This window comes from Ursus maritimus, unplaced genomic scaffold (assembly GCF_017311325.1).
Source record: "Ursus maritimus isolate PB19 unplaced genomic scaffold, ASM1731132v1 scaffold_15, whole genome shotgun sequence".
NCBI lineage: Eukaryota > Metazoa > Chordata > Mammalia > Carnivora > Ursidae > Ursus > Ursus maritimus.
The window spans coordinates 18,695,516-18,766,270 of NW_024423897.1; the positions used below are offsets into that span (position 1 = coordinate 18,695,516).

Consider the following 70,755-nt stretch of genomic DNA (forward strand, 5'->3'; position numbering starts at 1 on the left):
TAAAACAGAAGAAAAACAAGGTAATTCAGGCAGAGTTGGCTTAATTCCCTCTTGTCCAATTTCTGTACATCCCCTTCACACACCATTCGTGGCATTTCCCTCGTCTTACAAATACCTAAGGACTGTAGCCTTCACAGAAACTACCTTGGCTTCCTGCCAGAAAACAAACAAGCTTAAGAATAAAGAAAAATAAATAAATAACAACAGTGACATCTCGTACTTTGAGGTCTGGGAAATGAATTCCAAATGGGAGCTGAACTCAAAACCAAATGTTTGGCTTTCAGTGACAACCAGCTACTTGGCTGAAAGCCTCAGCCCCCTCCTGAGACCACTTAGAAAATGTTGGCCCAGAGCTCTTCCTGAGAACTGCTGTCTCCCCTACACCTTTCTCAGGCAAGGAAGAAACTACTGCCAAGAGAAAACAATCAAACTTTTCTACCAACTTCCTCAAGGCTGTTGTTTGTGGTGGTTCTTCTTCTACCTTGGGAACTTTCCAAATAGTTCCTCAGCAATTAGACTGTGTTTGGAAAAGTTTACTCAAATCGACAGATCAATGCCTCTCTCTCTCTCTCTCTCACACACACACACACACCACACATACACGTGCACACGTGCACACACACACGCGTGTGCACACACACACACACCAGAAATTAGACCGTTAATCTGGTGACTCTGTGCTGGTGTCCTGGTGACCCAGGAATTTATGTCTGACAGCGTGTAGCTACTTACACACCCTGAGCCTGGAAACAAGATGAGCTTTCAAAGAGTGGATGAAATTGAGAAGAGGGACCAAGAAGGCTCTGAGGCATGCCAGGGGGGCACTGGAGAAAATGCACACAGTAAAAGAAAACATTTCCCATGCACCTGACTCAACTAGACTGAGCTTCTGGAAAGGTGTTAGTAATGCTCTTCCTGAACAAAATTGTGGAGTTATTTATCTGCTCCCATCTTCTCTTTAAGAACCTCTCCTCAGACCACACATTGAAAAGCCAGGTTCGCGGCCTTAGTTCTCATTTCCAAGGTTACAACATTTGGCCTTAGCTCTTTTCTTTCCACTGATGTCCCCAGTGGCCAGGTATCCATGACAACGCAGGCAGGCCCACTGTCCTGACTACTATGCTCCGGTCTTACCTCAGTGTAAGGGAAGCATTGAGCTCTAACGAGACACAAGGAGGCCAGTGGAGACCTAGAGAGTCACTGACCAGATACACATGGGAGCGATTCAGACCCAAGCGCAACTGTGCAAAGCACTCCACGTCTCTGAGCTTGAATTCCTCTTCTCCAGGAATGTCGCGTGGACGATTAAATTAAATGATGTTACGTATGTAATGCACAGGGTCTGTTATTAAGTAGGTGCTCAGCAGATACTGTTGAATGTTCAAAGAATGATGGATTCCTTGTTCAGACTCCTAGTTAAGAAATCCAGGCAGATCCTGGAGTCTCTGAGGGCAGCTTGCTCAGTCCCCGGATCCCATAAACAACTCCTCGTTGCTCCTATTCCCCAAGCCCCAGGACACAGATCCTGGGCCTGTGTCTAGAGGCATTCAAGGGAGGGCAGGCGGGAGGAGCAGTTAGCCCTATGCAGGAATTAAAGGGGAGCATTATCTTTAGAGAATTTATTTATTTATTTATTTATTTATTTATTTATTTTAAAGATTTTATTTATTTATTCGACAGAGATAGAGACAGCCAGTGAGAGAGGGAACACAAGCAGGGGGAGTGGGAGAGGAAGAAGCAGGCTCATAGCAGAGGAGTCTGATGTGGGGCTCGATCCCGGAACGCCGGGATCACGCCCTGAGCCGAAGGCAGACACTTAACCGCTGTGCCACCCAGGCGCCCCATCTTTAGAGAATTTAAAACCAGTAAAAGTCCGTCACTGTGCACCAGTGATTCTGAACAGTGTCCTGATAAAATAGTCCTCCCCACCCCCACCACTCACCTGCATCACTAAAGGATTATGTACCACATCTGGGCTCCGTCTTTGCCTGGCCTCACACTCCAGGGGGATGGGTCAGAAGCCAACCTCCTGGATTCATCCAGGGACCAGAGATACTCTTAGATCTTTTTCTGAAACTATCTATCCTTAAGCCTTTTGGTTTCAAACCATCTTGAGAAGAATACAGTGTGAGAATAAGAGAGAACGTTATTCTAGGCCAGCAAGTATGTAAACAGGCCCAGACCAGAATAACGGGCCCAATTATCAGACAGAAGTCTCTCCTTCTCTTCCATTGCCCCTTGTTTGGTGTCACTCAATGGGCCTACTTCCTTGAAAATTGAAGCTTGATGCCTAGGCCTCTATTTGGTTTTTATATGTAGTTAAAGGGGGGGAAGTGGAGGGGAAGGAAAGTCACGTGACTAAGCTGGAGGAGCTATCTAGTTCAATTCTTTTAAATGAGGATACTGATGCTCAGAGAGGTAAAGGGACCAGTCCAAAGTCACACAGCAAAGAGAGCGGCAAAGGGGGAAAATGAAAACCTAACTGTGCCTTTGTAAAGAGTGAGGTGGTGCGTATAAAATGGCGTGCTCCCTGCCATTACTGGCACACAGTAAGTAATTGGTAAGAATTAACTGCTACTTTCGTGTTGTCGTTGTTTTCATTAAAACAAGACTAGAACCCACACCTCCAGGGTCTTCCCAGCACCTAGGTCAGCGACCATCCAGCCTCTGCGTGAACATCTTCAGTATAAAACATAGCCCCCCACCTCCAGAGACACCCCATCCCAGCTCCAGGCCCCTCTATGAAACAGCTCTACTTTATAAAGAGTCACTATAAATCAACTGTCTCCTGTCCCTTGTAACCATTGGTTAGACCTGGATTTAATTTCAGCAGCATTGAGCCTTTTACAAAGAGAGTTTGATATTAAATCAGAACATGTTGGTCTCTGGGTAGAAACCATCCAGTTAACCTGACGGGGCAGTAAAAAAAATTATCTTTTATCAGTCATTCACCTCAAGAAAGAAAAGGTCGGTCTTTATCTTAATAACAAAGAGGACACCTTCATCGTGGCAAGCCTGCTGAATAAATCAAAACAATAAGTTTGCAGGAGGCAAATGCCCTCTATTAGATAAATTAAGATGAGCGCCTCAGTAGGTGCCCATTACCCTGACAGGAGCAGAGAGGAGAGCTTGTCTCCACCAATCTTCCCTCTGAAAAGGCAGCACTGAGTAGACGCTGACACGTAGCTGTGTCTGAAGAGCAGGAACGGACAACAAACAAAAGGGGCGCCTCAGACATCATCTTTCCACTTGGCGTCACACAGAACAGTTAACCCAACCTTACAGCTTTACACAGCCTTTTGTACCCTTCAAAAGAAGGTTTCTCCCTTTATTTGGCCCTCAAGGAAATTCTGTGATATGAATAAAGAAAGTGCTTGATTTTACAGATGAGGAAGTGAAACAGACCATGGCTGGCCACGGAATGGGCAGGCCACGGATGCATTCACTTGTAGTGCAAGTGAGTGAACGCCAAGCACTGGGCCGGGCTCTGCAGAGGCGATGGGGAGCAAGACACAACTCTGCTTCCACAACCCTTCGACAGGGAGGAGAAAACAGAAGATTAACAAACTGTGTGGGGTCAGTGCTCGGCTGGGGGAAACAGAGTGGGAGAAGGAGAAACCTGGTTGAGGGTCCCAAGGGACGACTAGGAGGCAGCCAAGCTGAGGCTCTGACCCTAGGAGGGTAGGCCTCACAGGGAGACCCAAGGACGTAAGGCAGGCAATGTGAGGAGAAATACCAGCCAGGATGTGCAAGCAAACACAGCAGGATACAGGAGACCGCTAAACAAGGAGACGGGCAACAGTTTGTTGAATCCAAACACTTTCATACCTCACAGGCTCCTGGGGCTTCAGAATGTTCTGGAGTTTCAGAGTGTTGGGGTGAGATGTAATAAGATTTGACCACATTTGAAAGGTAAGGGAAAGCCAGAATAGCTGCTCCTTTTTCCTCCTGTCAGGCGCCTCCCGCTGACCCTCTGGTTTGCCTCGCCTGGCAGGCCAGACAAGCCTGAATGCACAAGGCCCAAGAGCTCACTGCCAGCCCCCCTGCATGTACGACAGCCACCGGGACATGTCAGGATTGAGGGGGCCTTGCGGCTGGCCGGACTGACAGGAAGAGGAAAAAGGCGTCCATCTCTTGTCTTCCTTCTCAGCTGAAGGCCTGGACCTACAGACACACACCCGGGCCGGGAAGAAAAGGATGGCGGCCAGACACCACAGGAATACTTCGCAGCTCTGTAACATCGTCTCTGTGGACACTACCAGTTGATTTTTCAAAGAGGACAAACGAGAAATGCCTCAACTGTAAGGCATCTCTTTTGGGTCAGACTGATGGTTCTTTTTGTGAACTCTGCGTTTCTGACACAGATTTCCTGAGGGGTGTTTTATTTCCACTTTCACTCCCACAGGAGCCGGGGAGGCGATCCCTGTCCAAATGAATCCAGCTTTGCGTCCTCTGTTTGGCTCCTTGAGCCTCTCTGTCTGTCTGACTGCTACTCACCCTTCCCTACTTGTCAAATTTGAGTTCTCTCCTGTAACCGCCTTCTCCCCGCTCTGAGTCCTACCCATTCTGATTTGTTTTCTAGTTCTATAAAGTGCTTTGCCTTTCCTCAGTCAAAAAAATTTATTAAAGTTATTTTGTTATAAGTTGGCTATTTCGGTGCCCCTTCTCCAGCGGCCATAAATTCCTGAGGCAACTCCTCCGTGCTCCGTTACCGTGAAGACTTAGGAGCTTTTACGACATTGCTATAGGTGCAGAAACATTGCCAAGGAGCTCTGAAACATAAGGACATAAAAAGCTCTAGCCACAATCCTCTGAGCCAAACTCCCATTCAATCAGGCAAATGAAGTTTCTCTTGTGCCTCATGGGAACACTAAGATTACAATTGATCTGGTTCTGTTCTTTATATCCTTAAGAGTATCTACTGTCAACCTGTGGTCTAGGGCCACTGGTGACCAATAAAAAGGCCTTATTGATTCATTTAACAAATATGGAGCACTTGCTATCTATAAGCCCTACCCTCAGTTCCTTTGGATGAAAACACTTTTCTCATCACACATATCACCGCCTGAAATTATGTTTTTATCTTTGTTTATTTGGTCTCCCAACAAAATATATGTTCCATGAAAACAAGGACCTCATTGGTTTTGCACAGAATTATATCCCCAGTGTAGAATGCCTGATAGACAGTAGATGCTCAATATACACTTGTTGGATGGATGAATGGATAGTGTTAAGGACTAAGGTGCCCTAAGAACAAGTCAATCTACTCAAGGCTTTTACAAATACAACAGCTGATTTTTATGCGCTCGTGTTTATAATCCAGTTATGAGTGGCCTTCCTCTCACACATAAATCTTTTTTTCCCCCACACCAGGCATTCTCAGTCAAACAAGTACCTCTGTTTCTTGCCTCAACAAGGGGAATTTGGTCACATACACACTGGAGGTCAAGGCCCAAGACACCACTGATAAGGCTGGGAAATTTTTAATGACTGCATTCTGAAGATATATGGGGCACCTACTGAATTCAAGCATATTTGATAGCACTCACTCCACACCGAGAATCGGGGAAGCCTTGTGAGAAATAAGGAGCTTCAAAGAGAATATCACCACTTATTGGTTTATTGTGTCGGGTACCATAAAGGATTGTGGAAAAGGGAGTTCCTCAGATTTTAAAAAAATTTGAAACTGCTTTTCTAGATAATATCTAAGGCCCTTCCATTTCTAAGCTTTTACAGCTCTCCACTTCCATTCAAGGACTCCAAACTCTCCTTTCCTTATTCCTTCCACACTTGTAAGATGAATAGATAAATATATTTACAGTAGAGCTCTGAATCTAATTTACATAGATCTATATATCCTTCAGAATGGGAAAGTAACAATATATTATAGAGATTTCTGTTCTTCTAAATCTTCTTTGATCTTATGACAGACTTGTGAACTTTGTATGATAGACTATGTATCTCCCTTCCCCCAAAGTGGCATTTAAGAAAACCATAACACTGGGGTTTGTCCAAAGTCTCATAGTACATTATGGCTCAGGCAGCGCCAGACCCAATTCCTAATCTTGTAGTCTTCGCCCTGGTTGAGGATGGCAGAGTGAATGACACTCTGCGCCCTCTAACCCTTGGCAGGCATTACTAATCAACCACTGCCTTCCTTCCCCCTCTCACCCTGCCTCCAAGCCTTGCCTCGAGGAAACTTGATTTAGAAGCCACTACCAATCAATGTCGAGTTGAAACCTATCTGCTTTCAGTGCGCTAACCAAGTTCCCTCTGTAAATTAGGGAGCCCCTGGTGAAAAGCAATGCAGAGTGAAAACTGCTGCTTGAAACAGGAGGGTGAGTATTAGAGGAACACAGGAAGGTGAGCTAGTGGGACAGTCGATGGGATGAATTGTGAATCGTATATTCTATTGTTGCCTGGGAGTCATAAGACCTGGGCTTAATTTTCCTCTAGTTGCTGTAGGAAGGAGGGATGAATCATTGTCACCACCATGAAATATTCAACCATTACATGCAAATGGTTGTTAATTACATTCCCTGCTTCCATTAAAAAGGCAAATGACTGTATCAACCTCTCCCTGGGTGACCAGTATGTATACATTCCGCCTTTAATCCCTCCATGGAAACATCTAAATGGTGTTTTTTACAGTCAACCCGGCTTTAAGCCCAGCACCTTTGGAGATGATGTGCTAACTCTGAAATAACATCTTACATAAGCTCAAATGATCCTCAGTTACGGGGAAGCAAATGTAGGTGCATCTCTTAGAATCTCTCTTTCCTTTTAGGGTGATTCATTCTCATTCCTAATTTAGAAAAAAAAACGCTAAATAATAATAAAACTGACAGCATAGCTGAAGAGGTGAGTCATCTAACACCAACAGATCATTTCCTATTAGATACACTGTCTGTATCTTTCGTATTTTCACCCAATAAATAGCTTTTAAAAGAGATGCTTCTTAAATTAGCACTTAGCAGAAATAGAACTCTATTTATTATTTGCTGGATAACTGGAACAAAAATAGAAGTATGCACGGATCCAAAGCTTGATGACTTTCCCAGAATTCCAACCTAAATAAAGGTTGTTGAGATCATCTGTATCTGAGAACATCCTCCTTTTGAGTTCTGCAAAGAAGCTCCCCCGCAAAAAGTCTGTAAACTGGAAACAAACACTTTCCCCTGTACTGCCTACTCTCTAATCTGTTCCTAAACTGAGCAGATGGGGCCTCAAGGTGGGTCTACAACTGAAGATCTCTGGGCCTTTCCCTATCTAATTGCACTTTGAAAGCAGATTGTATTCTCTGGCACCTGTGGCCGGGTGCATTTGGGAATTCGCCCATTTGTTTGATGGAGGTCACTTACTCAGCTTTCATTATAACCTCCTTCCCCCGGGTTAGCCTTGAAAGCACGTGTCTGGTACATTCTGGACATCAGCAGGACTTGCATTTTGACTCTTCTGGCCAGTCCTCAAGCTCAAGTTTCTCTAAGTTGGCCATGATAGCTACCACTTATTAAGGACTATTATAAGCTTAGCACGATCCCAAGAGATTTACAGATGTCGTCTCATAAGAACCCAAAATATGAGGTATATGATAAGGTAATATCCATTTTACAAATGAGGACACTGAGGTTGAAAGAGATTAAATACTGTCTTGCAAGTCTAGCAAGTGGCAAAGCCTGAATTAAAACCTTTTGCCCTAAGTTCTATATAACCGTGTCTTGTAGCCAAGGACATTTCATTCAGATACTCAAGGACGTGATAGGGTGGATTCCATCAGGGTCCTCCTTCCATCCATGCGGTCGTGTTGAACCAACAAAACATTTTAATAGCAGAATCTAAAACATCAAGGAGATGATTTTTTTTGTTGTCGTTATTACCAAAAAGGGCTTAAAATGACAATGCCATAAGCATTTGTATTTTGGTGACCCAGCAGATGAAATTCTCTTCCTTGTTTGGGGAATTCCCTCCACCATAAGCATCTTGTTAGGAGGCAGAGCCTGAAAATGTGGGGATGTTTGCCTTCCCAGCCTTCCTTGAAGGTACGGTATGGGATATGGCCAAGGCCCGTCTGCTCAGACGGTCCCACCCAGGACTTTGAAACAGCAGCTACAGATGGAGAAAAGCAGAGATGTGAAAAAATCCCTCCTGAAGGCAAGTGGTAACAAAAAAAACACCGTGAGTGGTGTCAGTGTCCTGGCTGTAACCCTGTGGTCTGTGGTGTCCAGGGTCAGGGGCAGCAGCCATGGGGACCTCACAGTCCAGTTCTGTGGCTGGGGTCTGTCTGCAGTTCTAGCCTTAGTCCTGGCTCCCCAGTTCTGCAGGCTTTCAAGCCATTGTGGGGGTTGCCCTGTACTCTTTCAACACGTTTCTTCACTGCTTGTAACAGTCAGTCGGTTTTCATTGCCTGCTCTGCCTAGAACAAGGAGGCAGAAGTCAAGGATCACCAGGGTCTCCATTCTCCACAATCCTTTGCCAATCATATCACTAAAGAGGAAGGGAAGGGGGATGGGAGAATCTAACTTTATGATAAAATCCAGAATCTGAAATTTCTGCACCTAGCTAGGAATAAAAGTCGACTCTGAAATAACTCATTTGTACTTGGCCATTGCAGCTAAATTCACCAGGTCTGCAGATGCCCCAACAATTTGAGTTTCTTCTTAAAAGCATGGAGCTGGACCCCGGCAAAGACCACAGGGTTTGCAAAAATACAAAATATCCTGGGGAGCAGGATAATGTGTCCCCGGATTAATGAGAAAATATTTGACCGAGACTAAGCAAGGCAGATAACTTTCCTATGCGAAGAAGGTGTTTGTGGCAGAAAACATTCTTCAGTCATCAAGTGAATAAAAGCAGACATACGCAGGGTGCATAAGTCCCAGTGCTTTACTCTCTGTGCCTGCACTTTCAAAGCTGCACGCCCTCGTGGAGTGGGTTTTAAACATGCACAATCTACGAAATGATGTTTAAATATTTTCCACCCAAAAACGTACCCCTTAAAATTCCTAGCTGCTTATGATCGTCTTCCCAGTAAGACATTCACATGTACTTATTTCAGTGAACTATAATGCATCAAATGCTTTCTATGTGTTGAGCACTTTGCCAGACCTAAGAATGCAGACATGCATCAGGTCAGTCCTTATCCTGGAGAACTCTCGGGCTATTTCGGAAATGGCTTCATGAACACGCAATGCAGTGTGAAAGAGCTAACGAAGAGAAACAAAGCATGACAGGAGCACGGATGATGGAGGAGCTGCCTGGGAGATCCCAGAATGGCAAAGCATATTTAAACAAACCCCAAAGGAAAAAAATAGTATAAAGTTGGCTCTTCACTAATAAGTATCTAACTTTTCATTTTATGTACTACAAGTGCCTACATGCTTCCCCCATCTTAACAAGTCGAATTTCCTTTTGGGGATTTACCACCACACCACCATGTATAATGGAGGGAAGGTAATTCCAGGTGCCCACCTCCCAGTACAAAAGCTGAAGTCACCAGAACCTTCCTCTCTCCACTCTCAAAGCTGCCAAGGAGCAGAACTACATCCTATGCTCAACCAGCTGGATCTTCTTCTGGGACTCCGAGTCTGAAACAACATCTGGACTTTTGAGTCCTTCCCTTCCTACAGAGAAAGAAGAGTTGCTGGTCAATCAGCCAGTAGACAAGCCAGCCTCTTACTGCCACAAAGCTGTGCTGTTGTTCCTACTGCACAGTCTTCCTGAGTCTTGTTTGGTTCCTGCCCTTTCCCAAAGCTGTTCCAACAGCCTGTCTCAAAACCTGAGAACCTCCCAATATCTCACCATGGGATTCAGTTCCCATTTCTTCCATTAAATTCCCACTTGCTTAGTAACCAAAGTCTTTACCACCAGGATCCTTTGTACCTGGATCTGTTGTGACAGGCTATACAGCCCCCCAAAGGTCTCTCTAGTTCAGGTTACATCCTCCATGCCAAAGACTACCAAGCATTTTTCCTTCCACTGCCACCTTCACACTTATCTTTTGTCTTCCTCCTCAAGATTTCAGCAGTTCAGTTTCTCATCTGAAAATCTACAGCCTGCTAAGTGAAATAAGTCAAGAAGAGAAAGGCAATTATCATATGGTTTCCCTCATATGTGGAACATAAGGAATAGCATGGAGGACATTAGGAGAAGGAAGGGAAAAATGAAAGGGGGGTGGGAATCAGGGGGGAGAAGAACCATGAGAGACTATGGACTCCGGGAAACAAACTGAGGGTTTCAGAGGGGAGGGGAGTGGGGGGATGAGTTAGCCCAGTGATGGGTATTAAGGAGGGCACATATTGCGTGGTGCACTGGGTGTTATACGCAAACAATGAATCATGGAACACTACATCAAAAACTAATGATGTACTGTATGGTGACTAACATAATATAATACAATCTTTTAAAAAAGAAAAAAAAATCTACAGCCTCAAAACCCAAGAAATTATTTCGCATGGGTATTTGGGACCATATCTAGCCACTGGATAAGGATGAGCCATGCATACACCCTCCCAAGCCTTTGAAAGCTGTTAAATGTAACGTTGCAGGATTAGTCCCATATAGATTACTGAGCTGGAAAATGATGTCAGACTTCAAGTATCCTTGCTTCAGTGTTGTGGGTGATTAAGCTGAAAGTGCTGCCAGGGCTTGAAAGATCAACTAAATTGAATGTATGGAATAGAGTGTCCATCTCCACAACTTGTTCTAGAAGGTGCTGAGGACTTACTGTCCAGACGAATCACTGCTGGAGCTTCATGTTCAGGCTCCATGCTCAAAACGAATGGACTAACAGCAGAGAGTTATTGCTGAGAATAATAAGTAGTTACTATGACAATGTCTCAAGTGTCCCACGAGGGCAGGGACCAAATCTACGTTGTCCATTGCTGAATCCCCAAAGCCTAGCATGCTGGAGCAAGGGCTCACTGTGTATTTCTGGAATCAGTGAGTGTCAGGCATAGGGCTAAGCACTTTATCTACATTATCTCATTTTATCCTCTTAACAACATGGCAGGTATTATTCTCCATCTGCAGTAGATGTGGCCTCGGAGTCTCTGAGAGGGTAAGCAACTAGGAAGTAATGGAGTTAGGACTTGAATCTAGACTCAGCTGAGCCCAAGGCTTATGTTGAGCACTGTGCTGTCTGCCATGCCCTGCGCTGCCGAAAGCCCACCACAAAGGAGCCACTGCCTGATGGAGGAGGCAGAGATGGACAGCACTATTACTACAGGCAGCTGAGCAGGACGGGGTCAAGGAATGAGTCACAGGCAATGTCCACATGCCCACTGGCACTACCTTACTTGACAGGTGTCCCATGACCGCTCACATGACTTCCTACCATCGCCACCATTTCACTGATACCCATTTTCCACTCATCACACTGCTGGAAATGGGATATTCCTACCACCCAAGGGGGCCATTTCATTCTCCCACCTAAAACTTGAACATGATTTTGCCATTGCCCTGTGGATAGCCTCAGAAGCCTTGCTAGTCAAAGTGTGGTCCATGGGCCAGCAGCATCGTTATCACCTGAGAGCCTGTTAGAAACACAGAATCTCAGGTTTCACCCCAGACCTTCTGAATCTAAATCTGCATTTTAACAAGATCTCCGGGTGATTCATAAGCACCCAGATCTAAAGTCTTCAAGGAATCCGTCAAGGTCATATGACCTGGTTACCTCTACAGCCAGATTTCCCTCTATCACACCTCACACTCAAGCCTCTCTGAATATGTCCCTTACATGTGCCAACTCTCTCCACGCTCCAGTGCTTTGCATGTGCTGTTTCTGCCCTTCTGTCCTATGCTCCTTTTGCATTAGCAATGCCTTCATCATGGCTTCAGCCATAGCTGAAACATGACTCTTCTCCAGAAGCCATCCTTGCCCTTCACCCATGCTCCCAGTCTTAGCTATTTTATACGCCCCTGCTGCGCATGCTCATAGCCCAACACCATATCCATTTGCAGCTGTGTGTTAAGTTGTATCTCTCTCCATTAAAACAAGGAAAGCGGTCAGGTTTGTCCATGTTCTCATCATACCCTTAGTGCCTAGAGAAGTGCCCAGCACAAAGTACTGAATAAAATCAATCACTCTATTAAAAAACAATGTCTAACTTCCTAATCATACCATCATCGGCCCACATTTCTGCTTCTAATTCCCCAAAACTGAAAAAAAAAAAAAGATGCATGAAACTTGTTTAAGCAGCATTTCTCTCCTTATCGACTTTTGTGAGGAATCAACAGTAGAGGTAACTGATGGCTGAGGCCAACACACACACTCATGCATGCTCACCTATACAAAATAACAGCAATTATTCATTCAGAAAAAGGGAGAAGGAATGTATACACTCGAGCCAAAAGGGCTAGGTGAAGGAGCATTAGAAAAGAAAATTAAGTCCTGCAACCCGTGCTGAGTCATGAAGCTATCATGGGAAGACCTATGAAGCTTCTGGAAGTAAGGAATGAGAAGGCAAGGAAATATTTAACAGACAGGGCACAAAAACAGAAGTGTTAGGGGTTTCTCCAGAGCCATTTGTCTCTAACTTTCTTAAGAGCTCAGCTGGACCCAGGAGCAAGGGAAAAACGAGAGAATTTTTTTTAACTTGTGACAAAACCCAGCCAGAGGGAGGTGACATTAAAGTGGCAGAGTATGGAAGAGGCCTCACACTCATGGTGACAACTTAAACCATCTCTTTTTCCCCAATTCCAGTAAGGCAGTAAGGCCCTGACTTTACACCATTTTGCCTAAATCTACACATGAATTAACATAAAGTTACTGACACTTTCATGTAACGGAAATAAATGAAATTTTCATCACATCCAACTAGGAAGGGACACCAAGGGGGCATGAGGGAAGGGCAGCCAACTAACCTCAAAACTTACAGAGATTTTACTTTCAGCAAGTCCAAGACACCAGCCCGTGTCAGGCTCCGAGTCTGATACAGATTCCCCCCAGCGCTGGAAGGGGTGACAAGCCCGTGGCCAGCACGCTGCATGTCCCTCTTCCTCAGGCACCATGGGTGCTCTTGTCACTCTTACCAGGATGTGACTTCTGAAGGCTCACCTACATCACGTCCCAGGCAGCCACCATTAACTGACCAGGACCAGCAGCCACAATGAGCCATCTTTGCCTTTGCTCATCTAGACCACAATGGTCTTCTTAAATTCTGCACTCTTCTCCCTTCTTCCCATGTAGCTGCGCATTTGGTTCAAGTCCTGTGATCTACCAACCAATGATTTAGATTTGAATCAAAGTACCCTTTCCATGCACATCTTGAACACAGAGGCCTTCTCTAAGTCGAGTCAAACGTTAAGCCATTAATGCAGTTCTTTTTATTGTACTTTTAACTTTTTCGAAAGCATTCTAAATTACATTACTATTTCATTTTCAGAAAATCCCTGGGAGCTAGGTTAAGCAGTGTATTATCTCCAAGAGAACTAAGGCCCAGAGAGTTGAAATGAATCACAGAAAATCACCCAGGGAGTGAGAGAAAAAACCTGGGTTGAACGTCCAGATTGCCTAGCTGACATTCCACACCCTTCTCACAATACCACCCTGCCTCATGTTCCTCTACATCTCCCAGGGTGACAGAGCCTTAGCTTCAAGAAGTAATGCTCCCTCCCTTAGCCCCGCTGGAGCTCACACACACGCCCCCACACACATGCATGCCTACGTACTCATACCAAGTCGTGCTGACCAGGACACCTACATGCACACGGAAAGAGATACCCACACACATGTGCACGTGCATACGTATTTCCATGCAGCCCAGGATGTACCGACACACAGGAAGAGATATCCACATAGAAAGAGATACACACACATGCTAAGAGAGACAAAGAGACATGCAAAGAGACATACAGAGGCACAGACTCAGAAGGAAACACAGACACACAAAGAGACACACACAGGAACATATACATACACAGCGCCCCACACACAGACACATACAAACACAAACACAGAGGCAGACACATACACACACACACACACACACACACACACACACACAACTGTCATTTCATAGGCCCAGGGTGGAAAATCCCATTTTCCTGGGCGACTTTATCAATGTGAGTCGTGAAGAACATCACAGCCCCTGACCTTGTTCCATAAAGAATAGGCCTCCCTCCGTGAGCTCAGTGATAAGAGCATGTTAGATGGGACATTACGGCTCCTAGCAGAACTTAGCAGTGGCATGTGGAGATCTGTACAGCACTCATCCACTTATTAATCAATCATTTATAACCTAGTCTGTGTTGAGATATTCTCAGAGGCTGTTATGCTTATTATGGGGAATCAGGGTTGCATTGTGGCTGTCACATTGGGTTCTCATGACCCCATCTGGGGGCCGAATCCCTATTGAAGCTGTCACATTTGCTTTAAGAACACGCTATTTGTGCCATCATCTGGTTTCCCAAGAACAGAGTCATTTGCTCTTGGTACTAAAAATTGTAATGGATCTCTGTGGAGTGGTAAGGAGAGAGAAGGACCAAATACAAGAGTGAGAAAATGGGAGAGTGGGTACGAGTAATAAAGAACTCAAAGGGCGGTCTTTTTCGGGGTCGTAAGCTATGGAAACAATGAAAGCCATCGTTATTTTCTTTCTCTCATGCTTCCTAACTGGGCCAGACTCTCCTTACCAGAAGTTTACACTATCACGCACCCATCCAAATCCATTCTCCCTCGAGGCCCTTCTGTGGTGGCAGAGCCCCCAGTTGAGGAATATTTGCAACATCCTTAGAACCTGATGCTCAAAAAAAGTCATCTCATCTTTAGCCCAAGAGGGGTATACCTGGATTTGGCTGAGCCGATCCCAGTTAATTACATTCTTTCTGGCAATGACTAACCTGGGAAGGGACACTTGATCCAATTCTGGCCACGAGACATGAGGAGAAGCCTGTTGATGAAGTTGCTGGGAAACCCTTTATTTCTCTACGTCTAGAGGTTGATGCACGAGGTCATCATGCACGGAGCTGGGCGGTCCTCTTACCAGCCATCCGGGGAGCTAGCTCACATGCTGATTGCGAAGTGGAAGTTTTTTTAAACGGCTGAAGATTCTTTGACACTCTTCTCAGAAGAGATGATATCTATGTCCTCTCTTCCGGAATCTGGGGGGCTTTTGAGTACTTCAGTCAATAGAACATGACAGAAGGGACACCAGGTCATAAAAGGCCATGCAACTTCTGCCTGCTTCTCTTGAAATAGCCTCTTGGCATGCTCATTCTGAGGAAAGCCATCCACTGCATAAGATATCTGGCTACTCTGAGGCCATCATTCTAAAGAAGCCAAGTGTACGTTTTCCAACTGACAGTCTCAGCGAAGGTGTCCTCCAGCATCCCAAGGTTCCAGACATGTGAGTGCAAAAGCCAGCTCAGAAATGGAGTTTCCAACCCCTGCTGTTTCAGTTCCCAGCTGTGAGAGTCACTTTCCATTGTTTGAGTCACCTCCAGCCTTTCAAGGGACCCAGCTAAGGACCCAGAATCATGAAGCAGAAACAAACCATTCCTGCCATGCCTTCTCAAAAGTCTCAACCCACAGAATCCTTGAGTATAATAACATGGATTTATACACCACTACATTTTGAAGTACGTTGTTTCGGCAGCAAAAGTAACTGGAAAAAAATGGCCAAGTAAAAAGACAGAAAAACCTGTCTCCTTGAATGGCAACACCAAGTGGCTAAATTAACCAACCCTGGAGCTGCCTCATCTCTGGGCTGCTGGTTATGTAAGCCAATTAATTTATTTAGTGCTTAAGCCCTTTTGAAATGCTGTATTAGCCTGCTGGGGCAGCCATAATAAAATACCACAGACTGGGTGTCTTAAACAACAGAAATTTATCTTCTCATAGTTCTGAAGGCTAGAAGTCCAAGATCCAGATATTGGCAGGGTTCGTTTCTTCTGAGACCTCTCTCATTTGCTTACACATGGCCACCTTCTTGCTATGTCCTCACATTGCCTTTCCTCTATGCACACTCATCCCTGGTGTCTCTCTCTGTGTCCAATTTCCTCTTTTTACAAGGACACCAATCAGATTGGATTCAGGCACACCCTAACAACCTCAATTTAACTTAGCTCTTCAAAGACTGTCTCCAAATAGAGTCATGGTCCAAGGTATTGAGGGTTTGACCTTCAACATATTAATTTGGGGGGATACAATCCAGACCATAATAGATGGGTTCTTACTGCTGAAATCATCCTTAGAAATAAAATGAGATAAAAATGAATTAAACTAACTTAAATGCTGAATAGCTCAAGAATTAAAGAAAGAGCAACATTACAGAGCAACTCCAAGAATGTCAGTGACTAGAATTGGGGTTCAATGACATCCAAACACACCTCACTTCTCTCACACATCTCTGACTCTCTCTGGGGTTTGCCTTCACTCTCTCCAAAGCCACCACACTGAGCATTATCTTACCTCTCTCACGCCGAAATACATCAGTCTCCCAGTGAATTATGGGAATGTTGAGGGGAAAGAGCTAGAACTGGCCGAGTTCCACACACCTGCTTAGGGAGAGCAGTAAGACTCTCAGTGCTATATGAAAAGAGTAATCAGTGCATCTCAGCTTCCAGAGTTGCCTACCATATGCCTGCCCACCTTTTGTTCCAGCCTATGACATGCTCCACTTTATGATACCAAGAGAAAAATGAACCATGAAATAATCCGATGAGAGCAGACATATGGTAGCCTCCTTGGAACCCATGGTAGAAAAGGAGCTAAAAACTACTGAAACTGAGGTTTCTGCTACTAATGAGCCTAAAAGTTCACCTCGCATATGGACTTTAAAATAATTCTGTCTCTTAAAAGCAAACAAAAACAAAACAAAACAACCAACCAACCAGGGAGTAACCTACAACCTGGAATGCAAATAAATTATGACGTGCCCACAAAAGAAATATTATACAGTCATTTAAAAAGAATGCAGCCTCTCTAGGTGGAAACATCTTTAAGTACCCTGAAAAGATGAAAGCAAGGTACACAGTAGTTATATGTAGTATGCTACTATGGGAGGAGGGGAGAAATGTTTATCTATATCTTTTTAAATGTATATATCATCACCGAAAAAGTACCCAATAAACTGGTAACAGTAGTTGCCTTAGCACAGGGGACCTGGAAGACTGAGTTAGAAGAGGGATTGTTATATATCATTCTGCAAGTAGATTAGACACTGCAGAAGAAAGTATCCATGAACTTAAAGACTTAGCAAAAGAAATTATTCCAAATGAAGCACAGACATCATACTGGGAGAAATAAACGAACAGAGCATCAGTGAACCCTGAGATAAATTTAAGCAGCATAATGTATGTGTAACTGGAGTTTCAGAAAGAAGGAGAGAAGAAAAAGTTAGTTAAAGAAAAACAACCACAAATTTTCCAAATTTGAGGAAAACAATAAACCCACAGATCCAACAAGTTCAATGAACCCCAAACAAGAACACCAAGGCACATCATAACCAAACTCTCCAAAACCAATGATAAGGGGAAAAACTTAAAAGCTTCCAGAGAACAAAAAACACATAAAGTACAAAGGAAGAAAAACTAAAATGGTGGTTGACAGATCTTGGGGGAAGTCACTGAAAAGACCTCACCACTGGTTGACTCTTGAGCAGGATCCCAATAGTTGGAGGCCTCTCACCTCTTCCCCTATCCTTTGAATGTGGGTTCCACTTGCCTTCCCTGCTCCCGGAGTTTACCCCAAGGACACAGCCTTGAGAGAGTGATATGGTGCTGAGACCATCTAGATGGTGACTGAACCCAGTTAAGACCTCTATCGAAACTTTTAAGATTTGGCAAGTGGGCACGGGGATCTACTCGCCTTGCGGCTGCCCAAGACAAACTTTAAATGTAAGCTCCCTTTGCATGTTAAAACTTCCACCCACCAATCTGGAGTGGCATGCCTATTTATTTCCTCTCTAGGCCTCCATGTATGTGGGCCAGTTTCAGATTATAGCCAGGAAGCTCCTGAGAGGGCTGCAAACCAAAAACAGAAAACTAGAACACAGGGAAAAACATCTTTCAGGCACTGAAAGCAGAAAAGTCAATCTTGACTTCCATACCCAGTGAAGATATCTTTTGAAAACAAAGACAAAATAAAGACTTTATTCAATGTAAAAAAAATAATAATAAAATTTAAAAACCTGAAAGAATTCATTCACTATAAGAAATGTAGAATGAAGTCCATCAGGTAGAAGGAAAATGTGCCAAATGGATATCATGAACTACACAAGGGAATGGAAGGCATTGGAAATGGCAAATATGTAGTGATTTGTTCTTATTTATAAATCACTTTAAAATATTTAAATAATAAAAAAGTATGAGATGCATTTCACTATAAAAGTATTATGCAAATATATGTGATGGCAATATATAAACAATGAACCAATTAACTGAAAAGACACACTAAAAAGCAACTGAATTCAGCAACAGTTTTCAATGGATGTTTTTTAATTTGATCATAATATTATCCATGTATGTTTTAAACAACCATGCATTTACATGTAAATACATTTATGTTTATTACTTATTCTCGGTGAACATGTGGATTTGTGGATTTCTTGCAACAACTCACTGTCCAGGGTATTCTGCAAGCCACAGACAGGAAATCACAGGACTGAGATTCTTTTGTAAAGCAAATGAGAATCAAATGACAGTGTAACATGGACACTTTCCCTCTTGTTAGCACCTTCATAATAGTCCATTTTATGGCAAAAATTAACAAGACAGGAAACAACAAATGTAGGCGAGAATGTGGAGAAAGCGAAACCCTCTAACACTGTAAGTGGGAATGCAAGCCCGTACAGCCACTTTGGAAAACAGTATAGAAGTTCCTCAAAAAGTTAAAACTAGAGCTACCCTATGACCCAGCAATCGCACTATTGGGTATTTACCCGAAAGATACAGATGTAGTGAAAAGAAGGGGCACCTGAACCCCAGTGTTAACAGCAGCAATATCCACAATAGCCAAACTTTGGAAGGACCCAAGATGTCCTTCAATGAATGAATGGATAAAGAAGATGTGGTTTGTATATACAATGGAATATTAGCCATCAGAAAGGTTGAATACCTATCATTTACATCGATGTGGATGGAACTGGAGGGTATTATGCTAAGTGAAATAAGTCAATCAGAGGAAGACAATTATCATATGGTTTTACTCATATGTGGAATATAAGAGATAGCACAGAGGATCATAGGGGAAGAGAGGAAAAACTGAATGGTAAGAAATCAGAGAGGGAGACAAACCATGAAAGACTTTTGACTCTGGGAAACAAACAGAGGGTTGCAGAAGGGGAGGTGGGTGAGAGGATGGGATGGTTGGGTGATGGGTATTAAGGAGGGCATGTGACGTGATGAGCACTGGGTGTTATATGCTACTGACGAATCACTGAACACTACATCAGAAACTAATGGTATACACCATGTTGGCTAATTGAATTTAAATTAAAAACACATACACAAGAAAAATAGTCCGTTTTACATGTTTGGATTTCCAAAACATACTCTAGCCACCGTATTTGCTGTACCATAAAATGGAGCCTTGCACATAGCAGGCACTCAATAAATAATTGACCAAAAATTCATGGCATCTCCAACATCACCAATATATGGCTACTATTTTCTGATGGCTAGCAAAAAAGAGAATCATACGTCCTAAGTCACAGTACCAGTATTTAAACTTGGTATCTAAACCTGAATATCTCTTCTCAATTTACTCTGCCTTTCCCACTGCAAATCTTCAAGCTCTTCATGCCATGTCTCCAATATTCCAGCCACATTCCCTGAAGCTATGCAACATTGGCAGGACCCTACATAGCAAATCAGTCTTCAGAGGGGGGACTCAAAAGGATACATTTAAATCATTAAATCATAAAAGAACCAGGCAGGAGTTGCAATTATGATCAGTAAAAACAGACCTCGGTGTGTTGTGCAGGATTTAAGTGACGGTAGGACGGCTCTGTACGTATCAGCTGGAAAAAACACCTCTTTCTATATGGGCATAAAAATGAGACATGAGCAGCCTGTTGTACCTAGGTGAAAACCTCACCTCGAAATAACTTTACCACTCCCAGACCCTCATCATGAAGACTGTACCTGCCAACCTGTTCTCCTTAGTCTTGACAAGTTCAAAGCTCTGGAAATGCTACAAGTCATAAACCACTCAAAGAGTCAAAGATTTTGGTCTACTCAAAATGCAAAAAGTCACTTTCTTAAAAACCAAAGGGGGTTTGAGAAGAAGATCTCGCTTTTCCTCTGGAAGTCCCCAGGGCTTACAATCTAAAACATGCCTGCAATAAACAATGGATTCCCACCCAAGCTTTATCTCATTCACACCTACTTTACTTACCGCTTGTCGCTTTCCCTCAGTGGTGTCCCACTCAATCCCACGGCTCAGACGGAACTGAAGGAATTCTCACACCGCTGGCTCCGTTAGCTTCATGCGAACGAGGAAATATTATCCACACTCTGCCTAAAACGACAGCTCAGGCAGAGTGGGAGCAGTCAGCGAGCCTCGTTTTCCTAATTTCATATTTGATTGAACATTATTAAAAGAACGGTTAAAGTTATGAAATTCTGCGCTCATATTAGGTTTAGGATGGGGTGGCTAAGGACACATATAAAAAGAGTTATTCTCCTTTTCTTAGTAATAACACTTAGCACTCAGATATTGCTTTTCATCTCCATCACTCTTTAGGAACATTAACTATACAATTTTGCTACGTTAACTGCAAAGAGAGAGAGTCAGAAATGGCCCCATAATTTTGTAGTCACTTTGGTAGCGTTCATTGTCTCTCAAAATGATCTGCTACACTCCAGAGCCTGTGTTTTAACCTGGTTTAAGGTAGGAAGGTAAGGGAGGGGGGAAGGAGGGGAAAATGTCACATTCTAAAGTAACAGGGATCTCAGAAGCCTAGCTAGGACTCCAAGGATTCAGCCTGTGGATTTATACACGGAATAGTTAGTGAACCGAAGGACATAACTACATTTTGAATAGTGCTGTTCTACTTAGCATATAATGGTTTGTTTTGTTTTGTTTTAAAGGCAAAAGTTTCCAAATCCCTCCTAGCAGAGAAAAGCTCCTCCAAATTGAAAGAAAAATTTTCGGAGCACAACGAGTGTATGAATTTAATATAAAAAAAAGGTATGCTACTATTGATATCACTTTTGGTAATACTTTCATAGCTGTCATTTCTAGAAAAGATACTGTGGGAGAGCCACCATCCTAAGTACTTCAAATATACTCATTTGACTCAGGTTTCCCACTTGCAAAATGAAGAAACTTATGTAGAGCAAAGATCGGCCCGGTGCAGTCCATGGGCTAAATCCAAATACTATTTTTGTAAATGAGGTTTTATTGGAACATAGCCAAGCCCGTTCATTTACAAATTGTGTATGACCGCTTTCCCACTACAGGACAGAGCCGCAGAGCTGCTACGAAAACAATATGGCCCGAAAACCTTAAAATATTTACTCTCTGATCTTTTGCAGAAAAGGTTTGCCATCTTCTGGTCTAGAAGATGGCCTCACAGGACCTTCGAATACTAACATCTCGGATGCCTCCCACTCTGGGTACTGAGAACTCTTTCTCTACGTTGTCCACCGTGTCACCAGTAGCATCAAGCAGCAAAAACAGTATATTGCCCTGACTTTGCCTATGTGTTGTTAGGTAAACCTCTATGTCAGTTCTTTAGAAAAATATGTTTCCAATTCTATAAGAATTGACTTATCAGCCCATTGTTGCAAGCTAACAACTTCAGTTAATCCTATTTTAAACTGTATGCTGTGGATAACACCCACATCAACTATCAAAAAGTAAAACGATAGGAGCACCTGGGTGGCTCAGTCAGTTAAGCATCTGCCTTTGGCTCAGGTTGTGACCCCAGGGTCAAGGTCTGGGGATCGAGCCCTGAGTTGGGCTCCTGGTTCTAAGGGGGGTCTGCTCCTCCCTCTCCCTCTGACCCTCCCCTCATTGGTTCTCTCTCTCTCTCTTTCTCTCTCTCTTTCTCAAATAAATAAAATCTTTGGAAAAAAAGTAAAATTATAGAATTCTAATAAATTTCACCAATAAAAAAAGAACATCAAATTCTGTCATTTCTTCCCTCATTCTCTCAATCCGTTGCTTCTTCTCCCTCTTCTCTGACAGGAGGGAGCCCCACTGCCTGTTGCCACATCACCTCGTACTTGAATCATCGCTCGAGCAGCATTCAGCCCAATCCGAGGCACAAAGTAGAAGTCTACACATCTGAAATCCAAGACTCACCTTTTGAAAGAATCAGAGCTGGGGTCCCAAAAATTTTTCTCAAGTGTTCTCATTTATTTCCATAACCAGAAGTAGTGAAGGGCTACCCTATTGTTTTCATATCCTCTCATATTTATAATTTTCACAGAGGGTCTAAGAAGTAACACTCTGATAGAATACATGATTAGGATGGAAATCGAGAAGGCTTTAAGCAACTTTTATTACCACAGCTGTTGTTTCACAAAGGCCTGGGAATGCCACAAGTTCATAAAGAATTTGGTTTCCTATACTGCAGCTTAGTTTCTGCAAAGACCATTCTGAAACAGCCAAAGTGACGGTGTAGAGAGGACACGAGCACATTGCGTTACGGAAGACTGCCAAGTTAGTGTCAGTACGTACAGGGCACAGTTTCAAGGACCTATTTCTAGCCTCAGTAAAGATCAGGTGCTGCATTTTAGTATTTGTCATGAGCACCTTTTCCTGTTCACCCTAAAATATTAATCAGTTCAGTTGACTGAATCACTAACTTTTCCATCCAATTTGTTAGTAGGCTCATTGGGCTCACTCTAAAATACTTCAGTACTGACGCAGTGATCGTCTAGGCTCAGTTATTAATTGCAGCTTAAGTTTTAGAAGAAAAAGAAGGGAAAGTATCGTTTTTACCTCTCCGAGTATCAACTTCCGATTGTATCACCAAAGTATCTGTTAATACCACCCTCACCCCTTGAAGTAAAAGATCGGACATTAAAGAGAAAGACTGTAAAAAATCCAAATTTGGTCCATCTTGAAATCTTCTCATGGAATTTAAGTTATTTTATTCTATACTAATCCTTCTCCTGGGTCTCCAGAAGTAGCGACAGAACTGAAACAGCTTCCTTAATGAACTAGTTACAACCTCCGTGGTATTGCTTGCCCTTGTCCTTTCTTCCCCCCAACCCCCATCTGGTCCTGGGCTTTTCTTTGTCAGGAGGCTTTTGATTACTAATCCAATCTCCTTACTCGTTATTGGTCTGCTTGGATTTTCTCTATCACAATAAACTCCTCATAGAACTACTTCTGCTACATCCCATAAATTTGGGTATGTTGGGTTTCCATTTTCAGCTGTCGCAAGATACTTTCTTATTTCCTTTTTGATACATTGGTTGCTCGGGAGTGTATTAATTTTCACCTGTTTGTGAATTTGGCTATTTTCTTCCTGCTATTGATTTCTAGTTTCAGACCAGGGTGGTCACAAAAGATACTTGATATAATAATGCATAAATTGTTTCACTTGAACTTGTTAAGACATTTTTGTGGCCTAAAATATGATCTATCCTAAAGAATATTTCACGTGTATTTGAGAAGAATGTGTATTTTGCTGTTGTTGGATGGAATGTTCTGTGTATGTCTGTTAGGTCCATTTGGTCTATAGCGTTTTTCAAGATCACCATTTCCCTGTTGATTTTCTGTCCCAATGATCTACCCTTCGTTGGCAGTAGGGTGTTAAAGTCCCCTACTCTTAATGTGTTGCTATTTATTTCTCCTCCCAGTTCTATTAATATTTGCTTTATATATAAAGGTGCTCTGATGTTGGGTATGTAAATATTTACAATTATTAGATCCTCTTGGAAGAACTGGCCCCATTATCATTATGTAATGACTTTCTTTGTCCCTTGTGACAGTTTTCGACTTACAGTCTATTTTTTCTGATAGAAATATAGCCACCCTGTGGTTACCATTTGCATGGAATATCTCTTTACTTTCAGCCTATGTAGGTCCTTAAAATTAAAGTGAGTCTCTTAGTGGCAGCATAGACAGATCTTTTTTCTAATCCACTCAGTTGCTGCATGCCTTTTGATTGGAGAATTTAATTCATTTACACTTAAGTATTGATAGGTAAAGACTCACTATTGCCATTTTGTTGATTGCTTTCTGACTTTTATAGTTCCTTTGCTCCTTTCTTGCTATAGTTCTTCGTGACTTTATGACTTTTTGTGGTGGTATGCTTTGATTCCTTTCTCTTTATCTTTCCTATATATACTACAGGATTTCATCTGTGATTACCCTGAGGCTTACATTAAACATCTTATGGGGCGCCTGGGTGGCTCAGTTGATTAAGCGTCTGACTCTTGATTTTGGCTCAGGTCATGACCTCAGGGTCCTGAGATTGAGCCCCACTTGGTGCTCCGCACTTAGTGCAGAGTCTGCTTGAGATCCTCTCCCTCTGCCCCTTCCTCCCCCCACTGCCTCTCTCTCTAAAATAAATTAATAAAAGAAATCTTTTTTAAAAAAATCTTATAGCTACAGTAGTCTACTTTAAGCTGATAACTTAAGTTTGAACACATACAAAAACCATACCCTTTTATCTCCCCACCTGTTATGTTTTTGATGCCATAATTTACCTCTTTTATACTATGTCTCCATTAACAAATTATTATAGTTATAATTATTTTTAGTATGTTTTCTTTTAACTTTTACGCCAGAGTTAAAAAGTGATTTATGTACCATCATTACAATATTAAAGAATTCTGATTTTGACTATGTATTTACCTCTACTAGTGAGTTTTACATATTCATTTGTTTTAATGCTGTTATTGGCATCCTTTCATTTCAGCTTAAAGAACTCCCTTTAAGATTTCTTGTTGGGCAGGTCTAGTGTTGATAAATCCCCTCATCTTTTGTTTGTTTAGGAAAATCTTTTCTCTCTCCTTCTTTTATGAAGGAGAGCTTTGCCAAGTATAGTGTTCTGGATTGGCAGTTTTTTCTTTCAATACTTTGCATAGATCATCCCACTGTCTCCTGGACTACCAGTTTTCTCCTGAGAAGTCCGCCTACAGACTTTCAGGGTTTCCCTTATGACAAGTCTCTATGATAAGATAGGGTTTCCCCTGTGACAAGTCATTTTTCTCTTACTGCTTTTAAAAATCACTGTCTTTAATGTTTACATTTTAATTACAGCATGTCTTACTGAGGTCCTTTTTGGGTTCAATATGTTTGGGGTCCTTTGTGTCTCATGTACCTGCATGACCGTATCTCTCCCCAGATTTAGGGAGTTTCAGCCATTATTTTTCAAAATAGAATTTCTTCCCCTTTTTCACTCTCTTCTCCTTCTGGAACTCCCATAATGCATAAATTGTTTCACTGTATGATTAACCATAAGTCTGATTGGCTTACCTCAGTCTGTCTTTCTTTCTTTCTTTTCTTTTTGTGCTTCTCTGACTGGATAATTTCAAATGACTTGCCTTTGATTTCATCGACTTTTTCTTCTGCTTGATCAAGTCTGTTGTTGAAGTTCTCTATAAATTTTTCAGTTCAGTGGTATTCTTCAGCTCTAGAATTTCTGTTTGGGTTTTTTTATAGTTTCTATTTTTTGTTGAATTTTATTTGTTCATGTGTTGTTTTTCTAATTTTGTTTACTTCTGTGTATTATTTTGTGGCTCGCTGAACTTCTTTAAGAGGATTTTTTCTGAATTCTTTTTCAGTCAGTTCATGCATATTCATTTCTTTACGGTCTGTTATTGGAACTTTATTAGTTTCCTTAGGTAGTTCTTTGTTTCTCTGATTATTCACAATTTGGTGTTTGTACGTTTGAAGAAGTGGTCAGCTCTTCCAGTCTTAGGCAGGGAAAGACCTTCACCAATCACTCAGCCTGGGTTTCTGAACAGGCCCTTGGTAGCATCCATAGGCAGGCAGGGCTTATGACAGGGGTCTCTGTCGGGCAGGGCCACTGCCCAGGCTTGAGGATAAGTGAGGCGACTGGCTGGATTCTACAGTTGGGCAGGTCTGCTGGCTGGGTTTCACAGGTGGGCAGGGGTGCTGGCTGGGCTCCCAGTTTGGGTGGGGCTGTAGGCTGAGCTCCCTGGCTGAGCAGGGCAATGGCTGGACTCTGCAATCAGATGGGTCACAGGCTGGGCTCTGTAATCAGGTGGAGCTGCTGTCTGCTCTGCAATTGCCTTGCCAGGGGCTACAGGCTGTGCTCCCAGGCTAGACAATGGCACTGGCTAGACTGTGATTGGATGGGCCACAGGCTAGGTTCCATAATCATCCCTGGTTGGGTGGGGCCACAGGCTGAGTGTGACAGTTCAGCAGGGCTGCTGGCTTGTCTCTCTGCTCAGCTGGGGCCGCGTGCTGGTTGAGAACCCCAGACAGAACTACTGGCCATGCTCCACAATCAGATGGGGTCACTGACCTGGCACCATAGGTGGGCAGAACTGCTGGCTGGGCTCTCTGGTCACGTGAAGTCACAGGTAAGGAGGTGGTGCCTCCCGCAAGATCTTAGCACTGGTCTCCGTGAGTCCCACCCCCTTCTTTGTTCCTAGTTGACCCCAGGTGGTCTAGCCTGCCAAGTCCCCCAAAGTTACCTCTAAGTGCTCCAGAACACTGGGGAAGTGGATGTCTGCCTCAGGCTTTCTTTTCCCCACTGGAGAAACTGTAGACCAGGAAGCCCTTTCAGGGTGGTTCTGTGCGGGCCTGGCAGTGGCTGGTCAAAGTGAAACTGCTCGTCTTACCTTTCAATGCAGCTTTTCTCAGTGTCTCAGCCTCACTCTCAGGGTTCTGGGGCTTTCTACAAAGGCATTCTTGCTTGTAAATAGTCACTAATCCATATTTTTGTGAGGGAGCTAGAACCAGGGAACTTCTATTCTGCCATCTTGCTGATGTCACTCCTGTGCTTAGTTATTTCTAAATGTTACTGGAGAGAACTGCATGCTTGTTGTCTTAGACTATTTCTCATCTTTCCCTTGTAACACATGAGGAATCTACACAATTTTGGTGTCTTATCCTCTGATAGTAGACTCTTCAGAAGAGGTGGGCTCAGAATACTATCACTTATATCGACATCAGCCTGAAGGGCAAGAGCTCACAGAAAAAGACACTGGACAAGGTGAATACCTCCGCATTCGAGGCAAGGGGCCTAGTGGCCATCCAGCTCCTCCCAGTCTGAGCCCCTTGTTCTGGCAACGGGAGGAGGTTGAAACCAGGAGGGCTCTGAGAAAGGGCACAATGGGAAGAGGCAATCTCACCCTTTTTTATGTGAGCTTTATTTAGAATGTAATCACAAGAACAAATTGGTTGAAATACCGATTGCTCTGCTATGTGCTTTACATACATTATTTCATTTAATCCCTCAAGACCCATAGGGGGTAGGAAATATCACCTCCATATTCACACATATGGAGGGAACTTGGTGGTACATAGTAAGAAGTGAAGAACCAGGGCCTAACCAGTGATCTGGATGATTCTTTCAACTCTCTCAGTTTTGACTCCCATGACATGTCCCACATATCAAAGGTCAATAAAGCCTAAGGTGCAGAAAGTCAGATCCAAGTATGGCCTTTTTATGTTACTCTAGAACCCCAAAGTTCTCTATTTAAGATGGGGCCCTGGAGGGCTCAGTCATTTAAGTGTCCCACTTTTGGTTTCAGCTCAGGTCCTGATCTCATGCGTGCTGAGATCAAGCCCTGTATTGGGCTCTGCACTCAGTGGGGAGTCTGCTTGCAGATTCTCTCCCTCTGCCCTTCCCCCCATCCATGCATGCTGACTCTCTCTCCCTCTCAAATAAATAAATAAAATATTTAAAAATAAAATAAAGTAAAATAAAATAAAATGGGGTCCTGGAACTGGTACAAACACATACTTTGCAAAAAAAATGAATAATCTACTGATACTTGGTTTTTAAAAGTTACCAGAGATCATAGACAAGTATATTTCACATTCCCTCTGTCCCTTCTCCATGTATGTTAGACTTCCTAGGTCCCAGCCACATAAACAATCCTTAAGTGCACATACATACAGGCCAAACTCACACAGATTGTACCAACCCATCTTCCTGACGATGCGTGTGGCCGCGGGAGAAAGCGCATAGCTCCTGGGCCTTTGGTTAGGCAAACACTCCAGACCAAGTCTGGAGTCAGGAGCTAGAGAGGATCTAACTGCTGTGCATAATAAAGTGGAAGGAATTCTGTTATTGTTGAAGGAAGAGTGGAAATGAAGAGAAAGAGGGGCGCTGGAATCTCTGTGGACATACATGGTCCAGGGAATACTCTTAAAGAACAGAAATATGTCCATATTTACATATAAATCACATACAGTACTATAATTTTAAATGTTCCCACCTCCCCAAATCAAGTTAGCTTGATCTCCCTAAACCACTAAATCACTTTTCCCGCCCTAGAAAAAAGTAACTGAAAAGACTGGAAGAAAGGTCAGAAACAGCTTTCTTAACTCTTTCAAAATGGCGAAACTTCCCATTTTATAGGCTAAAAGAAATGTGGGAAGAGGATGGTGTCACCTCGGAAGCAAGAAAGGAAAACACCATTAGAGGACCCTGGCCACAAGTTAAAAAATCTCGTAAACCTATGCCATTGGTTTTCATTCCCTATATGGGAAGTTATTGCTTCTAGAAAAAGGGAAGAAGTATTCCTGAAACTTTCTGGAACCTGAAGAGCCAGCCCCCAGCTCTGACTCTGTTCTACCATCTGTCTCCCTGAGAGGGTGCAGAGAGCAAGGATCTCGGCTAGTAGACACCAGAGTTAAACTCCAGTGAACTTCTCAGCCCACATTTTCCACATGCTTACCCTCCTAATCTGATTCAGCATCAGGATTCGGGCAGAGATTGACTCTTTTGAACTTATTTACAAGTTTTATCATTATGCTTGCCCACATTACGCAAGCAGTTTGCAATCTCCCCTAATTCTCTGCCTTTAATTATATAATTGAACAAGCCAAAAACTCATTTTTCCCAGGAAACATTAAACATTACCATCTTAATGAAATTCTTAATGAAATGGTCCACTCTGCATGCAAATGACCCATAGAGGCTGGGCCCCTAGCTTATCACTGGGCGAGGCAGTAGGACAAATACTCTTTCTTTTGTCAGTTACTGGGAATGGCAGTCCTCACCCACAAGACCAGAAGATGGGCCTCTGTAAGACACATGGATATAATTAAGATTGGATGAAAAGAGTTTAAATGAAGTTGGAACTGATCTTAACCTATACAAATCAAAACTTACTTTCAGAGCTGGAAGAGCTCACTTAAACTTGTCTTGCCAATTAAAAAATAAAAATTATCAACTTTACTTGCTTTCTCCAGAGACCAGAGGTCTGAGAGATTAACAGTTCTCAACTTATGTTCCAGGATAGAAGGCAGGAAATGGCAACAATACAAGAAACTTGGGGGAACTTCTGAAATTTTCAGCATAATTAATGGATGACTCTTCAAGTATCTGTTCCTTCCCAACTGCAGTTTTCAAATGCCCTTGTTGCATAAAACTCAAATCTTATGTATACCACACACCGTCGTCCCGCCAAAGTCACTGCCTGCCAAAGAGTAAAATGAAAGGAAGGCAGACCTGTTCACACTTTTGTTCAGATAGCATGGACAACAATGTCCTGTGCCAAGTAGACACCAAATTAAAGTATTTAATAATAGGTACTCTTTATGTAACAGATTCCCCGTTCTCAAACCTCGTCAAATCTTTCCAGTGCCAGAAAAATGGCAAGATGCCCAAAATGTCCAGCACAGAACCTTACCCTAAACATTCATGGTACTTTAGAGAAGAGAATGCGATTGACGTAGCGATCGCAGCGCCTGGCCGAGGAAGCATTATTTCCCTTCTTAAGTTTTTCCATTTTTCCAAAGAGGGACTTAAAGGGGAAGGAAAATTATATTTGTAAGCTTTTTAACAGCTTTATTGAAATATAGTTCACATATCATATAATTTACTCATTTAAAGTGTACAATTTCGTGGTTTATCGTATATTACTAATTTTTTAATTGTGGAAAAGTGTGTATCATAAAATTCGCCGTTTTTAAGTGGAATCGTACAGTGTTTGTCCTTTCGTGTCTGGCTCACTCCACTTAGTATCACGTCTTCAAGGTTCATCCACGTAGTAGCATGTATGACATTTCATTTCTTTTTATGGCTGAAAGCTATTCCATTCTGTATATGTATGTACATTTGGTTTATTCATTCATCTGTTGATTATAGGCTTGTGGTTGTTGTTTAATTCTCTGAATGCAGAGAATTGAGAAATCTCAAATCTCAATTCACAACACACTCGTCATCAGTCAAGATGTGTCTCTTGGGTTTTTTTCATGTCTTCATCTGTAAAACATATAACTGTTATTTTAACTTATATGAATGCATTTGATTTATATAAATCTTATTCTGTTTCTCACTTTTTCACTCAATTCTATGTTTTTCAGCTCTGCAAATATTACTATGTCTAGCTGTTATTTGTTTAACGTTTAGTCTCTCAACTGTGGCATAAGGAGACTAAATGGTCTCATTTTATTATATTTTCTCCACTGAGGAAGATGACTCGCAGGGTAAGTGCTGTCCTTCTCCGTGAACTGCTGAACAAATCTCTTAATCTCTCGGTTTCTTCATCTGTTTAGTGAGGGCATTGGCCAGATCAGAGATCCTCGATGGGTAGTATGCATCGAATGACCTGGGAAACTTTTCCAAAATAATGTGCCCAACCCAACAGCAAAATCTAAGGCAGTAAAACTCTGGCATAAATAAGTGTTGGGGAAAAAAAACTTGCCAGATGATTCTGATGTGCAGTCCTGCTAAACCGCCTGCACAGGATGGCTCTCTGAAGTCCCTTCCCGTTAATATACTAGGATTCTGTGGCTATAGGAAAAATCCCTTGGCAAAGGTCCTACAGCAAACCAAAGGCTAGAATCTGGCAATAAAAATGATGCCTGTGTCCCAGCTCTCTGTTTTCTAAATATAAAATCTATTTTAAAAGCATTTATGCTATTTTATTGCTACCTTCTATTGGTATATTCCAAGGATTAACTGTTCCCTGGTGAATGCACTCGTCCACAGCTCCTCGGGGCTCAATCCTTCCTTAGCTTGGATCGTGCCCTCTGGTTCTTATATTTGATAAAAGCTGAACGAGGCTGGGAACCTCTTTATTTCTATTCCCATCAGAAAGTTGTGTGGCTCAATAGGGTCACCTCTGAGTCTCTGCTTTTGCAAGGAATACAGATCTGGTGTCTACAGTCTGGGTTAAGAGGAAGTATCAGCCTCACTCTACACATACGCTGCTGCTCCTGCCTCATCCTCCACGTCTTGTTCCGAATTCAAGAACCAGAACTAACATTCACAGGTTTCTCTTTCTTGCCCCCAAATAACATTGTTTTAGAACTTGGAAATAGAGAGAATAGGAAGAAGAAAATAAAAATTACTATAATCCCCCTACTGAAATAATTTTTCTTCACAAATATGCCCCCCTACCCAATAGTCTTTGTTTGGGCTGCTCTAATCAAGTGTCATATGCTGGGTGGCTTATAAATAGGCACTTATTTTCTCAAGGTTCTAGAAGCTGGAAGTCCAAGATCAGGGGACCAGCATGGCCGGGTTCCGGTGAGGGCCCTCTTGTAGGCTGTAAACTGCCAACTTCCTGTTGTAACCTCACCTGGCAGAGAGCAGAGAGAGGAGGCAAGCGCTCCATGACTCTTACCAAGGCACCAATCTCCCCATGAGGGCCCCACCCTCATGCTTTCATTTAATCTGAATCACTTCCCAAAGGTCTCAGCTTCTAATAAGATCACATTGGGGGATAGAATTTCAACATATGAAGTTGGAGGGGGCACAAACTTTCAGTCTATGACATTCTTACCTATTTCAGTTAGTGATACTGTGTTGGTCCCAATGCTGAGCCCTCAAGCCCAGGAATTATGCTTGGCTCCTCTCTTTTCCTTTCTACCTCCAACCCATCAGTTCGACTTCTAAATATATCCTCAACCCATCGTCATGTTTCTGTTGCCATTTCTACCACCTTACGCCAACCTGCCATCATCTCTTACCGGAGCTGCTGCTCACTTAGCCTCCCGGTAAATTGCTGAAAGAATAAAAAATATTGACTGACAGAACCAGGAGACAAAAATACCCAGACCAGCTTGAAGAATTAGGCCAAAAATAACAGGACTAAATTTAATACAAATAAATGTAAGCTGCTGCATTTACTTTCCAAAATTCCATGGCACCAGTTACAAGATATATAAAGGACTTGGGTGATTCATTTGACTGCAAGCCTAATTAAGAAAACAATGTGCTGCACCCAGCCAAAAAAAAAAAAAGTTCATCCTACTTTGGCTGAATGAATAAAAATGCTAAGTCCGGTATGAAGGGCATAATAGGGTCCCTTTACACTAGTCATACGCAATGTTGCATTCTGGGCCCAGATTTAAGATAGATAGATAGATCTTAATCGATAATCAATTCTGATTAAGAAGTATTTGAGCAAAGCTAAATTGGGTCACACGACAACAGCTGAAATAACTGGGGACACTTGTCTGAAGAAAAGAAGACTGAGGGTCTAAAGGGCACACCCACCGTGGAGGGTGGGACACGTGAAGGCCTTGCTCCTGCCAGGAGGAGATATTTCCATCAATGCAGCTCCAGAAAGAAGGGCAGACTTTGATTCAAAAGAAACCCTGACATCCTCCCTGCATCAGCTGAAGGGTTGCCTCCTCCTCCAGGCAGAAGCCTGCCCTGCTTATCCTGTCTGAACAGCCCGGTCACTCTCCCCCACATCACCCTATTGCATTTCTTTCCTTGCATTCATTGCCAGCTTTATCCTGGTTTTCACTGAAGTGTATCCACCTCCCAGGCTTCACTGCACCCTGTGTGAAAGGAGGGATCTCAGCGTCCTGTTCACCATACCATTCTGGGACTGAGAGAAGTGTCTGGCATGCAGTAAGAGCTCAATAAAGACTCTGTGATGAAAGGAGTGAATGGATAAATGAGTACCTTCCTCCCCACAGGAGCTTCCCACATGACAAGGTCGGGAAGAGCCATTCTCAAGGGGACCTGGTAAAGCCTTTGGAGTTCCTTCCAGGAAAAGCGGTTGCAGAGAGTTGAATTCATTATCTCCTGCCTCCTGGGCCTTCTCCTTCACTCAATATTTCTCACTCCATGACTCTGTCTGCAGAGCCACGACTGCAGGTTCCCTGGACGCTTCCCGGTCTCGGATTGCCCTTGGATCAGAACCTTATTCTGGTGTCTCCCCAGAGGGAGCTCCTGCTCTCCCTCCAGATTTGGCTGGCTGCGGCTTCCTCAAAGCCAGGACATTGCTGACCTTTGGCCTCCTTCATTCTAGATCCCACGGAGGTGTTTGGAGACCCAGGCTCGTGTAGAAACCAGGAGGAAGGCTCCAGAACACTGTTCTTCTCAGCCTGGCACATGCCTTCCTGAAAGGTGAACTGAATGCGGCAGGTGGATTTTGTCTCCAGTCCTGTCTTTAGAAGGCTGCTTTAAGTGTCCAGCCAGTAAAATAATAATAGTCATCTCTGCCTATACACACGGAAACCTACCAATGGTATACAGGTTCCCCCAATACCTAAAAGTAGGGTGTTCCCAAAAATAAACTCCAAATGGATGAAAGACCTCGATGTGAGACAGGAATCCATCAAAATCCTAGAGGAGAGCATAGGCAGCAACCTCTACGACATCGGCCAAAGCAACCTTTTTCATGACACATCTCCAAAGGCAAGAGAAACAAAAAATAAAATGAACTTATGGGACTTCATCAAGATAAAAAGCTTCTGCACAGCCAAGGAAACAGTCAAAAAAACTAAGAGGCAGCCCACGGAATGGGAGAATATATTTGCAAAGGATGCTACAGATAAAAGACTGGTATCCAAGATCTACAAAGAACTTCTCAAACTCAATACACGAGAAACAAATAAACAAATCAAAAAATGGGCAGAAGATATGAACAGACACTTTTCCAATGAAGACATACAAATGGCTAACAGACACATGAAAAAATGTTCAAAATCATTAGCCATCAGGGAAATTCAAATCAAAGCCACACTGAGATACCACCTTACGCCAGTTAGAATGGCAAAAATAGACAAGGCAAGAAACAACAACTGTTGGAGAGGATGTGGAGAAAGGGGATCCCTCTTACATTGTTGGTGGGAATGCAAGTTGGTACAGCCACTCTGGAAAACAGTGTGGAGGTCCCTTAAAAAGTTAAAAATTGAGCTAACCTATGACCCAGCCATTGCACTACTGGGTGTTTACCCCAAAGATACAGACGTAGTGAAGAGAAGGGCCATATGCACCCCAATGTTCATAGCAGCATTGTCCACAATAGCTAAATCGTGGAAGGAGCTGAGATGCCCTTCAACAGATGACTGGATTAAGAAGTTGTGGTCCATATATACAATGGAATATTACTGAGCTATCAGAAAGAACGAATTCTCAACATTTGCTGCAACATGGATGGCACTGGAGGAGATAATGCTAAGTGAAATAAGTCAAGCAGAGAAAGACAATTATCATATGATTTCTCTCATCTATGGAACATAAGAAATAGATGACTGTGTAGGGGAAGAAAGGGATAAAGAAAGGGGGTAATCAGAAGGGGGAATGAAGCATGAGAGACTATGGACTCTGGGAAACAAACTGGAGGGCCTCGAGGGAGGGGCGGTGGTGGATAGACTGGTGATGAGTAGTAAGGAGGGCACGTATTGCATGGTGCACTGGGTGTTATACGCAACTAATGAATCATCGAACTTTACATTGGAAACTGGGGATGTACTGTATGGTGACTAACATAATATAATAAAAAATCATTAAAAAAAAAAAAGAAACAACCACTCTGAAAAAAAAAAAAGAAGTTGTGGTCCATATATACAACGGAACATTACTCAGCTATCAGAAAGAACGAATTCTCAACATTTGCTGCAACATGGACGGCACTGGAGGAGATAATGCTAAGTGAAATAAGTCAAGCAGAGAAAGACAATTATCATATGATTTCTCTCATCTATGGAACAAAGAACTAGGAAGATCGGTAGGGAAGAAAGGGATAAAGAAAGGGGGGGTAATCAGAAGGGGGAATGAAGCATGAGAGACTATGGACTCTGAGAAACAAACTGAGGGCCTCAGAGGGGAGGGGCATGGGGGAATGGGACAGGCTGGTGATGGGTAGTAAGGAGGGCACGTATTGCATGGTGCACTGGGTGTTATACGCAACTAATGAATCATCGAACTTTATATCGGAAACCGGGGATGTACTGTACGGTGATTAACATAATATAATAAAAATAAATAAATAAATAAATAAATAAATAAAAGTAGGGTGTTCCTATGAAACCTTTCCTTACTAAAGCGAGATGGTGTACAGCGAAGAGGCCATCGCCGTTTCAAAGAAGGAAAAATCCTCCTTGGATTTCTTTAAGTTAGAGAAAATGGGTACTAATGTTGTTCTTTTGTAAAAGCGAATTGGCATAAAGTGAACTTTTGGATAGCAGAGGAAACCTGTATTTTTTAATAAAAAGGCAGATTACAAAATAATATGTTGAATATGATTGCATTTTTGTTATAAAATATAATACATATAAAAAGTCTGGCAGGAAATATACGAAAATGTTAACTGTGTAATCGCTCGGTAGGAGGAACATAGGTATCTTTATTTTCTTTTCTATAATTAAAAAAAATTGCAAAGATGCAAAAGCAATTTTAATTTTTGTAACTTAAAAATGGTGCTTTGGGGTTAAAAGGTGGTTTGATTGCTTAAGAAAATTTTTTGACCTTCTGCTTGAGACCGATCAGGAAGTGGGGGAGACGACGGGTTACATTTTTTGGGGCGCCCACCTCATACCAGGGGCTGCAGTAAACACTTCTGTTTTCTCTCCTTTAATCCGCACAATCCTCCCATGAGATGACAGTCCCATTTTATAGCTTGGAAAACTGAGGCTCAGGGAAGCTTAGCAATTTGCTGAAGTCATACCACTTGGGAGAGATGAGATTTGAATCCAGCTCCGTTTAACCCTGCAGCGGTGCTTCTCCAGTTACAGCAGCCTTTCTCCTAAACTGAGCCTCGCTAAACTGGCCAGGCTGGGGCTGAGGCAAAGAGAAGCACCAGTTCTTGGGGTTTGATGAGTCTTCTCAAAGTTTTAGATTCCTCCATCTACTCTGAACTCGGTTCCTAGCAGAACGGTGCAGAGCAGCGCCGGCCCCCACAAGAAATGAAGGCTCTCAGGCACCACCCCAGGCTGACTGAATCAAAACCTGCATTTTCACAGGATGCCCAGGTGATTCACCTGCACCTTACAATTTGAGAAGTGCTGCTTTACAAATGACCCCTGCACCCCCCTCAACCCGTGTTGCTATGAAAACTTCCCCCACCTCCCGTCCCTTCCCCCAAAGCAAAGTGCTCTGCCATACACACAGGAGCCTTGGGGCCCAAGAGGAGAAAAGCGTTTTCCTTTTTTTTTTTTTTTTTTTTTTTAAGATTTTATTTGTTTATTTGACAGAGAGAGACAGCCAGCGAGAGAGGGAACACAAGCAGGGGGAGTGGGAGAGGAAGAAGCAGGCTCCCAGCAGAGGAGCCTGATGCGGGGTTCGATCCCATAACGCCGGGTTCGATCCCATAACGCCGGGATCACTCCCTGAGCCGAAGGCAGACGCTTAACGACTAAGCCACTCAGGCGCCCCGTGAAAAGCTTTTTCCAAAGACACCTTCTTAATCAAAATAACGCCTGGCACTTGGTGGTTTCTATGTGTAAGCCTCAAGGGTAGCTGGACCCCGTCCCCCGACAGCAGAGCCGCGGTGTGTTGGTACACGTTTAACAAGCAGCTCGGGGTGGAGCCCTGATTTGCAGCCCCGGCCAATTCCCATGGAGTAAGTCCCCTGACCCGGGCCAAGTCCACGCCGCCAAGGCGGTGTCCCGGACCGTGGCGCGGGAACGGGTGGCTCCCATGAGCGGAGGCACCAGCTCCAGCGCGGCCCTCGGCCGGAGCCTCATTTCTCTGAGTCAGGATCCTTCGTCTGAGAGGGGAAGCCACAGAATTATTTCAGCTAATGAGGACATAATGTTTCGATGTTGGCTTCCACAACCATTTAAATTTATCCATCTCTAATTAGTTTTGGAAAACTGAAAATGACTCGCCAAGTATACTCCGCAACAGCCTGTCAGACTGTAAAATTGTCTGTGCTGCCTGTTCTCTTGGAAAACAGAGGGAGTCTTGGGTTTGCAACAGAGAAGGGCTGGGAAGCCTGGGATCAGCCTCATGAATAAAACATTTCCAGCAGCTTCTAGATGGAAAGAGAAAGGAGTTCAGGAAAAGCCTGCACCATGTATTCCCCCTAATTCTTCAGTGTCTCTTCTTGCTCATCTCTCGAAAGGGACAGGCGAGGGCAGATGTGCAGTTCTGAGCTGGGAAGCTAGGAAGTCCACTTCGGAATCTGAGGAGGAGCTGGACTGACGGAGAGGAGAGGGAAGACGGCGTGGGCAAGGGGAAACTGGCAACAAACACAGAGGAAGGAAACAAAAACTATTGGACAAACATGGAGTCGGTCCATTTGGCTGTAGGAGAAGTTGTTGCTTCTTGTCATCATTATTAGCCACTACTCACGGAGCCCTTAGCATGGGCCAGGCTCCATGCTCAGCACTTTAAGTCAACTACCTTACTGACTCTTCACAGAAATCCTGTATCATTATCATTATCTCCCTTTCCCATGGGAGGAGACTGTGGTTTAAAAAAGTTGAAGACATTTGCTCAAGGTCACACAGCGGTAAGAAAAGGGGCCAGAACTCTAACGTGGGCCTGTCAGGTTCTGAAGCCCATGCTGTGAGTACTGCGATACATCACCTATAAGCCTGTGGGAGAGGCAGGGGCATGGCTGGCATGAAGATGTCCCTTCCTGAGGCAGGTTCCAAGAACCTCTGAGCAAGCAGAGAGGCCGAGGAAGGGAGAGGAGGTGGATCCCACCCCACCCCTCCCCCCAGGTCCTGAGGGCTGAGGGCTTAGTACCTCAGTTCAGACAGCCTCACCTACCAGTTCTAGCCAGCTCAGACCACTGCTGGGTGCCACACTCAGGCGCGTAAATGACATTTTTGAAGAAATATTGACAAATCGCTGCAAAGCCCAAGGGGATAACTAGACTATGAAGAGATTCAAAAGCTACCCTTGTATGACCAGGCCTGGTCCCTAAAAATCTCCCACGTGCAGTCCTTCATGCTCTTTTTCACTCCACAGGGACCGCAGAGGTCATTTGTCATAGAGGGCAGGGCCACAGGACAGAAGAAGCCGGGTCTCTGAATTACTGCTTGGGGACGAGCCCCCCAACTCATCAAAAACACTGAATTAAACTTTATGTGAGCAAGAAATAAACTTGTATTTAGCAAGCTTTTTTTTTGTTAAGATAGTCTTGCCAAAGCAACTGGAACCATTAGTCTTGAGAAAACTCAGAGGTAGAGGGCCATCATGATATCCGACCTCAAATATCTGATGGGCCAACATAAGTGACAAGATTTCTTGATGTTACTCCAAGGGAAGGAACTAAAACCAGGGCTAGTATCTGCAAGGAGACTGATCACAACCCAGGATAAGGATAAACATTCCTAAGAATCAGAGACGTTCAAAGATCTGGCTCCTACCCACCCTCTGACCTCCCCTCCCACCACCCTCGGCTTGGCTACCCACCCTTCCTTCTGACCCATGAGCATCATGGGCTCTCTCGTGCCTCTGAGCCAATAGGCATTAGATGCCTTTGCCTCAAACACTCTCCCTGACTCTTCCCAGGCCTTATTCATATATTTATTCAACAGCTGTGCATTGGTCCACACCGACTCCATGCCGGGCACTGTTCTGGGTGCTTGGGATACAAACCAGTGAACAAAACAGACAAAAATCACTGCTCTCATGGAACTTCATTTCTAACCAGAGATAAACACTGTGAAGAATGAACATAATAAATGAGTAAGAGCTCTGGAATAAAAAGAAAGCTGTAGCAAAGAAAGGAAGAGTGGGAGTTCTGGGATAAGAGGCAGGGGTGGTAATAGACAAGTTGCCATTTTAAGTAGGGTGGGCATGGCAATAGTAGGCCTCGTTGAGAAGTTGACAGTGAGCCAACAGTTGAAGGAGGTGAGAAAATTAGTCAAGGAATACCTGGGGGGAGAGCATTCCAGGCAGAGAGAAGGCCTTGAGGTGGAAGCATCTCCACTACGTTCCAAGAACAGTAAGGGGCCACCGCGGAGCACAGGTGAGTAAGAGGTGTTGTAGTCGGAGGGGGCATGAGAGAGGCACTGGGGGCAACTGTCACCTCCTCAGGGAGGAGGTCTTGGTGAATCCCCAAATCTGCACTACGTTTCTCTCCCTCTGTCCCAATATTTTCTCTCATACTACGGTTACCTTCCATGATGTATATTCATTTGCCAGGGCCGCCACAACAAACCACCACAACCATATCACCACCCACTTCTGAGGCCCGGAAGCCCGAGATCGAGGGGCCGGCGGCGTTGGTTCCTTGTGCGGGCTGTGAGGGAAAGACGTGTTCCAGTCTCTCTCCTTGGCTTGTAGATGACCATCTTCTCTGCTGTGTCTCTTCACATCCTCATCCTTCTGTGCCTGTCTCGGTGTCCACGTTTCCCCTCTTAAAGGTGGTCAGTCATACCGGATGAGGCCCATTCCAATGAGCTCACTTTCACTTGATTACCTCTGTAAAGACCCTGTCTCCAAATAAGGTCACATTCTGGGGTCCTGGGCGGGGGGCGGTTAGACCTTCAATATATGAATTTGGGGAAAGACAATCCAACCCACAGCAGACACTGTATGTTATACTTATTTGACAAATGCATTGAGCACCTATAGTCCCCACTGGACTGTTGGTGCCACCAGAGCAGGGACCAAGTCAATGTCAGCCACCTCACTGCCCTCAGCGTCTAGTGCAGTGCCTGGCAGGTGCTCAACTGCTATTTGGTGCTTCATATTTGTTGATGAAATGAAAGGCTGTTGGAATAAGCTGCCTCCAGAGGCAGTGGGTGCCTGACCCTGGAGCCACTGGGACAGAAGTTTGGTGGCCATTTGGCGGTGATTCAGCCATCACAGGGCGTGGGTGGATGGAGCAAACTCAAAATCTTTCCTCCGCACTGCGAGCTGTAATTCCCTGGTGTTCCTGAACGAAAGCCCTAAACTCCTTCTGTTCTGTTGCAGACCAGGTGAGCCACCTCCTCTTGTCCTTCAGTTCTGCCGAGTTCTTTCTTTCCATTTAATATCCTCTTGCCTCAGGGCTACCCCTTGAGGCTGTGCTGTGTTCTGTTGACAAATTAGAAGTCCTGCTGGGTCTCCAGCTTGATACTGCCCGTGAGCCCTTTGAAAGAACAACCAGGTAATCATTCCTGTAGTTTCAATGAAGCCGGGTTTATGGGCTCTCTTTTCTCCCTCCTCTCTCATCTTTTGTTCTAATGAGGCTACTCTGGGTGAGCTCTTGGATGGGGGCTGGTCCCCAGAAAGACCAAGCCATGATTAGAGGCTTGGAATCTTCAGCCCCACCCCACCCCCATCCATTCTCCAGAGGAGAGGGGCTGCAAATCGATCATGCCTCCGTGAGGAAATCCCAACAGTGCGAGGTTCGCAGAGCTTCCACAGTGGCAAACACATCCACACCAGGAAGATGATACACCCCAGCTCCATGGGGACAGAAGCTCTTACACTCAGGACCCTCCCACATCTCACCCTATGTCTATCTTTATCTGCATCCTTTATCATGCCCTTTAATAAACTGGTAAACATAGTTTTTCCCTGAGTTCTGTTATAACTCTCTCCAGCTATGTGACCTTGAGCAAGCTTATTTACCTCTCTGAGCCTCAGTTTTTGTAAATTGGGAATAATAATTCCATCTCCTAGCATCCCGATACGGATAAAGAGGATAATTCACACAAAGCTCTTTGCAATAGGCTTGTTACACAGCATGCATGCAGCAAGTGTTAGCTAATTATAGCAGCCATAGTCCTGCTAAAAATTACTTGAAAAATCGTTCCAAAATGACCCAACACACTAGCCAAACTCTGGTTCTGAATGACCTTGTTCCCAGAGTTTTGCTCAGACTTGAGACTTGGACAGTTGATACGATGAAGTTCAGGATGAAACTGGACCATTCCAGCAAAGATCTTGCCAATCTCTGTGGTGTTTCCTTATTGAGAATTAGACCCCATGGAGGGTGAAGAAGGAGAAAAGCTCAAAGAACCCATAAAGAGATATGTTGATAAATCTGGGGAGAGAACTTGGCATGCCCAGCAAACATTTACAGGCAAAATAGACATCCAAATCTCTTTGGAAAGCTTCTGAAAGGAGGAAGAGGTTGGCCTTGAAGTCAAGGTAAGATTTGGGTGGGAGAGGCAGGGCAGAGCCAGGTGTGCAGGAAAAGGAGGGACCTGTGGCCGAAGGAGAGAGTGTGTACCAGGGAGCGGTGAGCAGAAGTTTCCTTGCCTTCCATTCCTAGCCTGTTCCGCCTTCCTCTTCCCTTCCCAAAATAACTCAGCCCTTTGGCTAAGCTATCAGGATGTTCCAAGTCGGTTCTGCTTGCAGTGTTTCCCCAGCTAGCTAATTAAACATAGCACATTTAATTGAATCATAGTGAAGCCCATAGCTGATGTCTCTACACCCGGAGGGGAAAAGGTGGATTGTGATGAAAACCAACTGAGTCTTACTGGTGCCAGCTAGCATTGTGTAGAGATTTTCAAACCTCAGCATAAAAAGCATGATATGGGAGGCAATATCATGTATAGATTAGAGTAATCTCCCAAACAAGAGAAGAGAAGATATCCCTTTTATACAACAACAGTTCAGTAAATTTTGTTTAGCTTGCGTAGGATACAGTTAATTACAGTAATTTATCAAAGTGGCATAAGGTGGTATTCACACACACAAAGAGTATTTTCCCACAGTTGAAAATCCTTAGTTTTATATAAGCTGGAGCTAGTACTAATTGCATTTTCACTTGGGTAGATAAAATCTTTAACAACTCCGGAATAACTAAATGCTCTTTGCTCAATGATGTGGATCAGGATGATTTACAACACCTTTCACACAATCATGCTAATTTTGCTTTCATATGATTAATTAAAACAATATGCTCACTCTTCCTCAAGTGGAGTTAGGCGCCCAAGGAGTTGGCTTTTATTACCAGCAATAAAAGCAATTTCCACACATTGTCGTCAAGAAAGTGGTAAGTACACGGGGCCCAATGGAGAGTCTTTGTCAAGTTCAACATTGTTCTTTGGAAGGCAACGGTGGTAGTCTGATGGGCAGATAAGAGGTTTCTAGGACTTTAGAGTTGGAACGGACTTAAGAGGCAATCTCATGAAACCCCCCATTTCACAGATGAGAAAACTGAGGTGGCCAACATGTTGTCCCTAGCTGATAAGGCTCCATTTGGGGCAGAACTGATATCAGTATCCAGCTACCCTGATATTTAACCCAGTCTTCTGGAGAAAGCACTGGACCGGGAGTCAGCAAACCTGGATTTAAGACCTGATTGTACTGCTGACTCACTGCAGGACCTTACAAGCACTGGGTCTCTCTCTCACTTTCCTCTTCTGTAGAATTGGGATGACAGTGCTTACACTAACAGTCTTCTAAGATAAGAGGGCCATGAGACAGACGAAGTTCATGTGAGGCACTCCTCTTGCCATTACCCCCATTTGCTCCTGAATTTGCCAGACCACTCTGCTTCAATGCCTTTTCACCCTCCGCTCCCCAGGCTCCTCAAAAGGGGCCAGCCCTCTTGTTTTCTCCTGCTGGGGGAAGCTGATGGCTGGGAGACAGAAGACCCCACAACTAATTAGTGGCGAAGTTGGTTTGGAGCCCCATCACTGCCACCTCTGGATGCTGCCTCCTCCCTATGCCCATTCCTCAGACCCCTGCCCCCTGGCATGAATGACAGTGGATGGCAACTATCTTGGGTAGCGATCCTTAACCCTGAGGAATCCCTACTCTACCCTGATGTTTTGGTTCATCTAGCCAGTCCCAAAAAGGGGACCCTTTTTCATCAGGACCTCTGATAGCAGATTCAAATTCTCAAACAGTTAAAGATATAAAGGACTTCAACCACCTTCGCTTTACGGATTGGAAAGCTGAGGCCCAGAAGGAAAGAAAAGAAAGCACGTCCAACATGCCAGACATCTCTTAGGATGCTTTCTCAGGTCACCACATTGTCTTCAAGGGCAGAAAAGACGTATGACTTGTCCAAGGTCACCTGGCTGCTAAGGGCTTAATCAAGACTCACTCAGGACTGCTCTGTTTTCCACGCAAATGCCAGCCCTCTCTGAGGCTTTCTCCCGACTATTTATGGAGCGTGAGTGTCCAGTGTGAACTAAGTGTTTTATGTGTATTAATTCATTGTATACTTTGAATAACCCTCAATGGCGGCGGGGGGAGGGATATTACTATCACCCTTACTTTGGAGATGAGGGAAGGGAAACAAAGAGGTAAAGTCTCCTGCCTGAGCTCATATGACCAGTGAAGCCAAAGGCTAAGATTCAAATCCAGGCATGGTGTCTCTGGAGTGCACAATCTGAACCTCTGTACTCGACTGCCACCTCCAATACACTGGCTCTCCTGAAACTTCTGTTAGGTCTGCAAGGTGTTTGGACCTTAATGCAGCAATGCTCACCATACGAGCATAAAATAAAGTCACTTAGGAGATGCCAACTACAGGTGTCACAAGCCTTCAAACTGATAGCACAAAGACTTAAATGGACCTTCAAGAGTTCTTGCTTCCCTCCAAGGGTCACTGGCTCTGGCTTCACAAACGCAATTAGCATAATGACAACATGCTAGCAGCCTCGGTCTCCATGCTGCCCGCGAGCCTGGCTGCCTCCCACGGCCTCCCCTCTGCTTCACGCTCCACTGGAGAGCGCAGACAGCTGTGTTCATCTACTGAAGAAGTCTTAGAAACCACTCCTTGTCCTGCGCCCTTGTCCTGTGGACTGCTCACCAGAAAGACCCATGGGTTTCTCCAAGCTGGCCTGACATTCAAAAGAAGTAAAAGCAATAGAGTAAAAGCCATGGGTGACGTGGGGTAATACAGCAGAAAAAAAATGGGCGTTTTATGAAGTTAAAAACATTAGTTCATTCATTGAAGATGCTTATTATCACCGTTTCTCTCCTTCCCAACCTCAGTACTTCTAAGCAAAGATTCCAGAATTACACCAGATAACCAAATGTTTTTTCTAGATTCTTTAAAAATGAAAAAAAAAAATTACAAGGATTTGTATTTCTTTTTTGCAAAAAAAGAAGGAATTATACATACTTCTACAAAACAGCCGCAAATGATTTTGTCATCCTTTGAAGATGATGTCAGATAAAGAAAGAAAAAATAGAAAATACTTTCTATAAACCTTGATACTAAGACTCATGCTTGGGGCACCTGGGTGGCTCAGTTGGTTAAACATTTGACTCTTGATTTCAGCTCAGGTCATGATCTCAGGGTTGTGAGATCAAGTCCCAAGTCAGGCTCCGAGCTCAGTATGGATTCTGCTTGAGATTGTCTCTCTCCCTCTCCCTCTGCCCCTCCCCACCATGCGCTCATGCTCTCTCTCTCTCTCTCTCTCAAATAAATAATCTTTAAAAATAAAAAATAAAAAGACTCATGCTCGTGGAGAAATGCTAAGACTGTGTGCTTGGGCGTTGGGCTCCCTGGGTCTTATTCTCGTCCTACCACTTACAAATTGTGTGCCCTTGAGCAAGTGACCCGTCTTGGCCAGCTTTACTCTCTTCCTCTGTAAAGTGGGGATGATACTAAGAAGTTGACCAATGTCATGGGATTGTTATCAGGGTTAAATGAGATTATGTATATAAAGGTTTCAATAAATGTTGGTGGTTATCGGCACGAGATTATTTTTGTCAACAAATACAGTATTTGTTATATTCATGAGACTTCTACTGGAAGAGACAGAAACCAGCTGAAATTAGTTTAAACAAAAAAGAAAGGAAATGTAACGGCTGACTCATCGGAAGGCACACAGGTGGTGCTGGCCCCAGGCTAGCCAGGATCCAGGAGCTCAACCAGCATTAGAATCGCTCTCTATTCCACACTCTAGATTTCATGTCGGCTTTGGTCTATGAGTTGTCCTCAGTGTCTCAGGCTCCTCAGGGATCAATTCCTACAGCTTATGACACAGGGAGCAGGCGAGACCTACCACTTCCACCTTCAACTCAAAAAATTCCAGGGAAGAGGGGCGCCTGGGTGGCGCAGTCGTTAGGTGTCTGCCTTCAGCTCAGGGTGTCATCCCGGCGTTCCGGGATTGAGCCCCACATCAGGCTCCTCTGCTGGGAGCCTGCTTCTTCCTCTCCCACTCCCCCTGCTGTGTTCCCTCTCTCGCTGGCTGTCTCTCTCTCTGTCAAATAAATAAATAAAATCTTTAAAAAAAAAAATTCCAGGGAAGTGATATGCCTTTTCCAGTGGCTCGGGAAAGAGGGGGCTATAATTGTCTACCCCATCTGAACCGCATGGCGCACGAGAGAAGTTTTCCAAAGGAAGACAGCTGCACTACGCTGGGCAGAACTAGAACAACAGATGTTCGTTACACCTGTTATTAATATGTGACCTAGCTTGTCATGAACAAAGTCCCTTTAAAGAGTATACACTACCTATGCCTATTTATAATATTCCATATATACACGGGTTATCCAACAAACAATAGAAATGAACCATAAATTGTATAGATTTTGCAAACAGAGATTACATGTATCTTTCCTCTATCCTCCACATTGCCGAGCACAGAACAGGCTCTCTAAGAAGTATTTGTGAGGTAACTAGTCACTTAGCTCTGGAATCAAATTGCATACTGTACTATTTGGGATGAATTAGATTATGCTTCAGTTAAAAAAATACCCTCCCCCCATCTCAGTGATTTAGCATGAGTTGGCTTCTCACCCACACAAAGTCTACTGTAACACCGGTGACTTTACAGCGCAACTGTCCTAAGAAGATGCTCAGAGACCCAAGCTAACAGAGGCCCTATGGGCCTGCAGTGTACCCTTAATAACACAGGGCTCCTCAGTCAACATGGAGAAGACAGAGATCTGGTCGTCAGCTTGGTGGGGCAGGGGGTCTCTTACTGGCAATTAAGTCTTTCACTCCAGAAGTGGCCCATATCATTCTGCTCACAGCCCATGGGCTAGACCCAGTCACCAGCCCCACGTGCTGCAGAGAATTGGAGAATGTCCTCTTCCATATGCTTGGAAGGAGAAGAGAATCAGATATGGGTGACTTCTAGCCCAAATCAATTAAAATAAAACCATATTCTATAAAAATGATACCCCAATTTTTAAATATTAAGATCTCAAGAAAAGAAAGTAGCCTAGAACTGATTAATAGGGCTTTCCTGCTACTCCATCACTGAGCACCGTCCTCACATTTCTGACTAAACCCATGTTACAACCCAGCAGAGACTAATTCCATTTGAAAGTTCAAAGTTTATTTATTTTGCACGCTCCACTATTAGACAGAAATGACCTTCAAAATCCAACTGAGCATACAATCTTACTAGAGGCAACTGACAGTTCTTTGCAAAAGTCTTTTAAAGAAAAAAAAATATGCCTACTCTTTGACCCTGTAATTCCACTTCTGTGGTTGAACCTGAGGAAATAAGCATGGATGTGCACACAGATTTCGCTACAAGGATGTTCCTTGCAGCCCATTTTTAACAGGGAAACGTAAGAATTGACCTAAATGCAGCAACAATGTGTTGGTTAAATAAATTCAAGTGTGTCCTCACATCAGAATAATAGGCATCCATTAATAATCACACCATGAAGGTGTATTTATTAATATGAAAAGAGGTTTGTGGCACATTAAGGGGGGGGGGGAAGCAGGCTATAAAATGGTACATGCACCACATATGCCTGGGAAAGGTTCTAGAAGAAAATATATCAAGGAATTAATAACATTTGCTCCTGTGTGGGTGGGATTATGAGTGTTTTTATTTTCTTCTTTGCTAGACTATTATTTTCTGCTCTTACGAGTAATGCTGTTGAAATAAGAAAAACAAGGTAGTTTAAATTATAAATAAATAATATGCTTGGGCCTATCACACACCCACTGCTCCTAATGGGGCTTTTATCTTAGAAACTGACTGCAGGCAATCAGGTTCTTTCTAGTCTTTACTGCTACTGTCACTCCCGGTGACAATAATAGCAAGAGAATTTGGGAGAGACAGTACTTCCCAGTTTATAAGCGCTTTCATTTTCACAACCCCCTCCCACAGGTATAAAGGGAGGGCGTATAGGTCTTGCTGTCCCCATTTGACAATTAAAGCTCGAAGCCATTAAGGGACTTGCCCAAGAATAGACTACACCAGAATCCAGGACTCTTCCAGCCACTACACTGTTCGTCACGGGATTCTAGTGGTGCCATTCACTTAGAATATACTGTGAAAAGCGCCCCCTGGAGTTGTGCAGTGTCCAGTCCTGCTCAAAACCTTCCTGGATGGCCACGGGTCTTCCTACACGAATTAGACAACCTGTGTCAATAGTGGATCACAGGTAAATAAGCAAATCTGTACTCTACAGATATTTCCTGAGCACCCCTCTAGGTTAGCATTGTTGAGGCACCTGAAGCTATTAAGCTTGGCCTGATTTAGGCAGTGAAGAGATAGTTGAGGGTCCTGAGTAGTAGAATGATGTGATCAGAGCTGTATCTTGGAAAGAAAATTTGGGTAAAAATAAGAGTCAGTGGAGGTGAGCAAGACCAGAGGAAGCAGGGAGACCAATGAGTTACGAGGCAATTACCATCATCTGGACAGGAAAAATAAACACCTAAACTAAGGCTGAGCCCTATGTTATCTTAGCGATTTACATAATGACCCCGTTGAATTTCAAACTAAGCCAATGAGGTAGGTACTGTTTTTACCCCCATTTCTGAGGTTAGGGTTCAGAAGAGTTAGGTCATCTGCCCAAGGTTGCCCAGCAACCATGTGGCTATGATTCCAATTTAAGCCCATGGCACTTCAAATCTCATCACTGAGCCATCATGCTAAAAATGAGAAAGAGAAAGTGGATGGCTTATCAACTTAACATGGACTGCTATATAAATAGGATATCACATAAAAACCTTATGGTCACCACAAATCAAAACCCTCTAATAGAGATGCAAAAAATAAAGATAAAGGAATTCAAGCACATCACTAAAGAAAGCCACCAAACCACAAAGAGGAGAGCAAAAGAATAAAAGAACAGAGAAGAGCTTCAAAAACAACCATAAAACAAGTAACAATAGCATAATAAGTACATACCTATCAGTAATTACTTTGAATGTAAATGGACTAACCAACCGCGCCAGTTAAAAGGCAGAGAATGACAGAATGGATAAAAAAAAAAAGTAAGACCCATTTATATGTAAGAATTTCAGACCTAAAGATACTTGCAGATTGAAAGTGAAGGGATAGAAAAGCATTCATCATGCAAATGGAAGTGAAAAGAAAGCCAGGGTAGCAATATTTGTAAAAGACAAAACAGACTTTAAAACAAAGACAAACAAGAGACAAAGAAGAACACTACATAATCATAAAGAGAACAATCCAACAAAAAAAAATATAACAATTGTAAATATTTACACACCCAACATGGGAGCACCCGTGTATAAAAACAACTTTACACGAACATAAAGGAAGAAGTCAATTGTAATACAATAATAGTAGGGGACTTTAACACCCCACTTACGTCCCTGGATAGATTATTCGGACAGAAAATCAACAAGGAAATAGTGGCTTTGACTGACACATTGGACTAGATAGATCTAACAGATACACTCAGAACATTCCATCCAAAAACAGCAGAAGACACGTTCTTTACAAGTGCACATGGAACATTCTCCAAACTAGATCACACGTTAGGCCACAAAACAAGTCTCAAAAAATTCAAAAACATTGAAATTATATCATGTATCTTTTCCAACCACAACTCTATAAAACTAGAAATCAACCACAAGCAAACATCTGGAAAGAGCACAAATACATGGAGGCTCCCAGCCTCTCTCTATGTCTACTGGATTCATCCATCTGGATATCCCATGGCAGTCCACATTTCTGGAAGTGAACTCATCGTCTCCCCCTGTCGTCATCATCATCCATTTAACTATCCATCTTCTTTAATTTGTTTATTTTAAATATTTATTTTCTTAAATTCCAGTACAGTTAACACACAGTGTTATATTAATTTCAGGGGCACAACATAGTGATGCAACAATTCTCTACATGACTCAGTATGCATCATGATAAATATACTCTTAATCTCCATCACCCACTTAACCCATCTCCCTGCTCCCCTCTGGTGACCATCAGTTTGTTCTCTATAGTTAAGAGTCTGGTGTTTGGTTGTGGGGTTGTTGTGGTTTTTTGGTCTCTTTTTTTTTTCTTTGCTTGTTTCCTTCAATTCCACAAATGAGTGAAATCATATGCTATCTGTGTTTCTCTGACTTATTTCACTTAGCATTATATCCTCTAGATCCATCCATATTGTTGCAAATGGCAAGATTTCATTTTTTATGGCTGAGTAATATTTCAGTGTGTGTGTGTGCACGCGGGGGTGCACACTACATCTTCTTTATCTGTTCATCTATTGATGGACACTTAGGTTAGTCAGAGATAGTAGACCCATTCCTAGGAAATTAAAGCATGATCAATCAGCACTTGGTGGATGAAGGCTGAGTGGACAGGACAGGAATCCTAATCAAAGTGAAATGTAGAAATAAAAAAATCATAGTTTGATGAAAACTAAAGAATTCTAAAACTTACTGTTGGAAGAGATCGGGACATTCATTAGTGCTGGGCACCAAATGCCAGGTGCGCGATACCACCGACCGCACTTTCTGGCCCCTGCGCTTGTGCAGGGCCAGAGGACGTGTGCTATCCAGTGAACTGTGAGAGCGCATGTCACCAATCACTTCTAGGCCACGCGACTGCCAGTGAGCAGACTGCCCACCCCCCACCCCAGCACTCTCCTCCGTCACTTCCGCCACAGCAATCTGCAGCAATTGAAACTGGCTGCTCCATCTCCCAGAGTCCCAGACCAAGGAGACACCGAAGCGAGCCTTAGCTGACCCACAGTGACCCTGTGGCACAAATGAGAAAGAAATCCGGCTGGTACAAAGCCTTCAGTGGGACCTGGATAGGGAAACTGAGGAGCCAAAAAGGAAAGAGATCTGCCCAACATCATAGAGCTGGCTACCTAGAAGGAGGGGGCAAGATGCCCGGCCCCTGCGGGGCTCTTGTCGTTTAGACCTCACTGAGCGGGTCATACATCTTGCGGGCCGCTCTCCCTTCTAACCGGAAGCCTATTCTGCTTTTGTAAATTCAGGCAAAGTCTGAATTACACTCCTCATTGTCTAATTTTTACAGACTGTCTCCTAGTGCACCACACTTAGAACTCCATTTTCTAGGGAAATAGAGACATAGAGGGGGGTCTGGAGGGGTGGGAGAGGGAAACCTGCTCTATTATTTATAGAATCGAGGCTAATTTAATTAAGTTTTGACAGAAACTTACTCAATTCCACAGACAGTTGCCACCCGTTTCTCCCGCAGTCTGGATTTCCTCACAGTAACTGACTCCGCTCCATCTTCCTCTTTGATGTATGAGGCTATAAAACAGGGAGTGAGCAAGTCACCTTCGAAGAGGCCTTTTGTCATTGCAATAACTAGAAGTAATTTATGGGCACCTGGAATTTGGGTTCTCTGTCTCTGACTCGGCAACAGACTGAAATCACAATCTGAATGCTGGCAGCCAATCAGAAGGTCAAAGTGACTCTGAGATGTATCAGTCTTCTAGAATCTAGGGTAAGGAGACAGCAATGCCCACACACAGCAATGAAATCTCAGCAAAGATTTTAGACCCAGGCGGCCTTTGGGGTATTTGGAGTGTCCTCTGATACCCTCCCTTATCCTGATCACCAACCAAGTCCCTGCCATCCGTCAAGACCCAGTTTCATTACTGCCTCTTCTAGGAAGTCCTCCTTGACTACTCTAACCCAGACATGGACTGTATATATGTGACTGTACAATTATATTGGCACCTGTCACCCTCTCACTTGGTGCATGCTGTTTATGTATGCAGGTCCAGACTCTACAGGTCATTGTTCGTTCTGTAGACTAAGTTTCATCTCCCATGTCACTGACCAGTTAGTAGCAGCTGCCTCGAGTGCTGTAGGGAGAACTCTGAAGGTGCATCTGGCTTCCGTGGTTAAGAGCGTGATGACTGATTGGCAAAGTCTGCAATGGGCATCAGCTGAAAAAGGAGAAGGTATGCCCTTTGTTTGACCTCGGTGCTGTATATAGTAAATTCTTTAAAGATCAATTCCGTAATGTACACTTACTTATATTCCCAGGGACATTTGCCTAGGTACACAATGCATGCCCAAAAATTCTTTGATGAATAAGTATTTCCCATTTTAACAATGACCTAACTTTAATGCATTAATCATATGTATGCTAATTATAATCCTTTCAAACAGTCCGCACACATATGCGGAGACCGGCCTCCCCTCAGAAATGTTTGCAAAGCTAGATTTTCTGTGAGGGATGGCACTTGGCAGACCAGCCTCCTAACATCTCTGAATCTGAAAATATTAATACCTTTCAAACTCCTAGCCTCTGTACAGTAATTAATGATTTTCACAATTTTTGTATATCGTTCCTCATTTGATCACAACATAAGTTTCATGAGATAAAAATTACTTCTATTTTATAGCTTTGAAACAACTTATTTAGTAGCATAATGATTAGTCAGGACCAGAAAAGGTAACCCAGCAAACATGAATCAACTCCCCATAAACTAAAATAAGCATTTAAGGGCTAGGCCAGTGTTTCCTATAGTTTTTTTCCCCACAGAACACCATGGGTTTTTTGTGGTCAGATAAGGTTGGAAAACACAGCAGGTTTCCCTACGGCAGGACTCCTCAGAGCTGCTACCACATTAATGCACTTGGTGAATTGCACAGAGGACCCTCGACTTGAAATATTTCCCACCTATTTGACTCTAGAACCCCTTTAACAAAAAAGCATCTGAGTCCTACAAAACCTTTTGGGAAATGCTTGCCTGGGGTCATCAAACTCCTAAAGTTATCAGCCGGGGCACTGGAAGGAAGCAGAGTAGTTAAGAGCCCAGGCTCTAGAATGCAACTGGGTTCAAGTTCTGGCTCCAGCACTTCCCGGCCGTGACCTCGGATGATGCCCAGCCTTGCTTCCACGCGTGAACATGCAGATTCTAACAGAGCCTCTCCCCCAGGGTCCTCGGGAAGACTGAGTGAGAGGAGGCAGGTAAAGTGCCTACCTCAGAGGAGCACCGGATAAATGTCAGCTGATAGTATGGCCAATGAGGAGGAAGGTCAGAGTGGAAATCTACGTAAAAACAGGACAAAATGTTGCAGGTCGGGCTGCATGGGAAGCGTCTCCACAATGGAGTCTAGAGCGCAGGAGCTTTATTGAGGAGGGCTCCTGAGGTCTGCATCTGTGGAAGGGAAGGGCGGGGAAGGGGTGGAGGGAACGTGGAACTGTGATGCAGCCCAAAGACAGCCAAACCCACAGGGAGAGATGCAGAGCTAAAATGACCCTTCGGAACTGTCCCCAGTTGGGCTGAGAAGGCTGGGCCTTTATAACCCCATATGGATCAATCGCTGGACATGGGTCACCCCAGGAAGGCCTCACCTTGGGCATGATGACTCTCTGCAACTCAGGCAGTCCCCCCAGGGGCCACCAGCACTCCCAGCAGCTGGGACAGGTCCTCCAGCTCCCCAGAGGGGCATCTAAGCAGCACATGCATTGACCTGCACACAGCACAGTGTCCACCATGCAAAGAAAAAAAAATCAAAAACTAAAACAAAGCAAAAGCTTCCTCTGATCCTCTGGGAAGGAAAAAAGGGCAATCTGCAGACATCAACCAAATCTAGTCATTTATTCGTTCATCATTTATTAATGCCTACCATATGCCAGGCCCCAGGGCTTAGGGCTTATGAACCAGGTACTGATTCTATAGCAATAATAATAATAATGTTTTCTCCTGACTTTTTAAGGCATGAAAATAAAGACAGGGAAACAGAGAAGGAAGAGCTATCCAAATCACTTGAAGCCAGGATGTATTCTCAGGTGATCAGTCACCTGTCAGCCCGGTATGAAAAGGTGTTAATTTGAATGAAGAAAGGGACACAGCAATTTTTTTCCCCACAGCAATACATCAAGTTGTTCTCCCGGTGACTTAGCGTGCTTGGCAAACTGTGTGCGCTGCACAAAATTGAATTCCCAGGTTTGGGGAAGCCTGGGCAGGCTCGAGGTCCATGAGGATTTATCGCTTTAGGTACTTAAAATGCCTCTCACTAAATTTGTTGTGACCTTCTCCCCCTGCCCATGGCCCCAAGTTAAACACAGCCTGGGGCTGAGCAAAGGTTAACAGCACACCAAATCAAGCAAAAGCAGCCCCAAGGAGACAGGTCCCTGTGCAGCAGAGGAACGGCAGCTTCAGTGCCCACCCAGCCCTCCAGCCTCCTCTCAATCTCTCCATCTTTTTTTTTTTTTAAGATTTTATTTATTTATTTGACAGAGACAGCCAGCGAGAGAGGGAACACAAGCAGGGGGAGTGGGAGAGGAAGAAGCAGGCTCCCAGAGGAGGAGCCTGATGTGGGGCTCAATCCCAGAACGTCTGGGATCACGCCCTGAGCTGAAGGCAGACGCTCAACGACTGCGCCACCCAGGCGCCCCTCAATCTCTCCATCTTGTGTCTTCACTGTTCTCCCTAGTGGCCCCTGGAGCACCGTTCTCCTTTAGCATCAGAGGGCTCTTGCTTTTCCCTCTAAATGTCTTACCTGTTTAGGCCGAGTCTTCTCAAGGGGTCAGCAAGATAGTCTGCAACTCACAGTTTACGTTTGCACAGCACACTACCATTCTCAGCCTGCTTCTTGGCCTCACAACTACCCAAGAGGCAGGAACTGCCGAAATGATAACTCGTACTCCAGAAGTGAGGGCCCACAGAGGCAAGTCACTTGCCCAAGATCACAGGGCAAGAAAGGCAGGACATAAGCCAGGCCCGCTCTGCCACAAACCGGCCCCCACTCAGCCAAAGGGACCAGGCCATGCCTCGGCAGTGTGCCTTACACTTAGTAGGACGACTGACCCAGGTCATGCCCTGGGGGGATTACCTGGGAATCCACAGTGAGAATGGCCAGCCTCCCAGACGAGGCTCATGTCTACACTACTGTGCAAATGTATTATCCAAATCGAACACAGTTGGAGAAGCCAGAGTGGGGTTTTTCCCCCTCTTTGTATAACTATCAAGCCAACGCAACAGATTAGAATTTTGAAATAACGTAACGGATTTTTTTTAACCTTCACCATCCCAAGGGAATTTAGGGAATTATCATTTTCCAAGCTAGAATATTTCTCTTGTCAGTTAAATTTCTTGTCTTAAAATTTTCCCAAGCATAATTTTCCGAATGAGTTCTTGGCAGGTATTTATTCTACACGTTCTCTTTCGCTCGCGCAAATACCCGCTGAGCATCCGCCGTAGGGAGGCGCTGTGCTAAGTGCGGAGGGCCAGGCTGGCGACTCCCCGTCCCCCCTCGCCGGGTCTCACAAGTTTGGTACGGTTATTAAACAGGTATGTACAATGCAGGATTTAGAAGCATTGCTCTTTGTGACTCTGCTGGTGGGAGTTTAAAATAGTACAACCTTTATGAAGAGCAATTCTGACAGTAGCTAGGGAAATTTTAAATGTGAATAACTTAGGACCCAGCCGATGGAAAAGTAAAACAAAGCAAACTACACTAAAACAACAGACGCTAATGCAAGGGCAGAAAGTTACAGGTATGAAAATATTCATTTCAACATTGTTAACATAGCCAAAAAAAAAAAAGAAAAAAAGGAGGAGGAGGAAGGTAAGGGAGAGAGGAAGAGAAGGGGAGAAAAGAAGGTGGAGAACTTAAAAATTGCAGTGTATTTATACCATAGATTGCTAGGGAGGCAATAACTACGAGGCATCTATCTACACTGACTTGAGAAAATGTGTATAAAGTATGCTAAGTGAAAACAAGCAAGCTGGAAGACAATGCATATGCCACACATATCCATGTTTGAGGATTCGTGGATCTACCAACACTGGCACGTGTATATACACGTGAGTGTGTATGTATTAAACTCAAAGGAAAACAAAAACAGGAAGCGTACAGACCAAACTGTTACCAGTGGATCTCTCCGAGGAGAGGAACAGGGGTGGTTTAAATGGACAAACTTCTAGGGTGCCTGGGTGGCGCAGTCGTTAAGCGTCTGCCTTTGGCTCAGGACGTGATCCCAGCATTCTGGGGTCGAGCCCCACATCAGGCTCCTCCGCTGGGAGCCTGCTTCTTCCTCTCCCACTCCCCCTGCTGTGTTCCCTCTCTCACTGGCTGTCTCTCTGTCAAATGAATAAATAAAATCTTTAAAAAAAAAAAGGACAAACTTCTGAACTATTTGCAAAGTAACGACTTTTGTCATTTTAAAAACCCAGTTTAGCAAAATAAAGAGCACTAGATGCTCTGATGGTGGAACTTCTGACCGCCAAGGAGGAGGGAGTTCCCCTCACTGCTTGTCATTTCCATCCGCTTGTCCCACCATCTCCAGCAAGCCCTAGCAAGACCCCAAGCATCCTGCGATTTCTAACCCCACCTAGTGGCAGACAGGTGCCAGCCAGGCGCCCACGCCGGTAGGGAAATCCCGTTTTGTAAAAGGAGGGCGATGGGGCGGACTTCCTAGCTAAATGCCGCACAAAGATGAGTGACAAAATGGGCCCTGGAGAGCCCCACTTACTTCACGGGTCACTGAGCGCAGCAAATGAGCCAAGTCTGTGTAGAGGCTACGATTCCCAGTCCACACACTCATTTGTGCAAGAAACACAATTTCTTTTATTCTTATGACTCAGCTAAACTTGTATTTTGAGTTCTTATTGTGCCAGGAGGACAAAAACTTATTTTCAGTCAATATAGTACCTCTGGGTCCCCTACACACGTTTACCTACAAATAACACAAGGATCGTGTGAACGTTCACGGGTAGGGGAGTCTCTAGGCGCCTGTGTGCGGGGAGTGAGGTCAGGTCTGCACAGGATTCTTTGAGATGCCCCTGTGGCTTCGCACTGGGCTGCTTCAGGCCCAGCAACTCCCCTCGCTTCTGAGTGGGGCACTCTGTGCATGGCCTGCCCCGCCTCTCCAACAAGACTGGCTGCACCACATCGCTCTCCTGAGAGCCCAGGGGGCAGGATATGGGCCATCTCTCTCCCAGACCCACAGTGGACACAGCTCTCACCATCTCTCCACACCACGGGACAGCTTTCCAGTCCGGATAGGGCCATGGGGGGCTGTAAATCCCTCCATCTTCCAACCCTGCCGAAGTCAGTTGATAGCATGAAAAGCCTAGAAGCTCGGCCTCAACCTCCCCTGAGGCGAGGAAGCTCCAGTGTAGCGCAGAACAGAGCACGATGCAGGGATGGGGAGAAGGAAAAAACAGAAGGGAGGAAAGGAAGAGGCTAAGTGCCACGTGCAAATGTTGTAGCATTGTGGTTCAAGGTTTGGTTATTGGCATATGATCGTCTAGGTCTGAATTCCCATTTGAGCACTTGTGGGTCAAATAGTGGTCCAACTACTTCATTTTCCTCCAAGGGTTATAGTATCTACCTTTGTGGGCCATTGTGGGAATTCAGTGAGATAAAGGGATACAAATACTGAATCAGTCTTTTCCTTCCCTCTCCATTTACAAATAAAGACGGAAATTCGACATTGGTCCATTGCAATTCAGTTCAGAGAGCTTTACACACCACCTCTGCCTGAAAGTGGAAAATGTCCACTGTCTCAGCATGAACCTCGTGCTGACATCACTTATTCTTCTGAAAGGTAAATGGGTAGTGTCACCTTCTACAGGTGGGCTTCTAAAAGGAGTTTCCAGGGCAAGACCTCTTCAGGAATTATAACTTTTCCCAAGGCTGAGAGAAGCAATCGTTGGCACTTAATGGCAGTATCTATTCAAGCTTCCTGAGGCCTTAACCTCAAAGACTTTGCTCACAAAAGCCTTCACAGAGATAGAGCCCATGAAGCCTTGAACCAAGGGACAAGTCTCTCCCTAAAACGGCAGAGGTTTTCCTAGCCTCTAGATGCACGGGACTCACTGGGAGAGCTTCCATAGGCCTGGCATAGTGGCCATGAATCTGCATTTCTAACAAGTTCCCGGGTAATTCTGATGTGGTTGGTAGGAGACCGTTCTCTGAGAACCACTGGATTAATGAGAAACACAGCTCAATAGAAGGGCCAAACTTATTTTAGAACACTCAGACTGACGGGGATTTGCATATGTAACTCATTGTCCCTGGGGTAACATTACAGATATCTTACAGGAAAGNGTGCAATGATCTTCAGCACACCTTGCTCAAGAACAAAGGTCCTAGTTATTAACATTCATCATTCCCATTAGAACAGAAAATGTTACAAGGCTGGTACCCAGGAAATTTCAGGCCTCAAAAGGAAGAGTTTCTCCCAAGTACTCCCAAATACCACTCCATATAAACCACCCAGACAGGACCGTTTGTCCTATAATTCTACATACACACGTCCTCCCACTCATGCTCTGAAGTTCAAGATTATGCCCCCAGCCACTCTCATCTCTTCTGTGGATGGGTCCCTTCTTCCAGACTCAGCAGGGCAAGGCAACCACTGAACCAGTCATCTGCCAGCTCACAAGAGCCAGCTCATCTAGAAACTTCCCCCGATCCATGGGCCCTACTCTCTACTGTTTCTGATTAGACCAGGAATTAAAGGATCTGGCCCAAGCCCATCAGATCACTCCTGGGAATCTGAAATCAAGATTCAGAGACATCTAGTCAATATCCAAAATTAGCGGGACTGATCATTATGAGGGGGCCAGAATTCACCAGATAGCCCGAGGCGCAGAACAAACTATCCACGGGAGATAAAAGAACAAAGTAACTGTGCACAGGTGGAACGAGAATTGACAAGCCTGTCTCTGTGGCATTCAAGACCGCAGATTGTATCTCTTCCCGAGGCCTTCCTCGTCCCCACCCTGGGGCTCCATGTGACACCTGACGTCTTCTACATTATTTTCCCTTTCCTACTTAAGTTAGCTCCAGTCAGAATCCCTCATTGATTCGGTCACCAGCTCATTACTGAGCACCCCAGCTGAGCCAGGTGCTGTTCTTGGTGCTGGAGAAATGACGGTGAACCCGCAGACCCATTCCTGATCCCATGGAGCTGACCCGCAAACACTTCTATGCTCTGTAGCCCAGGGCACTTAGTACAGCCCCTACACTTGCCCCAGTAGAGAGAAACGCGCACACAGAAAGAAAAGTTATCAGAAAATATACCGAGTTACAGAGCAGCTACTATGTGCCAGGCACCCTGCTAAGTGCTTCACGTGCACTTCCCCTCAATGAGGCAGGTACTGTTATCACCTGCATTTGCTCAAGGACACACGACATTCACACCTATGTGGTCTGAATCTTCAGAGCCATGAAGAGACAAGAGGGAGAGAAAGGGCCAGAACAAAAGCAGACATGGGGGGAAGACACACGCACACACACACACACACACACACACACTTGCACTCACATACGCACGCACACACGGAATTCAGGCCAGCTACATCAGCACAGACTCAGGCATCGTCTTGTGCTTCATCAGGAGCTGGCCTCTCTGCTTCCCCTCCACCCTATTAGGAGACAAAAACCAACCCCTCCCTCTTCAGCAATCATCTTGAGGAGTAGTTGGGCTCTGTAATACTTTAATTGGACAAGAGCCTTCCAAATGTGCCCTCCTGAGAACAGCAGGGATGCATTTCCACCTGCCTTTTAGAAAATGTGCCCTCCCTGGATTGCATATGAATGCTCTTAGAGAAATGCCAGAGAATCATTTTGAATGCTTTCCACCAGCGGGTTGGCACTTACCCACTGGATGCCTCCCTGGGAGCCCCATTCAGGTTCCCTCTCACTTCCGACCCTGTCTGCTCCTTGCAGACCCAGGAGGGCAGAAAGTAGCTCTGACCCAGGTGGGCAGAAGGAGGGCTCTTTCTGCCAACAGCCCCTCCCTGCTCAGGGTGGTGAGCAAAACACGCAAGCCTGGCCAAGGCTTTAGGACCTGTTGAGCCTGGAAAGGACACGGGATCCTAAGAAGCAAGACAGAATGGGGGAAGCAGAGTGCAGAGACCCACTGTGTGCACCTCATCTTCCTCCTCTGTAAAGCTGAGGTCCTCCAATCTGCCCAGCCTAGAAACAGATACCATTCACTGAGCGCAGGCACTCTGCTAAACAACAGCAGCACAGTATTTTTAAAAACCCTAGTATGTAGGGGCACCTGGGTGGCTCAGTCGTTAAGCGTCTGCGTCTGCCTTCAGCTTAAGGCATGATCCCAGAGTCCCGGGATTGAGCCCGGCATCAGCATCGGGCTCCCTGCCCCGCTGGGAGCCTGCCTCTTCCTCTCCCACTCCCCCTGCTTGTGTTCCCTCTCTCGCTGGCTGTCTCTCTCTGTGTCAAATAAATAAATAAAATCTTTAAAAAAAAAAAACCGTAGTATGTAGAGATAACTGTCCCATTTTATGAATGACAAAACTGAAGTTCCAAAAGATACAGCTTTTTAAAAAAAAAACAAAAACAAAAACAGAGCGGGTTCACATGGCTAGTCCTGCTTCACATAACTAGCAAAGGCAGAACGGTCCCTTTCCAAATTCCACGCTATTAGCCACTAGCTGGCCTCCCTCAACGTGTGTTTAAGCGAGTAAAGCTGGCTGCTGAAAGAGGAAAGGGCCAAGCCACTGGCTGTCTTTGCCTTCATAACATGCCGGTATTGGACCTGATCGGCTAGGACCCGCCTTCCTGACCTCCCCCATCCCCCCATCCCTGAATTATCTCTTCACCCAGCTGTAGACTGCTTGGGACCATTTTCAGAATCCTAAGACAGGAGGCTTAACCCCAGAACACCTCAGCTGCCCCGCAGCCCGGCTAGTTCACAGAGCTCTGAAACAAACGCTGACAAATCCATAGCCCATCATCGTGGCTAGAGATTGTTAAAAACAGAACTTGGAGATGAGCTGAGGGAATTGGGACGTGGAAAGCGGTATCAGAGTTTAGGCTTCCAATGCTCTTGAAGGAACACTAGGAAACATCTGCCTTAAAGACCCCTAGAGTGGAGCTTGAGGATACATTTGGGGAAACCTCTTCAAAATCCTTTGTCTCCCGTCCTCTCTGCTGGCAAATCCACTCACACTTTCCATTTAGTGTTTCCTGCTTGGCTCTCATATGGCCGCAGGGTGAGCCCTCTCTCCACTTGTCTGTCCTGAATTCTCAATGTTCTCAGCAAAGGAGAACAAAAACAAAAACAGCCAAATACTATCCAGTCCTCTATGCAAAAATAAAGCCTCATTGACCCATGTATCAGAAACGGAAAGATATGCTTTTTTTTTTTCTGAGTATCTTCTTTATTTTCTTTCCAGCTTTTACTGAGATGTACTTGGCATACAGCACAGTGTACGTGTAAGGTATACAGCGTACTGATTTGACTTCCACGTTGTGAAGCAATTACCGTGATACGTGTAGTTAACATCCATCACCCTACATAGATACAAAAAAAGAGACAGAAAAAGAGAAAAACATTTTTTGCCCTGTGATAAGAACTCTTAGGTTTTACTCTAACAACTTCCAAATATACCACACAGAGTGTTAACTGTAGTCATTATGTTGTATGTTATATCCCTAGTACTTATTTATCTTATAATCGAAAATTTGCTCCTTTGGACAAACTTCATCCAATCCCCCCCCCCCAGCACCTCCCTAGAAAGACATGCTTTTATCTCATATCAGACATGGCATGCTTCCAGGTACAGAAGGGAACAATGAACATCTTAGAGCTAACTGTGACTCAGACGTCAGCTGGGGTCTCTCTGTTCATCATCCAGAGAAGACAGAACGGAAGCTCGGTAGGGCAGGCATTTTGCCCTTTTTTCCCCACTGCTGTACCCTCGTGTCTGGAGTAGTGAATCATCATTGTGCATCACATTTAGGTCTTCAATAAATATTTTTAAATAAATAAATAAGATTGCCTCAACACACACACATGCACACACATGCACACACATCCTCTGAGACGGGCAGACTTATCAAATGGCCCCAGGCCTCCCACTTCCTAGTAGTCTAGCCCCTGAATAATCAAGTAAATCTGTGAGGTATGGATGTGTTAATGAATGAGATGCAGGGAATCTTCCACAAGGTACAGGAACATTTATATCAACTCATCACAACGCACACCTTAAATATCTCAGAACTTTATGTGTTAAGTTTACCTCAATAAAACCGAAATTAAAAAAAATTTTTTTTAATTTAAAGTTTTAACTTAGAAAAGTACAGCTTATATTTGCCCTCCTTTTACTGCCTCACTTCCCCACTCCCCTACTGGTGTATCCTAGAATCACCTCCTAAATAAACTACATCCCTTCAAATTCTTGTCTCAAGTCCTATTTCTGGGAGTACAAATTAAGACGACATCTTTGTTCTTAAAAGTCCTCATGCACTCGTCTTCTAGAACATTCTAACTCTAGCTTTGTGCCACCTCTTGGCTTCCTTTCCTCTTCCCCCTCTGTGGCAGAGATGACTAGCTGCTCTCAATATTTGTTCTCTCCTCCTTCCTCACTTACAGAACACGTGGTTTTCACCTGGACACATGATCTGAGTAAAGACACATTTTCCAGCCGCCCTTGCAGTTAGTTAAGTGCAGCTACCTTCATTCTGGCCAATGAGATATAAGAGGAAATAATTTGTGTTTATGGTCCCTGGGAAATGTCCATCATGGGAGGGATGTGCTCTCCTCTGCCCTTCCTACTTCCTGCTGGCTAGAGTGTGGGTATCATGACTGAACTCCAAGAGTCACTTGGATAAGAGGTGACCTTGACACAAGATGGAAGGAGCATAGATCTCTGACAATACCCCCTAACTGCAACCATTGACCTATGAGAGAAATACCTTTCTACTTATTTAAATGGCTATTATTTTTATTTTCTATTACTTGCTGCTAATCCTAATTCAAACTGCTAAAGCCTCTGAAATCTCACCTCCACCCATTTCTATTAAATTTAAATGCAAAGCAGTTTACCCATCTTCTTCCGTGACCCATAACCTTAGAATCTCATGTTTCAAGTGGCTTTTTCAGGGTATTTCCCTAAAGTAAAATGAGGAACAATGGTGCCAACTAATAGGATAATATTTCACCACCCTATGCAATCATAATAACTTTACCACTCTACATGAGATTTATTCTAGGTACTGTGCCCAGTGCTTACATGATTAACTCATCTTTAAGAATCCATATTTTCATTTTGTAAAAATAACAACTTAGTATGTCTTTCCTTTATAAGTTATATCTCAGTATACTGAACTAGTTGACGAAGGAACATTTTCACCATACAAGAAGTTCAGTTATTAAACTGTGAAGAAATCTGGAATTTGAATATCACCATTTTGGCTCTAATGAATTATGGATCTATGAAATGATTTCTCAATGGGTACTAAAATCATAGAAAAGCAAGAAAGCAAGAAAGAAAGAAAGAAAAGAAACCACACTTACATACCTCCCAATGGAAGAACACAGCACCTATGAAACAGTCTTGCAAAAACAAGTCAAATATAAATGTAATCATGCATGCTACTCTTGATTAACAGGAAATACAGGGGCAGAAGAACATGTTAAATGACACCACAAGTATGCAATCAACAAAATCCAGAGTGGATAGAAAATAATCTGGTTTCATCAACAAAAATATTTCAAAGAAAAAATGTGACAATGGAGGAACCTATAGATGAAAAGAAACTTAAGGAGCTGATGTCACTGAGGAGCAGAAGGAGGAGTTCCAAAAATCTTCTCCATAAAAGCAGTCAGAACAGTGGCAAAATTGTCAAAATCAACTGCAAATTAGCCAAAGGCTTACTGTAATCTAGGGAGGATTTATTCAGGATAAATGACTGAATCTCTGTAAGAACAGTGAGTTTGGTGGTATTTTAACTTGCCTTTGTCTCATTCCTTCTCCCCAGCTCAGCAGTGCCTAAAACCTACTGGTAAAAAGCAGCAACGTAGCAGCTACAGAAGAGGGCAGAATGGGGGCTCCTTCAAAGTCCCATTTTCAGAGAATTACCATTATTAGACCTATCTTCTGCCTTGGAAGACACCTCTTGAAGTATGAGTATGTCTTTCTTTGATCTGACTTGGAGCCTGATAAGTTTGAACAGACTTTTCTCCAGGGGCATCTGTTGAACATAACTGTTTAACATCACAGCTGTTGGGGGTAGGGGGTGGGAGGAGAGTATTGATATTTTTGAGGCAAATAATAAGATAAGCAAAAAGCTTAAAAGGGAAAAATAAGAAATGAGATCTCCATAATTGGCTTTGAGGAGCTCTAAAATACTGCTGTAAATCTAGCAGGCCACATGCATTCGTAGATTTGTGTGCATGATGAAAAAGACCTGAAAATGTCCTAAGTTCTCATCTCTGGCTAATATTGAGGCTCCATTCAGCAGGAAGTTAAGGTTGAGAAAAGCTGTAAAACTGCCTGGCTCAGCATTAGACATGAGCCCCAACACAAACACAGAGCCCCTCATTAAAGATTGGGCAACTTACTGGTTCCAAAAATTTAAGGAAATCTCTAACCAATTATTAACTGACCTCTAAGCTAATCAGAGACTTCAGTGGCCATACATGACAAAGAACACAAGGTGTACAGAATTAGTTCTCCCCCATCCCTGCCAAAAACACCAAACAAACAAAACAACAGCAAATGGCGGTAGTAACAAATCTTCCTCTGGGAAGGAAAGAAAATCTGATTTTAAGTGTCCTGTTTAAACAAAAAAACTAAGAAACATGCAAATAAATAAGAAAATATGGCCCAAACATAGGAAAAGATCAATCAATAAAAAATTGTCCAATGAAGCCCAGATATTTGATTTACTAGATAAAAACTTCAAATCAGGTATTCTACATATATTCAAACAACTAAAGTAAATTATATTTAAAGAACTAAAACAAAGTGAGATGACATCTCACCTAATAAGGAATATCAGTAAAGAGATAGAAATTATTTTTTAAAAGAACCAAAAATAAATTCTGGAGTTGAAAAGTACAATAACTTAAATGAAAAATTTACTTAGGGACTCAACAGCAGATGTGAGCTGGCCAAAGAAATAATCAGTGAACTTGAAGATAGGTAATTGAGATTATCCAATCTGAAGAATAGAGAGAAGAAAGAATGAAGAAAAATAAAGACTCAAAGACCTGTGGTACTCCATCAAACATACCAATACATGCATAACAGGAGAGAAATAGGGGTAGAAAGAGTATTTGAAGAAATAATGGCCTAAAACTTCCCAAATTTTATGAAAAATATTAATCTACATATCCAAAAATCTCAGCAAATTCCAAATAGGGTGAACTCAAAGAGATCCACACCTAAACAAATCATAATCAAAATGTTGAAAGATAGGTGCCTGGGTGCCTCAGTCAGTTAAGCGTCTGACTCTTGATTTTGGTTCAGATTGTGAACTCAGGGTCCTGGGACTGAGCCCTGAGTAGGGCTTCACACTCAGTGGGGAGTCTGCTTAAGATTCTCTCTCTCCCTCTCTCTCTCTCTGCCCCTCCCCTCCAGCACTCCCTCTGTCTCTGTCTCTGTCTCTGTCTCTTTAAAATAATAAATAAATACATCTTTAGAAAAAATGTCAAAAGACAAAGAAAGAGTCTTTGAAAGTAGCAGAAGGAAGCCACTTGCATGTACAAGAGAGCCTCAATCAGATCAACAGCTTGTCTCTCATCCAACACTAGGGAGGCCAGAAGCCAGTGGGATAACATATACAGAGTGCTGAAAAAAGATAATTAATCAAGAATTCTATATTCAGTATATCTATCCTTCAAAAATAAAGGAGAAATGAAGGCATTCCCAGATAAACAGAAACAGAGAATCTGTTGCTAGCAAACCCAGTCTACAAGAAATACGAAAGGGAATCCTTCAGGCTGAGATGAAATAACACTCAACAGTAACTCAAATTCACATGAAGAAATAAAGAACATCACTAAAAGTAACTCCATAAGTAAATATAAAAGATAGCATAAAAGGACTTTTCATTTGTGATTTCTTCTTTCTCCTCTCTGACTTAAAAATACAACTACATAAAGAGGTGCCTGGGTGGCTTAGTCGGTTGATCGTCGTCAAACTCTTGATTTCAGCTCAGGTCCTGATTTCAGGGTCGTAAGATTGAGCCCCACCTCAGCCTCAATGCTCAATGGGGAGTCTGCTCAAGATTCTCTCTTTCCCTCTCCTTCTGCCCCTCCCTGCCATGCTCTCTCTCTCTCTCCACACCAAATAAATCAATAAATCTTTAAGCTTGTTAAGAATGATTACTCCAGGGGTGCCTGGGTGGCTCAGTAGGTTAAGTGTCTGTCTTCGGCTCAGGTCATGGTCCCAGCATCTGGGATCAAGCCCCGCATCAGGCTCCCTGCTCAGTGGGGAGTCTGCTTCTCCCTCTCCCTCTGCCCCTCCCCCCTGCTCCTTCACTCTCTCTCTCAAATAATTTTTTTTAAACCATTAAAAAAAAATTGCTCATCATCAGCCAAGCTAATGCAAAGTTTACAGCCACCTACTGTGGAAAAAATCTATTCAAATATGTTTGCTTTTACTTTTCTTGGAAACTATTATTTTTAAACGTCACATCTTTTAGGTTGTTCATTCCAACAGCAATAGTGGTAATAAAAGTATTATTTCCCTACATTTCCTATTATTATTCTAAAAGGAGGGCACATGATGAGATGAGCACCGGGTGTTATACGCAACTAATGAGTCATTGAACACCACATCAAAAACTAAGGATGTACTACACAGTGGCTAACTGAACGTAAAAAAAAAAAAAAAATGATTTCTATCAAATTCAGGCAGCTCATCAAGAGATGCCACAAAAAGCAAATGAGAAAAATGACATCTATGAGAGAGGTATGCTCTATTGAAAAGCTAAAGCCAAAAACTAAAGAACTTAAAATTAGACAGTGCTCTTACCAGCCACTCAAGTGTTAATGAGACTATTTTCATCCCACATGACTATGCTCTTTCATTTAGATTTTACAATTTTTAGTGATTCAACCACAGATTCAGAAGAGCTCTTAGAGATCAACAAAACTGAAGGTATCATAATTCCAGACTTCAAGTTATACTACAAAGCTGTAGGAATCAAAACAGTATGGTACTAGACACATAGATCAATACAACAGAATAGAAAACCCAGAAATGAACCCAAAACTATATGGTCAATTAACCTTCAACAAAGCAGGAAAGAATACCAATGAAAAAAGTCTCTTCAACAAATGATACTGGGAGAACTGGACAGCTACATACAAAAGAAAGAAACTGGACCACTTTCTTGCGCCATACAAAAATAAACTGAAAATGGATCAAAGACCTTAATGTGAGATCTGAAACCATAAAAATCCTAGAAGAGAGCACAGGCAGCAATTTCATCAGCTGTAGAACATTTTTCTAACTATGTCTCCTGAGGTAAGGGAAATAAAAACAGAAATAAACTATTGGGACAACACCAAAATAAAAAGCTTCTACACAGCAAAGCAAACAACCAACAAAACTTAAAGGCAACCTACTGAATAGGAGAAGATATTTGCACATATCTGGTAAAGGGTTAGTATCCAAAATATATAAAGAACTGATATAACTCAACACACACGCAAAAACAAATAATCCATTTAAAAATGAGAAAACATGAACAGACATTTTCCCAAAGAAGACATACAGATGGCCAACAGACACATGAAAAGATGCTCAACAGGGGTACCTGGGTGGCTCAGATGGTTAAGTGTCTGCCTTCAGCTCAGGTCATGATTTCCAAGTGCTGGGATAGAGCTCTACGTCAGGCTCCCAGCTCTGCAGGGAGTCTGCTTCTCCCTCTCCCTCTGCCTTTCCCCCTGCTTGTACTCTCTCTGTCTCTCACTCTCTCAAATGAACAGATAAAATCTTTTTTAAAAAAAAAAGAAAGAAAGAAAAGAAAAGATGCTCAACATCCCTCATCATCAGGGAAATGCAATTCAAAACTACAATGAGATATTACCTCACACCTGTCAGAACGGCTAAAATCAAAAACACAAGAAACAAAGACAAATACCATATGATTTCACTTGTATGTGGAATTTAAGAAACAAAACAAAGGAGCAAAGGAGGAAAAAAAAGAGAGAGAGGCAAACCAAGAAACACTCTTAACTATAGAGAATGAACAGTTACCAGAGGGGAGGTGGAAGGGGGTAGGGGTGAAGTAAGTGATGGGGACTAAAGAGTACACTTAACGTGATGAGCACTGTGTAATGTATAGAATTGTTGGATCACTATATTGTATGCCTGAAACTAATATAATACCATGTTAACAATACTGGAATCCAAATAAAAAACTTAATAAAAAAAAAGTTCAGGTCACATTTCCAAGGTCATATCGATGGCTATAATAAAACCTGATCTTTTGACAATTATTTCAGTGATTTTATGTTCCTGGAAGACCTGAAACACATTTCATGATAAAAAAAAAAAAACTCTCAACTAACTAGGAATAGAAGGAAAGTACCTCAAAATAATAAAGGACATATATGAAAAGCCCAAAGCTAACATCATATTCAACGGTTAAGGAGTGATAGCTTTTCCTCAAAGATCAGGAAAAAAGCAAAGATGCCCACTCTCACCACTTCTATTCAACACAGTACTAGAAGTCCTAGCCAAAGCAGTTAGGCAAGATAAATAAATAAAAGACAACCAATAAACAAATTAAATAAAGTTATAGGATACAAAAAAAAAGTTGTGTTTCTATACACTAAAAACAAATTATCTGAAAGGGAAATTAAGGAAACAATCTCATTTACAATAGTACCAAAAATAATAAAATCTATAAGAATAAATTTAACTAAGGAAATGAAAGAGTCATACACTGAAGACTACAAAAGAAAGAAATTTTAGAATACACAAACAAATGGGAAAACATCCAGTATTTACATGGATAGGAAGACTTAATATTGTTAATCTGTCCATACTGTCCAAAGCAGTCTACAGATTCAAAGCAATTTCTACCAAAATCCCAATGGCATTCTTTACAGTAATAGGAAACCAATTCTAAAATTCATATGGAACCACAAAAGACCAGGAATAGTCAAATCAATCTCAAGAAACATGAACAAAGCTGGAGGCATCACAATTCTGTTTCTAAAGTATATTATAAAACTACTATAATCAAAACAATATGGTACTAACATAAAGACAGATACACAGGGCAATGCAACAAAATGGAGAACACAGAAATAAGTCCATGTACATGTCAAATGATCCTCAATAAGGATGCCAGGAATATACAATGGAGAAATGCTGTTAAGAAAACTGAATATTCACATGCAATGAAATTGGACCCTGACTTTACAGCATAAAAAAAGTCAATTTAAAATGTATTAAAGACTTAAACGTTAGACCAGAAATCGTAAAACTCCTGGAAGAAAACATAGGGGAAAAAATTCATGACAATGGTCTTGCCACTGATTTCATGAATATGACACCAAAAGCATAGGCAACAAAAATAGACAAGACTAAAAAGCTTCTGCACAGCAAAGGAAACAATCAACAGAATAGAAAAGGCAACCTATAGAATGGGAGAAAATATTTACAAGCCATATATGTGATAGGGAGTTCATCTTCAAAATATATAAGGAAGGGGTACCTGGTTGGCCCAGTTGGCAGAGCATGCAACTCTTGATCTCGGTGGTGAGTTCAAGCCCTCATGTTGGACATGAAGCCTACTTAAAAAAAATAAATAAAAATAATAAAAACAACCAAAAATATATATAATGAATTCCTAAAACTTAAGAGTAAAAAAAAAAAAATTAGCCAATTAAAAAATGGGGTAAGGATGAATAGACATTTCTCCAAAGAAGACATACAAATGGCCAACAGATATATGAAAAAATGCTCAATCTCACTAATCCTTGGGGAAATGCAAATCAAAACTACAATGAGGTATCTTTAGCTTACACCTATCGGGACAGGTATTATAAAAAAAAAAAAAGATAACAGGGTTGGTGAAGATGTGAAGAAATTGGCATCCTTGTACACTTTGTGGGAATGCAAAATGGTGCAGCCGCTATGGAAAACAGTATGGGGTTTTCTCAGAATATTAAAATTAGAACTTCCATAAGATCTAGATCTAGCAATCCCACTTCTGGGTATTTATCCAAAAGAATTAAAATCAAGATCTCAAAGGATATTAGCAGTCCTATGTTCATTTGTAGCACTGTTCCTAATAGCCAAGATATGGAAACAACCTCAATGTCCACTGACAGATGACTGGATAAAGAAAATGTGGTATATAAATACAATGGTGTATTTGGCCTTAAAAAAGGAAGTTCTAACACATGCTTCAACATGGATGAAACTTGAAGACATTATGCTAAGTGAAATAAGCCAGTCACCGGAAGACAAATATTGCACGATTCCACTTAGATGAGGTATCTGAGTCAAACTCATAGAATCCAAGAGTGGAACGATGGTTGCCAGGGCCTGGGGAAAGGGAGAAATGGGGAGTTAATGCTGATCAACACGCATAAGTTTCAATCAAGCAAGATAAATAAATTCTAAAAATCTGCTGTACGACATAGTACCTGTGGTCCATGATATTGTATTATACTTCAAAAATTTTGCTCAAAGAGCAGATCTCATGTTAAGTGTTTCTTACTACAATAAAAAAAGTTTTGAAGATTTTATCTATTTATTTGAGAATGAGAGCACACTTACGTGGAGAGGTGCTGGAGGGAGGAACAGAGGTGGAGGGAGAGAGACAAACAGACTCCCCACTACGAGCACTGAGCAAAGAGGGGCTCCATCCTAAGACTCTGCGGTCATGACCTCAGCCAAAACCAAGAGTCGGACACTTAACCGACTGAGCAACTCAGGCGTCCCACCACAATAAAAATTAAAAATTAAGAAATTGGGGCGCCTGGGTGGCTCGGTCGTTAAGCGTCTGCCTTCCGCTCAGGGTGTGATCCCAGAGTCCTGGGATCGAGCCCCACATCAGGCTCCTCTGCTGGGAGCCTGCTTCTTTGTCTCCCACTCCCCCTGCTTGTGGTCCCTCTCTCGCTGGCTGTCTCTCTCTCTCTGTCAAATAAATAAATAAAATCTTTTTAAAAAATTAAAAATTAAAATTAAAATTAAGAAATTATTATTAATAAACAAAAATAATTTTTAAAAGAAAGTAGCTTTGGAACCAGAAGGTTCAAATCCCGCTTCCTGATGAGGAACTGTGGGTGGGTTTCTTCAGCTATTTCTTCCTCTTACAAAAAGAGAATAATAGTTCCCACCTCTGCGGAGGTAGGGAGGAATAAGTGAGAAATTGCCATAGAGGTCAGCACAACATGGGCATTTCCCACGGAGCATTTCCAGGCCAAGGCCCCTCTCCACACCCCCAGAAATGGCAAAGGCTTCAGGGGAGCACAGTTTCCTCAAAGCGCCTCCTAAAGCCCAGATGTATCAAACCAGGGGCTCTCACGACCGGGCTGCTCAGACGGGTCCCCACCTGGAGGGGAGGCACTCACAATCCCATTCGAGTCCCTGAAAGGCTTCTGGCCCACCTCTGTTCAAGTCAAAACCTGCTCTCAGCCCCCACGGGCTCCTGCAGCTTCACTCCGTTTTACACTCTTTCCCCGGGCTCCGGGGCTCCGGGGCTCCGGGG

General features: G+C 43.3%; 1 long non-coding RNA gene across 1 annotated transcript; it reads right to left on the minus strand.

The window, feature by feature from the left end:
• Positions 1 to 40,281: 40,281 nt before the first annotated feature.
• LOC103664551 lies at positions 40,282 to 50,759 on the minus strand. The gene is made up of 3 exons (XR_569066.1): positions 50,677 to 50,759; positions 50,505 to 50,598; positions 40,282 to 40,329 (listed from the first exon to the last, which is right to left on the minus strand). It is a non-coding gene; the product is annotated as an uncharacterized LOC103664551 (long non-coding RNA).
• Positions 50,760 to 70,755: the final 19,996 nt, after the last annotated feature.